Source organism: Lissotriton helveticus, chromosome 5_1, assembly GCF_964261635.1.
Source record: "Lissotriton helveticus chromosome 5_1, aLisHel1.1, whole genome shotgun sequence".
Lineage (NCBI taxonomy): Eukaryota > Metazoa > Chordata > Amphibia > Caudata > Salamandridae > Lissotriton > Lissotriton helveticus.
This window is the reverse complement of record NC_136065.1, coordinates 124,322,746-124,394,834: the sequence shown is the minus strand read 5'-3', so window position 1 is coordinate 124,394,834 and position 72,089 is coordinate 124,322,746. Positions and strand designations below refer to the sequence as shown.

The window sequence follows — 72,089 nt, the reverse complement described above, 5'->3', positions numbered from 1 at the left end:
TGTGTGTGGCATGTTGTTTTTTTGTTTTTGTCTGCACAATTTCATGCAGCCTGCAATGGAGGCCGCATGAGTTTGGTGGTAGGTCCCTTAGGGTGGGAAAGTACATGCTGCAGTCCTCAGGGACCCTCTTTAATACCCATGCCCTAGGTACCATTTACCAGGGACATACAGGGGTGCTAAATGTCTTGCCAACTGTGGAACAATTGCACCGCTACCTTGTTTTTGGGACAGAATTATCACTGGGGACCTGGTTAGACCTGAGGACCAGGTTAGCAGGAAACCAGTGCACCTCAGGCAAAGTTTCATCAAATACCAGACAAAAATTGTGGGTGACCATGTCAAAAAGGGGCACTTTTCTACAACGCCTCTCTATTCCTCATCACTGTTTCCCACTCCAAACACCCCTGGCGGAGAGGGTGCTTCCCCACCCCTCCTCCAATATCCTGCTTGGCATCCTATGAAAACCTGTACTCAAAAGGCCGGTCTCAGCAGCTTCGCATAGTGAAAATCTTTTCTCAAAAGAACAGTTTAGTTTCCGGAAAAAAACTACTCAAATCAAGGATGTCATAAGCCATGTGTCGAACAATAACAAACCAACCGAAAACGTTTTTCTGGATGAAGCCAAAGACTTTGACAGAGTATTGCATCAGACCTGCCAACATTCAGATATGTCTCACCACGTGAAAGGAGGCAGTTTAAAGGGGGGCAGGTCCCTGAGCCCATTACTTTCCCGAGGCATGAGGGGTGATGCCATGGAGAAAGGAATGGTCGAAGTGCTAAGTGCTCAAACCTCAAGTCACTGCCCCCCAAAAACATACAGAAACAAAAGCTTCCAAGGGTGCTGCTGGTGTCCTGGGGAGGTTGCAAAACCCCCCATGGATATTAGCTGTGCCGGGCCTCCAAACACAATCTGGAACCCCACTATGTGCAAGGGTTTCCACTTCATGTTATCTCCCATAGGTGATTCCTGACCTCGCCAGAGGTCTGATCGCTCCTCTCGCCGCACAGCCTCCCCGGAGTGCTCGTGCCCCCCCTCCTCCCAAACGCTAGTGCCGAGAGTTCGCGCCCCCTGAGCTGCCCGTCCTGCGCGCTTACACTGGTTTCTGTTTTGTACTGTGCCCACTGTTTGGTTTTCTGTGCCACATTTCTGCCCCTTTTGCTTCCTCCTGTTGCCCTTTTGCCGCTTTTGCTTCCTCTTGTCACCTGCTATCTCCTGTCCCCCTCGCCGTCTCCCGCCGCTGCTCCCCTGCAGCCCTGCCCCTTGACAGCCCATTGGCTGCCCTACTCCCGCCTCCTAGCTGCTCCTCCCTCCCCTTCCGCCATAAATAGTGGCCGCTGCGCGACCGTGGGCGTGATTCCTGACCTCGCCAGAGGTCTGATCGCTCCTCTCGCCGCACAGCTCCCCCAGAGTGCTCATGCCCCTCCCTCCTCCCGAACGCTACTGCTGAGAGTTTGCGCCCCCTGAGCTGCCCATCCTCCGCGCTTGCACTGGTTTTTGTTTTGTACTGTGCCCGCTGTTCGGTTTTCTGTGCCACATTTCTGCACCCTTTGCTTCCTCCTGTAGCCCTTTTGCCGCTTTTGCTTCCTCATGTCGCCCGCTATCTCCCGTACCCCTCGCCGCCTCCCGCCGCTGCTCCCCTGCAGCCCCGCCCCCTCAACAGCCCATTGGCCGCCCCGCTCCCGCCTCCCAGCTGCTTCTCCCTCCCTTCCCGCCTCATATGACGACCACTGCACGACCGTGACGCTGGCGCACCGGAGCCGTGCGAGAGGCAAGCCCGTCTGCGCCCATCCACGTCTGGACCGTGCCCAGCGCCAGGACCCTGGACCCCGCAACCATTGGACCAGACTCCGCCATGACGCCAGCGCCCTCCACGCTCTCAACACTGGCCGAGACCACCGCTGCTACCAAGCCGCCCAGAAAGGCACCCACGGACCTTTCTCCTGCCGCAGTTGCAGCTTCTCCTGCAACAGAGCTGCCAAACCCATCAGGACAGGTGCCAACTACCTCCGGTGCATACTCCTCAACACCAGCTCTGCATGCAAACACGCCGTCGAGCTCTGGAACCTGCTCGACACCCTCGCCCCAGATGTCGCCTTCTTGACAGAGACCTGGTGGAACGACTCCTCGGCACCCGACATCGCCATAGCCATCCCGGGCGGCTACAAGGTCACCCGCAGAGACCGCAACAACAGGTCTGGAGGAGAAATAGCCATCGTCCACAACTCTACCCTCAAGGTCTCCTCCCACTCAGATGACACCCTCAGTACCGCCGAACACTTGCACTTCCGGATCCACACCGACCCAAACACCACCCTCAGAGGAACACTCATCTACAGACCACCTGGACCCCGGCCTCAGTTCAGCAACTCCCGCGCCGACCTCGCCAGCTCCCACGCACTCGCCTCCATGGACTACATCTTCATCGGGGACTTGAACTTCCACCTCGATGACACAATTTCCACCACCATGATCGACAACTCATTACGGCTCCAACGCAGGCCGCTGGACACATGCTTGACCCTATCTTCTCCACAAGCCCAAACGTCACTTTCAACCACACCACCGAACTCCACTGGAGCGACCACCGATGCATCCACTTCACCTACAAGAAACCCACCACGCACCACTGCACCCAACAGCTTCCCGGCCGGTGCTGGAGCAAAGTCACCAAGGACCAGCTGTCTGCCTCCCTTGCCCAGAACCCTCCCATCGACACCACGGAGCCAGACCCCGCCGCACGCAACCTCAACCAATGAATCAAAAACTACGCCAACACTCTCGCCCCACTCAAGAAACCACCCAACAGCCGCACCAGCAAGAAAGCCACCTGGTTCATAGAAGAACTTCAGTCCTCCAAACGGACGTGTCGTAAACTGGAAAATAAATGGCTACACGAACGAACACTAGACAACCGCGCAGCCCACAAGGACGCCTCTCACGGACATCACCACCTCATCAGACTATCCAAGAGAGTGTCCTTCAAAAGCCGCCTAGAAAACAACGCACACAACAGTAAAGAGCTCTTCAGCATTGTGAAGGAACTCTCCAACCCCAGCGCCAACGCAAACGACATCCCGCCATCTCAAGAACTGTGTGACTCACTGGCCAGCTTCTTCTACCGGAAAATTGCTGACATCCACGCCAGCTTCCACAACACAACCGCCCCTACCACACTGGACTCCACTGCCCCAGCGAACACCACCCACGGCAACCACCTGGCCTCCTGGACCAAAGTCACCGTCAATGAAACACGCAAGACCATGAACTCCATTCACTCAGGATCACCAGCAGACCCCTGCCCACACCACATCTTCAACAAAGCTGACACTGCCATTGCCCCCCAACTACAGAACATTATCAACATCTCCCTGGAGACTGCCACCTTCCCAGAGAGCTGGAAGCACGCCGAAATCAATGCCCTCCTGAAGAAACCCAATGCGGATCCCAAGGACCTCAAGTACTTCCGGCCCATCTCCCTGCTCCCGTTCTTGGCAAAGGTCATCGAGAAAGTCATCAACGCGCAGCTGACCCACTACCTCGAGGACAACAACATCCTTGATCCATCCCAGTCCGGATTCTGAAGGAACCACAGCACCGAGACAGCCCTCATCGCAGCCACAGACGACATCAGGACTCAATTAGACAACAGAGAAACTTTGGACCTCATCCTCCTGGACCTATCAGCCGCCTTCGACACAGTCTGCCACCGCACACTAAAAGCACGCCTCCAAGAAGCAGGTATCCAAGAAAATGGCCCTGGACTGGATTACATCCTTACTCGCCGGCAGAACACAGAGCGTGCACCTCCCCCCTTCCGCTCCGAAGCCACCTCCATCATCTGCGGCGTACCCCAGGGATCTTCCTTTCAGCCCGACGCTGTTCAACATCTACATGGCCCCCCTCACCAACACGACCTCAACATTATCTCCTACGCAGATGACACCCAACTGATCCTTTCCCTCACCAAGGACTCGACCACTGCCAAAACCAACCTCCACGAGGGATTGAAAGCAGTCGCCGAATGGATGAGGAACAGCCGACTGAAGCTGAACTCGGACAAGACGGAGGTCCTCATCCTCTGCCCCACACCCTCAGCCTGGGACGTTACCTGATGGCCTACCATGCTAGGAACATCACCTACTCCCACCGACCACGCACGCAACCTGGGAATCATCCTTGACTCCTCCCTCACCATGTCAAAACAGGTCAACGCCGTCTCCTCCTTCTGCTACAACACACTCCGCATGCTCCACAGGATCTACAAGTGGATCCCCACCGGAACAAGAAGGACTGTGACTCAGGCCCTCGTCAGCAGCAAGCTAGACTACGGCAACACACTCTATGCAGGCATCCCGGCTAAACACCTGCGACGACTGCAACGCATCCAGAACGCCTCCGCCTGACTGATCCTCAACATCCCTCGCCGCACTCACATCACCCCCCACCTGAGAGATCTTCTCTGGCTCCCCGGTCCAAAAGAGGATCACCTTCAAATTACTCACCCACACACACAAAGCCCTCCACAACACCAGACCAGCCTACCTCAACGACCGATTCAGCTTCTACACCCCTACCCGCCAGCTCCGCTCAGCCAACCTCGCCGCAGTCCCCCGCATCCACCGGACGACCTACGGCGGCAGATCATTCTCCTTCCTCGTCGCCAAGACCTGGAACACCCTCCCCACCCACCTACGGCAGATCCAGGACCTCCTCACCTTCAGAAGACTCCTCAAGACCTGGCTCTTTGAGCAGTAGCAGCCCCCCCCCCCTCACACTCAGCGCCTTGAGACCCTCGTGGGTATATAGCGCGCTTTACAAATATAGTGATTGATTGATATCAGCTCCTAATATGAGGCTACTGTATGACACACAGGTGCACTGTGGGTGTGGCCAGGCCTGAGGCCCACAGTTCTGATCTATTCATTTATTAAACTCAAGTTTCCAAGTTTCCTAGTAAACCTGCGGTCTAAAACTTACTGAGTAAACAAAGCACGATATCCTTGTTAGGGTGCCTCTGGGCTTTTTTGGGGGAGGGCTCTCTTTATCCGGTGCCCTTCGTTTGCAAGTGGGAGGGGTTAGGCCAGCTACAAGCTCCCCTGAAGCCGGTATCAGCGGCTCATTCTTCCAAACAACAGAGGCGTCAGGAGCCGAGCTGCCAGGAGCAACCCAGTGAGTCTGAGGGAGAGCCGGGAGTTGTACGGGTCTGATGAGCTGATACACACGAGAGATGGAGTGCTCTGGTCTTTTTGGGGCCTACAAGGGGTGTTGTTGTCTGGACTGTCAGGATGTTGGGGAGGGGAGGACACGACGTGTTTAAATACTGGAAACTTGAAGGAGCCTCGCCCCTCATCCTCTGCAGGCATGGTTTACTGTCACGCGACTTTATCTGGTGAAAGAAGAACGCTTGTAACAGAATTCACGATGCTAGTGAGTCTCTAAGGGAAAGTTTGTTAGACACCCACCCCCTGTCGACTAGTGATGGCTCAGCTCCAGCCGGCCCTTGAAGGGCTCCGTGTATGTGAGGTAGGACAGCTGCTGGCTGGACGGTGAGCCTGGGCTCCATACCGGTTGGTCTGTGAATACAGTTTCACTCGGGCTGGATTGGGCAAGTGAACATCGGTTCTGGTGAGGGAGGTGTGCAGGTGGAGGCCGTCTGCAGGGCCGGTGTTAGGAGATTGTGTTGGGCTTGCATAATGGCTGTTCTTTGTGTTAGGCTCCTGGCAAATTCAAATTGGGTAGTTGCATATGGCAATCTATCTATTAAGCATGGGCGTAAAATCCGTTACGCTCGCGGATTTTTCGTATTTTCGGGGAATCCGCAATCCGCGAACTCTCGCGGATGCGGCGAGAATACGCTAAATCCGCGCGAAGCGGATTTTTTGTTTGTGTTCGCACTGCTCGCGCTGCTCGCGGTCCGCGGCGCGGGCAGGAACAATCTCGCACTAGCGAAAGTACAAAAATTACTTAGTAAAGGAAGTGGCCCAGTCTCCAACTTCCTGTTCCTGTCCAGCAAGCTCCTCCCATAGGGGTGGGGTGAAGGAAGTGCCCCAGTCTCCAACTTCCTGTTCCTGTCCAGCAAGCTCCTCCATTTCCTGGCCACTTTTCGATCATTCTTGACTGGGAAGGATTACTTTTTGTGGTTGCTGCTGGATATTTGGATTTGAGGCTTTTTGGATTAATTTTGGATTCGAATTTTGATTTCACAAAGAAGTAAGTTGATGTTGTTTGTTTGTGGTGATTTTTGTGTGTGTTTTTTTTTTCGACTTTTTGGGGGGAAAATCTGCAAGTTCGCGAGCTGAGGATGTTTTTGCTTGTGTTCGCACTGCTCGTGTCCCGCGCAGCAACAATCTCGCACTCGCGAAATTGTAAAAATTACAATTCTGCTGCACATGAATTGAAAACCACCAGGCTTATTTATGGGTGCATGGATGATACAACTGTTTTGTTAAAATTATTTTTGTTAACATGATTCTGTGCTCTGATGTCATCCATTATGCCCAGGGGGGCCCAGAATCGGTCTGTTCGCGGATTTTGTGGGTTTTTGCCACGTTCGCGCCGTGAAGCAACAATCTCGCACTCGCGAAATTGTAAAAAATGCAATTTTGCACCGGAAAACCACCAGCAGGCAGCATAAGCCTTCTGAAAATGGATGGATGGCATTGGATTGTGGTGATTTGATTTGTGTTGTGTGTTTTCACTTTTTGGAGTAGGGGTTGGGTGCTGGCTATGTTGGTGGTGGCCATTTTGAGGCATGGTCCTGGCCATGTGGATGGGGGGGTCAAGCGGCCATTTTGAAGGCAGGCAGTGAGCTATGAGACATAGGCCTACACCCATTGTGCCTTGCTTTCACCCATGGTGCCCAGGCGGAGTCAGGGGTACATGAAAGCACAACCCTCTGTGTGTGTGCTCTCTTGGATCATTGTTAAATTCCTGTTTCCCAAAAATGTAGCAAATCCTAATTATGAAAATTCCATATTGTGTGGTGTGCACGTGTGTATTCATAAATGCCTACTTGCTAACTGTTTATTCAAGCGCTAGATATGCAACATTTATATTTACTGATGTTCCTCTGTCTTCATTTGCGTTTAGGTGCACAAAACTACGCATCATCGTTGAGCATCAGTGCCAGGAAGAAGTGCTGCTGCGGCCTGTTGTTAAGACATCTGAAGAAGATGGCTCCAAAAAGAGGTGCCCGTAGGTCCTCTTCCAAGAAAGATGTCTCTACTAAGGAGAAGAAGAAGCAAGTGGCACCACTTACCAAGGCGACTGGTTGCTCAACCAAGACATTTTTTGGGCAACAACAACCAAAAAAACAAAGGCCCACCATGAGTGCTGCACAGGTAGCCTGTTTAGTTGTTGAATCACCAACGACCAGTGATGTTGGATCATCGCAAGAAAGTAGCAGCACGCCATCAACACAGGTTTTAACTCATCTCACAAGTACTATTCAACAACCAAAGCCGCAACAACAACTGCATGGGCTACTAGTACAAGCAGAAGTACATGCGCAAGGAGCTGTCCGAGAAGGAGCTGTCCGAGAAGGAGCTGTCCGAGAAGGAGAAGGCCGAGAAGGAGAAGGCCGAGAAGGAGAAGGCCGAGAAGGAGAAGGCCGAGAAGGAGAAGGCCGAGAAAGAGAAGACCGAGAAGGAGAAGGCCGAGAAGGAGAAGGCCGAGAAGGAGAAGGCCGAGAAGGAGAAGGCCGAGAAGGAGAAGGCCGAGAAGGAGAAGGCCGAGAAGGAGAAGGCCGAGAAGGAGAAGGCCGAGAAGGAGAGGTCCATGGAGACTTGCAAGTAGAGGTCAGTGAAGATGGCCATGGAGCGGTGCAAGTTCCCACAATGGTTGTTCTTCCAGAAGTAGGGGCACAGGAGGAAATTGACTTTGGAGCCGGGGTATCATGTCAGGAAGACGAAGCCACTCCTCCTGATGATTCATTTTCTCCCAGCTCCCCAGCAAGGAAAAGATCAAGGAGGATGTGTAGAAGTTCCTCTTCAAGCCCCGCTCCATCAGACGATGATCTGGATCTGGATTGGCAACCATCTCCGATGTCTGAGAGGGAGGCACACCATGAGCTGCGAAAGGTATCAAATGTTAAAAGGAAGGGCCCCGGAAAGCTTATACTTATGGATCCGAACGTTGGACTTGATGAAGTGGTGCATTCTGATGTTGTTGAAGAGGATGACAGCAATGACCTAGTCATCACACATGTCAGTCCAGCCACACCGGCCATGCAGCAGACAGACATTTACACCCTATCCCGACGTCATGCTGAGCGTGACCCTGGCGACGTGCCACTGGTAGCACCACCAACGCAGTCAAGTAGTACCACAAGTTCAACAAAACCTACAGCTCCCATATTTTCTCCCCGGAGGGGGACTCCATCCCGCTCGACTCCCTCAAGTAAGGTTGCTGCAATAATTGCACAACCCAGTAGATGTCTGCAAGGCTCATCCACCACTGCTTCATCTGGCATTGGCACCAGTATCACCTCGTGCGGCAAAACCAGAAGTTTCCAGTCCCCAGTTTGGAACTTTTTTAGTGTCCACGAAAAATATGATAACATAGCCGTTTGTTGCATTTGTAAGACTAGAGTTAGCCGTGGTAAGACTGGTACCAACTATGGAACCGGAGGCCAGATAGGTCATCTTGAAAGAAAGCACGCTGTCGAATGGTTTCCGCACCTAGCAAAAGTCAAGGGAAAGCGATCCCAAAGGGCAAGTGGCCAAAATATACCCATAGTAGGTGTTTCATCTGAAGATGATGGGGAGGTAGAAGAAGCGTCAGACATGTGTCCGGTTGCACCCAGTACCCCTTGCAGCATCACACCCTCCGTAACACATAGCAGGCACACTGAGAGTCTGGGAGACACACCAATGCGGAAAATGTCAACACTGATCAGAAGTGGGTCGAAGAAGGCATCCGCATCATCCCGTAAATTTGTCCAGCGCACCATTTCAGGCATGTTCTCCTCAGATGCGCAATTTCAACGCAACCACCCAACTGTACGCCTCTATAACACTAAGCTGGCAAAAATGCTAGCGGTGGACCTTCTCCCTTTTTCGTTTGTCGAATGTGTGGGTTTCCTTGAACTCGTGGCAACATTGGCCCCTAAATGGAAGGTTCCTAGCCGGTACTATTTTGCCAGGGTTGCTGTTCCAGCACTACACAAAGAGGTGCTTGAGTTGGTGGGGGCAGCTTTGCAGAAGAGTGCTGTTCACACTATACACCTGACAACAGACATGTGGACCAGTTGCGCAGCCACTGATTACATGTGCATCACTGCACACTGGGTCTCTTTTTCAGGGGTTATTAAACAGATAAATGCAGGTGGTGATTTGGTCGAGATTTTTAAGGGTGCTCGTAAACATGCAACATTAGCCATGTTTGGCATGGAGAAAAGTCATACTGCAGTCAACATTTTGGCTGACTTTAACAAAAAGGTCTTGAAATGGCTGCGCCCAAGAAATTGCAAGGTTGGTTATGTTTCTACAGATAATGGCAGGAATGTAGTTAAGGCCATGGAGGACGGTTTCTATATCAGAGTGCCGTGTTTGGCGCACTGTATCAACCTTGTTGTGCAAAATTTTTTGAAAAAAGAACTTGCAGTGGACAAAACACTGACCATCTGCAGAAGAATATGCACACATTTCAACCATTCTTTTAAGGCCCGGAAGGAGCTGAGGCGCAAGCAAAATGAACGTAGAATGCCAGTGAAAGCACTTATCCAGGAGGTAGCAACACGTTGGAACTCAACCTTCTACATGCTTGAGCGTCTGCATGAGCTGTTTCCAGTAGTCAATGAGTATTTCTACAACCTGGGTGGTGATACGACAGGAATGATGCTAGCGGTGGAGCAATGGCAGCTAGTTAAAAGCCTGACAGACATGCTTCGGCCTTTTGAGGTCTTCACGCGTGACGTGAGCAGGGAGGACTGTTCTTTGAGCAAAGCTATCCCACTGTTGCTGAAGCTCGAGCACCAAGTCAAGGTGGTGTCTTCACAATTAAAGGACGTTGGAAAGAACGAAGCACATGAGTTGGCGCAGAGATTATTACAACGCCTAGTTAGCAATGAACGGCTTGTAAATATCAAGAAACAACAGCACTACATTTGTGCTACTATTCTGGATCCACGTTACAAAAAGCCATTGTTTGGCAAAGTAATAATTCCTTTTGAAACATCGGATGTTACAGAGTACAAAGGTTGGCTAGCTCAGTCAGCCATTCGTTTTGAAATAGAACGGAAGGAAACTGTAGGAGAAGACAGTACTACTAGTCAATCAGCAGGCGATCAGGCGTCCCAAAAAAGCACTTCACCATCTGTGCCTGTGGCAGAAGTGAGTGACTTTCCCTCTGAGCCGTTAACCACACCAGCAACCGTATCATCTGCACCAGGCACATGCGATATGTCTGAAGCGAGTTGGCTAACTCAGCTAGGGTTTCCTGGTCCTAGAAAGGACACAGAAGTGCAAAGTACAGGAATCCGGGAGGACATTCTTTCAATGGTGCAGGCCTATCTGGATGACTCAACAGAGGTCAATATTACTGAGGACCCATTGGCGTATTGGCATGGGAAAAGAAAAATATGGCGAGAGCTCACCAACCTGGCTATCAATTACTTGTCTTGCCCACTCGCAAGCGTGTCTTCAGAACGTGTTTTTAGTTCTGCTGGTGGCATTGTGACTTCCAAAAGGTCCCGCCTCTTGCCCGCAAATGTGGAGCGGCTCACCTTGATAAAGATGAACCAGCACTTCATACCACCAGATTACAGAGTACGAGAATGCACGCAGGAAGAAGAGGACACCGCCCTACCCGAGGAAAGTTCTCCTCAGTTACCAGAAGTAACCCCGACTGATGAGTTAGCAGAGTATGAGGACGAGTTCTGCTTCCCTGACAGCGAGTTCTGAAAATGACTCAATCAATCATTCATTAATTGTAAATAGTCCTCCTTATTCACTTTTATTCCTGTATGTCTGTCTTTCTTTAGCAAGTGCTTCATCACATTCCCAACAAAACTGTAATCACCCAATCAAACAACAAGCACATCAGCAGAACTGTCTTGATTTTGATGCAGCAGCATTCCACCGGTTCACAACAGTTAGTTGACAAGAACTCAGTCCTGGTCGTCTATCCTGAGTCCTCCTCCTCCAGACTCACCCTATCCATTACCCATAATGCTGATGCCTGGATTCTGCACAATGAAGAAATGAAGAAATGAAGGAGCCAGCCCTCAAACACAAATTACAGGTAAGATAAGCTTTTGGATGGGAGGTAGTATAATGGAGTATTCGGAGAGGCGAGAGAGTGACAGTGGTACTAGCAGCAAAGTCCTAGGGCTCTTGAATTAACAAAGTCTGTGACAGGCATTTACTTAGGAAAAAATGTGGCCTATTGCACGTGAACCAACACGATGACAGTGTTCTGTTAAATGAAATTACTGCAAAACCACCACCCACCCAGCTCAAAAGTAGTAAAAAAACAGGTATGCTCAGATAAAGTTTGAAAAAGTATATTTATATCCCTAACAAAATAATCTCCCGCAAGACCCTCCCTAACCCCAACAAATAGTCCTCAAAAGTCCCCAAAAAACCCAACTCCCAATTCCCACCCCCCAACAGTCTCAAAAAAAGGGGCAAGGGACACTCTATGGATGCAAGCTGGTAAGTTTGGCCTCCAGGGCATCATGCTTTAGGGCCAGGGCATCATATTTTTCCTGGAGGATGGCTTGCTCTAGGCGGAGGCCCTCCACCACATTTTGAAATTTGTGCCATTTCTGGACCTCCGCCTCTAGGTCTGACACTCTGCGGAGTGCACGGCGCAAGCGTCCTTTGACAGTGCTGCGAGGTGCAGCTTTTGCTGCGCGGCGGTGGCGTCTTCCGGCACGGCTCCGGTTCGCTGGAGCACTGTGCTTACCGGCAGAACGTGGGGTAACAGAGGAGGATGTAGACGATGTTAAGTTGGATGCACTGGAGTGCGTGTCATCCCCCTCGAGGTCCACCAGTCGCCGATACTCCGCAACAGTTGCTTCCAGCCTCCGTTGCCGGGCCAGTACAGCCAGCATACTCCTCGTTGGTTTGGAGGTTTTAGTATTGCCAACTATATGAAGAAAGAAAGACATAATCTGTAAGCAATGCTCTTTAGGAATATGATTAACACAAAATGATTCAGCAGGAAGTTGTGTCACAGTACAACTAGCAACTAGCCAGGGCAGTACAAAACTATTCAGGCCAGTATCATGGGCGTCCGCAGGGAGGGGCGCTTGAATCACCATTTCCCTTCCCACAACTCTCTTGTATCCTTGGTTTGGTGCTCTTTCATATGAAAGAGATCTGGCAGAAGTGAGTGATTTTTCCTCTGAGCCGTTAACCACACCAGCAACCGTATCATCTGCACCAGGCCCAGGCGATATGTCTGTTTCCCTCCCTCTCTCTCTCTCTCTCTCTCTCTCTCTCTCTCTCTCTCTCTGTCTCACTCTTTCTGTCTCCCTTTGTCTCCCTCTACCTCGCTGTCTCTCTCTCTCTGTCTCCCTCCCTCACCCTCCCTCTGGCTCCCTCCCTCTCTATCTCTCCTTCTGTCTTCCTCTCTCTCTGTCTCTGCCTCTATCTGTCTTTCGGTCCCAGCCTGCTGTAATTACCATATTGTAATTTGTCACTGGGCCACCACTGGATACACATCATATCCTATCTAAGAGTCAGATAGTACCATGATCCAGCTTACCTGTACTCGCCACCGCCACTGTCTCCTGCCTCACAGTCTGTACTTGTTCTTGGTGCGACTCCTCCCCAGATTGACCCTCGGACTCCGAGTCAATGATGACAACATCCGAGCTGGCCCCGCCACCAGATGTTCCACCTACAAAATAGATTTAAGAATGTTAGATTACACCACTCCACTAGTATTTGGACTATGAATGAAAAAATGTGAAAACAACTGAAAAAGTAATTGACTGTCTACTGTAGTCTAAAGTAAATGTCCCTCCTTCCAGGGAAAGCTGTTGTCTTGCTTAATTTTTTTGTCACAATTGTTGAATGCTTGCTTAATTTTTTAACACACATTATTTTTCTCTGAACAGACAGAAACTGGACTTCTAATGACAAGAGAGGAACATCAACTTGAAACCAGGTGAAAGCTCGGCTCGACCACAAGAAATGTGTACCATTCCAGAACTCATCAAATCAGCACCAAGCACTTTTCCATTTCCAACTAACTTTATTTTAATATATGTGTTTACTTAAACTTTTAATAAAGCTTTTAAACTTGAATTGACTCTGTAGTTTTTCCTCTAGAGAGTCCGGACTAGAGTGACTGAGCGAAAAGTTTTGCAATTTTTGGAAGGAGGAATCTGTGCTGCTGACACTACCAGGTTTATTTATACAGTGTGCCAAACACGCCCCTCTGAAATATTATTACTCTGGTCTTTGGTGTCCATAGTTCGGTTTGTGGAGAATTGTCCCTGCAACAGTAGGAATATTGATTTTGCTCCTATCTAAACACTATTTCAAAACAATTAAATTAGGAATGCTTGGACAACAATAGGTCCTCTATATTTAAAAGAAAACTTACTGGGGCCAGCAAAGGAGCACTCGCCGCCCTGGCCTGCATCCTCCTCCTTTGGAGCCACTGCTGCAGCAGATTTGCCCCTGGGCGGACCTAACGTACAACATGAAAGAAATAACAGAAAACATTGATGATTGCTGCTTGCCGATGTCCTTGTCAACCAAATCAAACATTTAGAAAGAACAAGAACCTACTATTTCATCCAAAAAGAGGGCTACAAAGGAAGGACTGCACCTGAGCCTCTACTCTAGGGGCAGATTTACAAGCCCCTTGCAGCTCTTCTGCTCCATTCTTGCGTCAATTTTGTGACGCAGCGCCACAAGAGAGGCGCCATGGTGTGGCGTATATTAACACCCACCCCCCACTCCCCCCCTGCGTGGGAACGCACCCATTGAGGCGCAGGCCCAGGCATTCACGTGGCGCATCTCCTTAGATGCATCACGTTGTGCATGACTCGCAGGGATGCGCCACGTTTACGTCGCTGTGCATCAGGTAAGGCAGTGTAAACGTGGAACAAGGGGCTTGTAAATCTGCCCCTTTGTGTCTAGCATTACGCAGTTCTGTAACATACACTCATACTCAGCCCAATTAAATGAACACAAAATAGATAACAAATAAGCAGTGGCACCGGCACAGAGAAGGAGAACAATGCACATGAAATGCACAGAAGATTTTGAAATATTAATGAAAAAATTGCTACTACTACTCACCAAGACCGGGGACCTCCACTCCCAGCACGTCTAGCAGGTCACGCTCTCGGTCAAGGATGTCGGTCCAGCGGTGGGTGACCTGATTGTAGGTGCGCTGGACCCCCGTGATCTTAAAAAGGGCCCGGCACACCTGCGCCCACCGCTTCCGTCGCTCCTGGCCGTTGGTGTAACCAGCAGCAATCCTGCCGCCTGCCGCGATGGTCCTGGGGAGACGGCGCTGCACGTAAAAAACAAGTGCGCCCACCTCCTCAGGGCTGAAAATCTCCCGAGGCACCACCATTTCCGCCCTCAATCGACCACACGGGAGCCGGGCACGGGCTGCGGTGCCCGTCTTGGGCAGCTTCACAGCTGTCTTGACCATGTTCTTGTTCTGGGCAGGTGTGAGCAGTAAAGAAGAGACAAAATGAAAAAAAATAAGAGTAGGGAAGAAGGAAAGTAAAAGTTTAAAAAAGTAGTTCAAAAGTAAACAAAAATAGCCTAAAACACAAAAATATAGATCTAGAAAAATACAGGGATAGAAAATAAGTTAAATAGATCAAAAAAATAGTAAAACAAGCAAAGGATGGCAGAGATATAGAGAGGATAGAAACACCATACCCAGACACATAGGAATGAATGAAAAACAAGATGGCGGCCCGATCACGCGCGAGTAAGTAAGTTCGCACGCGATTTCTCTCGCGAACTCGTGCGAACTTGTATTCGCAAGGCGCGAGTCGGGCGAGATTACACTTAGCGGGCGGAAACGGAAATACGTCACGCAAACAAAATGGCGGCGCCCATACTCAACCTTGAGGTAACTCGCACGAGTTCGCGGCTTCCACGGGCGAGTTCGCACTACGACGCGCCCCGCGAATAGGGCGAAATTACCGAAAAACGAGTTTTGCAAAAGCAAAACGAACGAGCAGGTGCAAAAGTTCGAGCTATTCATTTGTAACCATTTACCTGTAGTGCTTCCTGAAGGGGCCCTCCAGAATCCGGTTGCCAACTTGCAACTATTGTGTGACCCTGCTCTATCAGTCACAGAATAGTTACAAGTATGCCATTGCATCCTGTTAAAAAAAATTATTTACTTTGCATTTGCAACAAAAAGGAAAGGGAGCAGACAAGCAGGTGCCAGCCTTCATTAATGTCAGTTGGGGCAGGGCAGGTGTTGTTGTTTGCAAAACTTAAGGGACTTAGCAGGTGTTTGTTCACTCAGTGGTCAATCAGAGGGTGTTGTGATGACACTGAGGGTGGCATGGGTGTGCCAGCCAGAGGGTGGCATGGGTGAACCAGAGTGCCAGTGTTGACAGAGGATGGCAGTGCTTTGCTTTGCCCCAATAATGTACACTGGTGAACTAGAGGGTGATGTGATGACACAGAGGGTGACATGGGTGAGCCAGAGGGTGGCATGGGTGACCAAAGAGAGTGCCAGTGGTGACAGAGAGTGGCAGTGATGAAGAAAGCTTAGCAAACAGACTGGGCACGTACAAACAACAAGTTCGCTAAACTGGCGACCCGACAAGTAAGTTCGCAATTTGCGAAATAGTACAAAACCCTCGCGAACTTGCAGAAACCCGTGCGAACACACACACCCCCAAAAAATCCGCTAATCCGCGAGAATTCGCGGATTTCGCGTATTTTCGCAATCCGCGAATACGCAAATCCGCAAATTCGCGGATCGCGAATCCGCAAAATCCGCCCATGCTTACTATCTATCTATCTATCTATCTATCTATCTATCTATCTATCTATCTATCTATCTATCTATCTATCTATCTATCTATCTATCTATCTATCTATCTATCTATCTATCAATCTATCTATCTATCTATCCCTGCACAAAGGAAGCCACACACACCCATACACACACACACACACACACACACACATATATATATATATATATATATATATATATATATATATATATATATATATATATATATATATATATATATATATATATATCCACATGCAATCTATTTTCTCGAAAAGATCGAAGCGGACACCTTCTGCAGTGTAACAATGTTGTTTTATTGATCTTCCATTATGACGCGTTTCGGCCGACCAGAGCGGCCTCGGTCAAATATATCCTGCCCTCGGAGTGCCTCCGGTCTGCGTTCTCTGCTTTGGGTGCAGGTGGGCTTGTCGCCTTGTCGCTGGCCGCCTCACGCGTCTTTTTTCTCTCTCTTTGCAGACCTGTCACCATGTCGGTTTCTCACAGCTCCCACCTGAACAAGTGTGTCCGGGAGCGGTACATGAAACTCCCCCAGAGGGGTCAGGTACTGGTCACCTATGTCTGGATCGATGGCTCCGGGGAGGGCGTCCGCTGCAAGACCAAAACCTTGGACCACGAACCCACGTGCCTAGAAGGTATGGGTGTGTACAGCCAGCACTGTAAAAGATATGTAAAGGGTGTGTAGCTGCTAAACCCAAGTCATTTCCGTGGTCGCCTCTCCCACCCGACAACACTAACCAGGGGGATATTTGAGGCCCGGGCCAGCTCATATTTACCTTTGCCCTCCCCCAAATGACCGAGGCAGCTGGCCCAGTATTTAAAGGGGCGTGACTTCTGACGGTAAATGAATGAGCCATAACAATGGCTTTAACATTTGATGTTATCTTTTTAGATTTGCTGCATGTTCCAAGACAAGCAAAATGTTGGGCTGTGTCTTCTGACAAATTACGTGGAGATGTTGTTTACTTTTCTTTCTTTGACTGAAAAAGTGAGAGGATTTTGTAAAGTGAACTATGTAGCAATCTCATTGGGGTACAGACAGGGCCACTGGAATTATGCAAGAGGGGAGGCCTACATTTGAATAAATTATGTGGCAAGAAAACACAAATTATGCAGCTTAATGTGGCGCATTATGTGATGGTATCACTTCTTTTTTAAATAATTTTTACATGTTAGGGCTGTCACGGCACGGCAAAGGTTTCACTTTATTAGTACCAGTTCCAAATACAGCTATAAATAATTGAAAGGTGACCAGTCAACCTCTGCGAAGGACCTTCCACTGTCCGGCAGCACATGTTGCAGCGTTTTAAGTAACTTTTGATCTGGGTTAAATAGAAACAAAATTTGTTTTTTGTTAAAATCTGTCAATTCCGCAGCAGATGATGTATTATGTGGCAAAGTCATAGTTTATTTTTTAATAAATATTTGTATTCAAAGGTTGCTCAGTATGCACCAATACATGTGAATGACTGAAATGAATGAATGAATGAATGAAAAGACATTTATAGAGCGCATGGCTACCCGGAAGCGTCCCAGCGCTAAAACCAACACGGAAGGGAGCAGAGGCTCAGGGGTAAGTTGTTTTCGGAAGAGCTGGTGGCTGGGGTTGTACGTAGGTACAATGGAAGCGAGTTCCAGAGTTTGGCGGCATTATAGGAAAAGAGCCGTCCCCCACATCTGGTTTGTTTTATTCTGGGGACGTCTGCCAAACACAGTTTATCTGAACGGAGTTCCCTCTTGGCTTTGTAGGGGCGAATCAAGGCCGAGTTAATAGGGGGGCCGGAACCTTGCAAAGTTTTATAGGTGATGCACAGGGCCTTGAATTTGATTCGTTCTTGAACTGGGAGCCAGTGTAGGGACCGTATTGTAGGTTTTGCAGAATGTCTGTTCGGTAGTCCTGACAGCAGTCTTGCCGCACTGTTTTGGACTACTTGGAGTTTAGAAATGACTGAGGCGGGGGAACCTAGGTACAGTGCGTTCCCGTAGTCCAGCCTCGAGAGTATAAGAGATTGAATCATAACTTTTTTGGCCAGGGGAGGGAGAAGAGGAAGGATTTTACGTGCCATTTTAAGAAGGCCAAAACAAGTTGCAGTGGTTCTTCTGGCTTGCGTCCTGAAATTCAGATCCTGGTCCAGTCAAATACCCAGACTCTTAATCTCGGTCTTAGGAGCTGGTGAAGGACCCATGCAGGGTGGCCACATGAGACTGGGATTGAAGCTGAGGGGGTTTCCCAGTATCATGATCTCTGTTTTATCATCATTGAGCTTAAGCTGATACAGGTTCATCCAGTGTGACATATTTTCAAGGCAGTGTACAGACCGTTCAAATTATTATCCGCTTGTTTAAGTGCGACCACCAATTGAGTGTCACCGGCGTATGTCACTATGCGGATTCCGGAAGGGGCGACAATAGCTGCAAGGGGGGACATATAAACATTAAAAAGGGTGGGACGAAGAGAGGAGCCCTGGGGGACCCCACTTGTCAAAGGGGTGGGTTTAGAAAGGATATTATCCTCAAAAACCTGAAAGGATCTTCCTTCCAAGAAGGAGCGAAGCCATTGAAGTACAATCCCTTTCATTCCTATGCTACTCAGATGGTATATCAAGGTCTTCTGGCTCACCGTATCGAACGCTGCATTGAGGTCCAGGAGGATAATAGCTGTGGATCCTTCTGAGTCCAGAATTTTTCTGCTTTCCTCAACCACTGCTAAAAGAGCCGTCTCGATGCTCTGGCGAGGTCGAAACCCGGTTTGGGATGAATGAAGCAAATTATGTGTTTCGAGGAAGCCCGAGAGGATATGATTATTATATTTCTCTGCTACTTTGCTTATTCCTGGCAGAAGAGATATAGGACGAAAGTTGCCTAGCTCAGTTTGGTCTAGGTTGGGCTTCTTCAGTAGAGCATTAACCATGGCCCTTTTCCAGCTAGTGGGGACTATTCCTGAAATAAGTGAGGCGTTAATCAGATCTGTTAAATTGGGAGCTATTGTGGCTGCTACTTGTTTCAGGATGTTAAAAGGTGCTGGATCACTAGGTGATCCGCTTTTGACTGAGGAAAGCAGGGTGAGCAGAGTTTCCTGGTCCTGGGACAAAGGTGGGAAAGTCTCTAAGATGTACTCGGGGATAATAGGATCCTGATTAGTCGGAGTTTCCCATTTTTTGTCTGTTGGAGGCAGGGATTTCAGAATTGATTGGACCTTAGTGGTGAAAAAACTTGCCAACTTGTTGCACCGTTGGCCCGAAGGGTCCTGTGCAATACAAGGGATGGGCGTTTTCAAGAGTTTGTATAATGATATTAAACGTTTCTCTGGATGAGTTGGCGGCTGATAGGATCCTGCCCTCATAGTAGGAGGCCTGGGCCTTTTTGGCTTCTGCTTTGTAAATGCGGATCGCTATTCTGTATTCAACTTTTTTTGAGGGAAGGAACTGTTTCCTCCACTGTCTTTCTTTAATTGTACATTGTTGTTTTAATAGCCGCAGATTAGGGGAGAACCAGGGTGAGTTATGAGGTCCGCCGTTTTTTCTTATTTTGGTCTTAAGGAGGACCGAATCAAGCGAATCCTCTATCCAATTAGCAAAGTCTTCACTAGCTATCATTGGGCAGGGGTCCGGGCTAGGTTTGGTCCTTTCTAATTCTTGAATCTAATTTTTTAACCGCATCCGTGCGGTGCCGATTCCGCCCCTGTGCTGGACATTCCAGAACAGGGAGCGGTCGTGACGGAACCGTTCCGTCATCAGCACAGCTCAGCCGTGACTGATGACGGAACGGTTCCGTCACCAGCATCGAAGAGGCTAAAGGAAGCTTGGACCAGGGGCGTCCTTGGGTCCAGGTGGGGAGGGTGGTGGGTTTGGAAGTCAAAGGAGCCCATGAGCAGGTAATCAAGAAATGATCTGTCCATGGGAAGGGAGTGGGATCTGACCCTTTTATGTCCTCTAAACTGGAGAATACTGGGTCCAAAAGGTGACCTTTCACATGAGTAGCCTGCAGAATTTTTTGGATCAATTGGAGAGCTGCTAGGTCTCTTGTTAGATCAGTCGCAAGGGCTGCTTGAAGGTCCTCGAGATGTAGATTAAAATCTCCAAGAAGCGTAAAATTGGGTGCAGAGCTTGCCAGGTTAACCACTGACTCAAGAAGTGACTCCTTGAAGGATCCTAGTGCTCCCGGGGGCGATAAATGAGGATGCCTGTAAGTGAGAGGAGGGGGGTAAATTCTAGGTTAAAGAGGGCATTCTCACAATCCATAACTGGATTCCCAAGTAAACGGCATGTGTATTGCTCCTTGTGAATTATAGCAATCCCGCCCCCTCTATTTGTAGGACGGTCCACCCTTTGTATCACAAAGCCATAAGGCAGCGATTGTACAATGTCTGGTTCTGAGCAGGGGTTTAACCAAGTTTCCGTAAGAAATAGTACATCAGGGTCTACGTCTTTAAGAAGCATCCATATTTCCGTGAAATGTCTCCGGAGAGATCTACAGTTTATCAACAGTAGTCTAAAATGTTTTGAGGGGGTGGTGGGCTCAAGGCTATAGGGGATAAATTCATGCTGCCAGTGAGGGCATTGATCTGGGAGGTTTTCAGGGGCAAAGGAATGGGAGCAGGAGGTTCCACTTGATTTATTAAGCTGTTTAAGCTGTGTGTTTGAATACTGATGCTGCTCGGGTGTAGGAGAAGCAGGGGTTCTGGCCCCTGGGCCCGATCGGGCACGGACGGGCGCCCGATGCTTGTGCTTTGATATGAAATTCAAAGCACAGGTCAATTGTGGGTGTTACAGACTAAATTCATCCACGGTTGTGATTGCCATGCAAAATATAGTAACCATACATTGCTGCAGGTGCTCAATCCTACCCTGAGCAGGTTCAGCAAGAGATGTTTCCCATTCCTCCTTAAACCCCAGCCCCGCCCTCATCAGGTCCCCATATATTGTGTCCAGTTGCTGCAATCTTTCTCATCATACTTGCGCGGACAACCCCGGCTCCGGTAGACCTTGCGTTCTACCAGTTGACAGCACTCTAATTCTTTCTTCCCGTCCCGGATATCTGAGAGGTCTATTTGCTCCCCATGCTTTAGCAATGTTTCACTTAGCCACCCCGCTGCCAGTGTCAACTACAGACCAAGGTATCTGGGCTGGAAGAAATACCCAAGATCAGCCATCTAGCCTCTAGTGATACCTCCACGCATGACGGCCGTGACCTCCTTCCTGTAGCCCTGGATCTCAGGCCATTCCCAAAGTGTGTGGAAAAAAGTGCCCACTGCTCTGCAACCCCGACCGCACTTCATCCCATGCAGTGTATTCTAGATTGAGAATAGTAAGATCTGTGTAATATGCGCAGTTGTGTAAGACGGAAGTGAGCCCTTATGGCTATTTCCCTAGGGCTTTGGATGGCCTCTCCCCAGTTGTCGTCCTTTATAAGCCCTAAATCGCCCTTCCAGGCTTCCTGTAGTGAGCAAAGGAGATACAGTGAGTTATTCACTAACTTCCGGTAGACAATGGAGAGCACTTTGGCCGGCATTTGGTCTTCCGTGGACGAGTATTCTGGATATTGTGTCCCCTCGGATAGGCGACACCTCAAAGCATGCCACTATTGTAGGTACTGCAATCTCTCCCCCTGTGCCATATTATATTCTGCCAACAGGCCCCTAGTTTATCTATCCCTGTCAGACTCCACCTGATCAGACTTCTCAATTTCTTTACTTCACTAAGGTGATCACTGTCCTGTAGTGGGGTAATTTCCCTTAACAAAGAGATGATGGACGGAGTGCTGAAACATTTCAGACACTCACCCCCAGTCACAGATCTGGGTTGAATCCATGATCATTCTTTAGCTCACCCCAGTTCAGACCCAGCTATTTGAAAATCAGTCTTGACACGCTTCCTCATGGGAACAGTCCAGCCCGAACTCCCAAGCCAAGTCTTCCCTTGACCAGAAAAAATGCATCCTGAGACCGGTTTTGGAGTCCTCCTCCAGACGTCCCCTAGTTTATCCCTGTCAGACTCCACCTGATAAGACTTCTCAGTTTCTTTAATTCACCAGGTGATCACGGTCCCATTGTGGGGTCATGGCGGTTAATTTGCCTTCCCATCCCAAGTACCTGTTGACATCATGCCATGCTGCCACCACAGCCCGAGTATGAGTCGGAAGTGTATCCATCTTTTTCTTAGTATACAGAATGGCAGGGTATCCCTGATTACCCATGGTATCATGGTCGACCCTATAGGCTGGCTCCTCCCTATCCCAGAATACCCATTTGTTGATCACCATCAACTGTGTGGCCCAGTAGTATGCACAAAGGTCTGGAAACACCAATACTCCCTCGAACACTCCCCTCTGCAGCTTCCTGTGGGATATACGTGAGCTGCCTCCAATCCAGAGAAGTACGCACAATTCTCTGTTAACCCTAGTGAAGACATTTTCTGGCACTTTATACAGGTATTTTGGAGGAAATATAGCATACGTGACAGGGCCATCATTTTAAAAAGGACAGCCCTGTCCATCAAAGAGTTTGGTAGTACCCTAGAGTGGACCAAGTCTGCTTGGAGACGCTCCAACTGAACAAGTAGCTTCTGTTGAAGGAAGCTCTGCGCGGTCAAGTGATAAAAATTCTGAGGTAGCGGGATCCCCGCGTTGCCACTGGTGTGGGGAAACCTGGTGAAAGGGTAGAGGGTACCTCCCCTTAGCGGGAAGATGAGAGATTTATCCTAGTGGATTTGATAACCCGAGTAACTCTTGTAGATGTCAAGGATGTGTAAAAGTCCATGAACAGAGGATCAGGGCCGCGAAACATAGAGCAAGGTGTCGTCGGCCTAGATATATATTCTTTCCTCCCATTGTTGATCCCCCAAATGAGAGGATCTCGATGGATCCAGGCTGCCAGAGGCTCCAGATCCAGGGCAAAAATCATCTGTGAAAGGGGGTACCTCTATCGCGTTCCCTTACACAGGGCAACGGTGCGGAACAGCACACCATTCACTGGTACCCTTGCCACTGAGTCCTTATATAGGAGTTGAACCCACCAGCAGGACCTAGGAAAAAAGGCCATGCCGGGGAGTACTGCGAAGAGCTAGGGCACCTCTATACTATCAAAGGCCATTCTCGCATCTAGAGATGGCACCACGGCCTCCACTTATTTCTAGTCTGCCATCATGTGTATCACTCCAAAATAGGCACCTCAGGATTAGACGGGCACTCCAACGTGGCATAAAGCCTGACTGGTCAGGATGAATGACTGAGGCTATGACCCTCATCAGTCTATTTGCCAACGCTTTGGCCAACACATTCGCCTCCATGTTAAGTAATGATATAGGCCGGTACGAGCCGCAGACCGTGGGTGGTTTGCACTTCTTGAGAAGAACCACGATTGTAACTGTTCTCCGATCTTCTGGAAGGGCCCCATCCTTCTATGCTGCCTGGAACATATTAAGAAGATGAGGTGTGATTTTGAGTGTTTAAATCAAAAAGAGACTAGCTCAAGTTACTTTTAGGGGAGGGGGAGACTCTGATATGTTTTGTCACGGAGTGTGAACACCCAGCAGGTGTGTTCAAAAAGCCCTCACCCACCAACCTAGTTGGTGGCATGCTTCATCATCGGGCCCACCTAGTGGCACCTAGCGTGCCCCGGGTGTGCTTCAACGCCTGACTACAGCGGAGCTGGTATTTTACTGAGTGTGCGGTGAAGATAGTTAAGGAAGTGATGTTAAAACGGCTGAACGGTGGTCCCAGTACCCGAAGGTAAAATTAGACTTTAATACCTGGGCCTCCGTCAGCGGTTAAAAATAAGGCAAGGGGATGTAAGAGGCGAGTTACGACCTCTCACATCCAATGGGTCAACATGTTTCAGCCAGTGCCTTATGACTAGACTGGCTTTCTTCAGGACCTAAAATAAGTGAGTGCAAATTACCTAGTGGGGGTGTGGGGGAGACTATGTGTCTACACGCCCTAAAGTGTATCTACGTGTGAGAGGGGGATTCCCTTCTCAAGACCATACCGGTATGCGAAGGAGGCACTACAGGTCCAGAGCAGGCTCAACCCAGAAGTACTGGTCAAGCCTTTGCCACCTCCCAACCTTGAGGTCAGACTGAGCAAATAACTTGCGTGGTCTTGAGAAGGGAATCCCCCTCTCACACGTAGATACACTTTAGGGCGTGTAGACACATAGTCTCCCCCACACCCCCACTAGGTAATTTGCACTCACTTATTTTAGGTCCTGAAGAAAGCCAGTCTAGTCATAAGGCACTGGCTGAAACATGTTGACCCATTGGATGTGAGAGGTCGTAACTCGCCTCTTACATCCCCTTGCCTTATTTTTAACCGCTGACGGAGGCCCAGGTATTAAAGTCTAATTTTACCTTCGGGTACTGGGACCACCGTTCAGCCGTTTTAACATCACTTCCTTAACTATCTTCACCGCACACTCAGTAAAATACCAGCTCCGCTGTAGTCAGGCGTTGAAGCACACCCGGGGCACGCTAGGTGCCACTAGGTGGGCCCGATGATGAAGCATGCCACCAACTAGGTTGGTGGGTGAGGGCTTTTTGAACACACCTGCTGGGTGTTCACACTCCGTGACAAAACATATCAGAGTCTCCCCCTCCCCTAAAAGTAACTTGAGCTAGTCTCTTTTTGATTTAAACATATATTAACCGGGGACATGGACTAGCTTTCTGGTCCTACCTCTCTCTCTTGATTACGCATCGTGTGATTTTGAGTGCCACACATTTAAATAGTTCAACCAGTAGGCCGCTAGGCCCCGCTGCCTTGTCCGACTGTAACCCTCAGATGGCCCTTTCTAACTCTTCTACAATTAGGTCTTGTTCCTGTGCCTCCCTGTCCTGGTCTGAGAGGACGTCCCGTGTCAAATCTTTCAGGAAATCTGTAAAGTCATCCTACGTCCTGCGGGTCTCTGAAGAGTATACGCTCTTATAGTACTTTGCAAACGTTTATGCTATACCACTCACTCTGACATGCACTCCCCCGATGGATGTATGACGTTACAACGCAGGCTATTACAACGCCTGCCTTTACAACGCGGTTTTTACATCGCATACCATTACAACGCATCGCATACCATTACAACGCATAGCGCTTTTGGGTGCTGGATAGTGAATAGTTTAATTTACTATTCCAACTCCAGTCCCCGTGGACACTAGGGAAGGTGTTGGATAGTAAATTAAACTTATTCCCTATCCTAGAGCGCCCCCCAGCGCAATGCGTTGTAATAGTTTGCGTTGTAATGACCGCTTTGTAATGGTAGTGCGTTGTAAAAGTTTCGTTGTAAGTGATGTTTACCTCCCCCGATCATGTTTCTAAGTGACCCAGTATCTGTCCCTGTCTCTCTTGTCCAGCCATGCGATCAACTTGCTGGCCTTGTCGCCCACATCATAAATCCATCTCTGTGCTGCCAGGGCTTGCAATCATGCAGCATTTTCTGCAAGATCTCTCAGCTCTCACTGCACCAACTGGAGACGGTGAACCATTTCTGTGTCTGTGGCGTCCCCCCCACTATCTCTTCCTCCAGGTATTTGATTTCCCTTTACAGTTCCAAACTTTGCGCTATCCCCTCTTTCTTTTTGATCCCGATGAGAGCCTAAATATTTCCCTGCAGCACTATTTTGTACTCTTTCCATAGGGTGCAGGCCGAGGCGAACAATCCTTCATTGACCTGAAAGTACTGTTTCGTGCCCTCCACCCCCCGGTCCGAATTGTCTTGTCGTTCAAGTGCCATGCTCCTATCCAGGGAGGTAGGCCTGTTAATCTGACCGGCTCGAGAGCCAGGTCACCACTGGAGAATGATCTGATATGCCGCGTGCTGGGTGTTGTGCATTGCTGAAGTGGCCCACACTGACACAGTGGGTGAATATATAGTCATGTCAGGAGTGACTTCCATGCCTGGCAAGATAACTGTGTGACTTGTGTTTCAGTCTGGTGATGTGCCCTACATAAGTCCACCATGCCCATAGCATCCGTGAATGATTGGAGTTGTATCCCACACTGAGGTTTGTGTCTCCCATACTAAGGTTTGTCTCTCCGCGGCCACCTATCCCACCCCAAAGACATGATATCATTCACCCAGGATCAGTGTGCCCACAGGCATGTTTAAGTGTTGGGCGCCCAGTCCCCCAAAAGTGTCTCCTTGTAGTCTGGGTGGTGCATAAACGCAATCTAAATTTAAATGTATGGCCCACCCATATGCCTGTCATCTGCACGAATCTCCCCAACGGGTCATGCCACTTTTTGCCTGCCGTGTATGGTGTTGTAGACTTTAGTAGGATTCGCGTGCCCCGGGATCCAGAACTGTAGCCTGCATGTGCCACCAAGATGTAACCCCACCAGTCCAAAGCCTTACAGTATTGGACTTTTAAATGTTTTTTTGTAGGAGGACCAAGTCTGGGGCCCGCCGTTTAATATACTGTAGCGCCAAAGTGCGCTTATTCCTGGAGCCCAAGCCATTCTCATTCCAGGACAGAATCTTCAAATCAGAGTGTGCTTGCGTTCCCATTAACATTCAGCTGTGTTGCTCAATCCTAAGCCTACCCCCACCCTCACAGTCTGGCTGCTTCCCCCCTTGACCCGTTCAGGAATCCTAGCTGTTATTGTAGACCTTGCAACCATGAAAATATCAAACTCAAACAGAAAGAACCCAGCAACACCCCCTCCCTCCTACCCTGAACTGTGGGTCTGAAACTGCCCAACAACCCAATTTGCAGAGTGCCTGTTGCCCCAAATTAAACACTGACTGTATCGTGGGTTGGCTGCTCTGCCTTTATATTCTACCATACCCAAAATACGTGCAGACCCTTGTGAGATCGAATGAAGTACCAATGGCCCAAATGTATTTGGAACTTGCTGATTTTACTCAGTCACCTGTCCCCAGACTTCCAAATATGAATACAAGACTCCAAGCCCTTCCCGGTGCCTCTTAACCGCACCCCCTCATCCGTTACATCAGTTAACACACACTGGAAAACGTGCAGTTTGGTACTTGCTCCTGGCTTGATCATCTCTCGTTAGAGCCCTCTGAGGCTGTCCCATCAACTTGCTGGCTGTCGTCTTGTACTGAGGAGTTGCCTCTGTTACTGTCCTGGGGTTGGCCTTGCCCACCCCCGGGGTTGCTGCCGCCGAGGTGCGCCAGCCGTCCAGCCTGTCTCTTACCTCCATTGGTGAGGTGAAGAACCAGGATTTCCCCTCTGATACCACACAAAGTTTGTACAAAAGGGGGCTGGTGATGGACGGGCAATATGAATCAATCAAACACTCACACCTAGTCAAAAGATGAGTGGCAGGGTATGCTCAGATGTGAGTCCCTTGCTCACTTTGCCACTGGATTCAAGCAAGCCGGGCTGAAGACGGCTGGAATGCCAGAAACCGGTCCTCGGAAGCTTGTTTCCGGTCCAGGGAAGACATGGCTTGGCAGTTCGGCTGGACTGTTCCCATGAGGCACAGGGTCAGACTGATTTGCATATAGCCATGTCTGAATTGGGGTGGCAGAGTGGGCTAAAGAACGGTGATGGATTAAACCCAGATCTTTTGACTGGGTGTGAGTGTTTGATTGACTCAGATGCTCCGTCCATCACCACCCCCTTTTGTACCACCCAAAGTTTGGCTGGGAAAAGCATCATGTATTTCAAGTCCTTCTCACAGAGCGCCCTCTTGACCTCCTCAAAGTTGCATCGCAGACATTGTACTTGTAGACTAAAGTCCAGAAAGAACGGCACTATTGTGTTCTCATACTTCAGGTCCTCTTGAGAGTAAGCCACCTGAAGTATAGTGTCCGTGTCCCGATGGTTGAAGATCCTGGTGATAATGGAGCGGGAAGGGGCTCCCAGCTTTGGCGGAGGCACAAGCGCCCTATATGCACGTTAAACAGAGAAGAATTTTGATAGGCATTTAGTACTCAGAAAGTTAGTTATCAAATCTTCAACAAAGAGATCCACACTCAGACCCTCTAAACCCCCTATCACTCTAATGTTTTTACTCTGGGCCCTGCCCTCCGGGTCCTTGACCCTGGCCGGAAGGAGTTCTTGTTGCTTCATAGAGGTGCGCACCTGTTCCTCCAGTGACTTTGAAGTAGTCTGGAGAGTGTGGATGTTGGTCTCGGTGGATTTAACCTTGTCGGATATTTTCTAGAAGTTTGCCTGCAGGAGGCACACATTAATCGTTAACGCATCTTTTTGGGTTTGAGCAGGGATTTGAGGTCCTAAATGGCCGCTATAATTGCGCTTATGCCCCCAACTGGTCCGGCCCCTTCTCCGATCTTCCTAGGGACAGAGTATTTATCCATCTTGTTGGTTTGTAATGGCATCTGACCCTTAGGTTTCACCATGATCCCTGGTGCAGCTACTGGTGCAACAGGCAGTCGACGCAGACCAAGGCATGCCACCGCTGACCGGTCCCACTCCCGTCTCTGGAATCCCTTGGTCTCCTCAGTGAGATCAGTGAAAGACCCCATTCTCTTTTCTTCCACGGCCATGCTTGCTATGCCTCGTGCCTTTCAGTTGGGCTGTCATTCCAGGAATACACCCCGGCCACCCCGAATCACTAAGGGAGGGCTCGGGCCATGCAGAGGGCGCACCAGGGCACTCAACCCAGCCTTCGCTCCGCGTCCCCAGTTCCATCGTCTCATAGGCAGCAGTGACAAGGTAACAAGCTGTAGGCTTTTTAACCTTTTGTATGGCCTCTTGCTGTCCTTGTCGTGTGCCCTCCTATGACTGGGATGATACAGGATCCAAGTGCACCCCCACTAGTGGCTAGCGATTCCTGCCCTCCCGCACGATCATTGAAGGGAGTGAGGTTTGATGGTGAGGCCACTCAACAGTCCACGGAGCGAGCCCAGGGCCCGTCCACTGCCCCTGGCTCTTCTCCCTGATTTCCGGGGCATCCCACAGACCATCTTCAAAGGCGTCGGGCACCCATCAACCGGCCCCAGGGCTGGAGTTGGTGCCATAGTTGTGTGCCCTCCTACGGCAGGGGTCTGATAGTATCATTTTGTCTGTCGACCAGGTACGGTGAGGCCCGGCTACCAATGTGCGCACATAGCGCTCCCATACCTGGGCCTCTGTCAACACCGGTCATGCTACTCTTCCTCGTGGTGTTTCATCTGGTGCTGAGTTGCCTGTGGGGGACGGGCATAACTCACCCCAGCTTTTCTGTTGCTGCTGCATTCCTCCCAGGGATGACGTCCCGGCCTTCTTCCCATCCACGTCCGCTGTCACGCTAGAGATCAATCTTGGGCGGTCCATCCCAGAGATGCACGGGGTGGGTCAACATTTACTACAGGGGGTCAAGCTTACCCCCAGGGCACACAGTTAGGTTCTGGAATGCCAATTGGGACGGATTTCAGGACAGATGGTGGATCTGCAACATCTGGCTCAACGGAGCTCGGTTAACTTGTGGCCATCTTGGCTGGAGCCAAGCCACGCCCCTCGCAAAGTCATAGTTATGAGGAAAATGCCACAAATCACACACTTTCAGTGGCCTTCCATACAGGGAGTGCAAAAAGAAATATAGCATGATGTCAATTTGTTTCTAATTCATTCAGTCAATAAACCTTTATTCAGCTTCAGCCATAAAAAGTACTTTTCATCAATTTAAAACTAACTCATTGTTTCTAATTCACAAAAAATGTAAATGTAAATGAACTGTGCAAATCATTCAACATATACCAGCAGTTATAAAAGCACAAATGAAGCACATTCTGTTTTATAAATCTGAAGTCTGATGGAAAACAGATTTTAATATGATCAAAAAATGTTGGGGATACACAAATGATAAATTTTGCATTGTATTGCACATTTGTATATCACTTACTACCCCTATGTTTGGCACTGAAGCTCTCACCTACATGGGCAGCAAGCTACGCTATATAGAGTAGTGTATGGTTGGAAGGGTGTTGTCTTTGTTTTGTGATCCTATGTGGGAAGTGTTTCCCTCTCATGTGTGATGACCACCTTTGTGCGGTTATCGTGTTACGAGATGCATCGCATAGCAATGCGGTGGATAATGACCTGTGGGATACACAGTTGCATAGTTTGTGGTTTTTCAGTACACTGGCAGCCTTGAACAGCTCTGCAGGTGCTTTTATGGTGCTGCAGATGATAAAGTCTGCTTCACTGGTTGCTGCACTGAGTTGTCCAATCAGACACTTTGGATAAATGTCTGGGGCAGAGGTGGCATTACTGGAGGGAGAGAAACGGAGAGATCTGATGGGATGTGCACTGCTACTATCTTCTCATATCTAAAAGTCATTGTGAGATGCAAGGTAGCTACCATAGTGAATAGATATTTGGACCCACAGTCATGGACAGAGCTCTTCAGTTATTCTGTGCCTGTTCATTTTTATGATGGTTTATTAGCTGCACGGTACTTTGATGGATAACCCTTGTAGAAATATGTCTTATGTGAGCGTAAGAGGAGTATGTTCCAGTTGGCTGCTGACAGCTGTGGGTTATGGTAGTAGTATTAGTTTGGGCCGGAAATGTTATGTATGGACTTACATGACTACATAATATCCCAGCAAAGCATAAATCAGCCCTCCTTAACTTACCAGCTTATCGAAAGTAGTTTGCTCATTCAGTTGTTTTCAATCAGTGGATTGTGAGCTAAAGACTGAGCTTGAGGGTGCGACTATCTTTCCAGGTTCTGGTGCCTGGATATGTGGTGCTTTAGTAGTCTTTGAAATAGCCATGTTTTCAACTGTCTTCTGAAGTTTACATGCTCCTGAATGCAAAGAATGCGCCTGGTAGGGAGTTCCAGAGCTTTGTGGCTTATACGGAGAAAGCAGTGACTCCTATGGATTTCTTATGGTAAGGTGGTATGATGAGTGGTGCAAGCCTGGAGCCCAGTGTCCTGATTTGTTTGTAATGCTTGAAGTTAGCTTGTAAGTATAGTCGTCCTTCTTCTTGGAGGTTCTGTGAACAATGCAAAGTGCCTTGAACATTGCTCTTCTAGCTATAGGTAGCCTGTGTAGTGATTGCAAGACTGGAGTCATGTGTTCTCTTGGGTGAAGGCAGAGAAGGAGTCTTGTAGCAGCATTTTGTTTGAGTTGTATTTTGCATATGATGCAGGTGCGCCAAGGTATAGACTGTTGGCATAGTCAAGCTTGGAGATTACTCAAGGTATGGGAAGCTGCAATGTAGTGTTTTCATTGTGTAGATGCCTCTCTGTGGATGGATTGGGTTGAAGGATGTAATCAGGATTGGCAAGTGGGTTAGGTAGATGTTGAATAGTAGAGGGGATATGACGGACCTCTGTGCGATGCAGGAGTGTTGTGTGAGAGGTTGGTCTAAAAGGTGGCACCAACACTAGTTTACTGTCAGCGTTGAAAGGCCAAGAATTCAGTGGGCATAAGCTGAACTCCCTTCACATCTTTTGTTGGAAATTGGGTCACTGGTTGATGAGGGGTGAGACCTTTCTCAAGCAGCAAACATCAAATTAACCTGGGCGTAACCCTCTGGTAGCTTGGCACACCGCAGACAGGTATAACTTGGAGGCAATGTGTAAAGTCTTTCTGTTGTACTTCAAACAATAATAAAGTGATAACACAACACGTGGAAAACCCCGCACCATTTTAGAAAAATAGAATAAAATTGTGCAAATTATTTGACACCCCAACAACAAACATCCAATCAGTAGGACCAGAGAGACGCAACTTTAAAGATTTCGATAAAACAGTGTCTAAAAGCTCAAAATGCAACTGTGATTATCCGTCCGTGCTGGACAGGGACACAGTCACAAGTTTGGTCAAAAGCGATGGAGTTTGGGCCAGATACAGGGACCCAGTTAGGCCCGCTGTACCCTAAATCTCGGTTTGCAAAGTATTGCGAGACCCTGGGTAGAGGATGCGTAGCACAGCAGAAAGAAAAATGTTGTCAATCAATCAATGGCTTGTAAAGTATTGCGAGACCCTGGGTAGAGGATGCGTAGCACAGCAAAAGAAAAATGTTGTCAATCAATCAATGGCTTGTAAAGCGCGACTAATCACCCCCCCCCCCCTCCCAAGGCGCTGGGGGGGTGGCATAAGAGGAGCTACTGGTCCGTCGAAGGCGCTATGTCATGCAAAAAGCAGCAGGTATCATAGAAGCAAAAGTTTGGACCTGATTGTAGGTTTCATAGGATTTATCAAAATTATCAATGCAATATGTGTGGCTAGAAGTAGATTATAATAACTGTGCAATGACGTTGTGAGATGCAGGTGGCTCTAATGACGTCAGTCCCTCATAGATTGTGTCATTGTGCGTCTATTTGTGCCTCTTTAATATTTTTCTAGACCACATGCAATGTCCAAGCTACAGTTGGATGCTTCAGATGCTTGTCCTGTCCTGACCATGACGCTCAGATTGTTACAACTGGGCATGCCTTCTCTTCTTCGTCATTATTATTATTATTACTATTATTATTATTATTATTATTATTGGTGGTTTTGTAGCGCGCTCAATTACTCACGAGTATCCTGGCGCGTAGAAATGCAGAAAGGCAGAAATGTCTGGTGTAATTACAATGAAAGTTTAAAAAGGTGGGTTTTAAGTGATTTTTTAAAAAGATTGAGGTCCTGGATAGCACGAAGCGGAGGAGGGAGAGTGTTCCAGGCAGTGGCTGCCTTAACGGTAATGGACTGGCCACCAAGGAGGGAACGCTTAAAACGAGGGACAACCAGCAGATGTTGGGAAGTGGACCGTAATGGACGGCTAGGTGAATACCAGGCAAAACGCCTCCTCAAGTACGCCGGCCCTTGGTCGTGAATGGCTCTATGCGCAAGAGTGAGAGATTTAAACACAACCCTTTGTTTGACAGGGAGCCAATGTAGACTACACAGATGTTGACGGACACTAGACTGCCGTGACATATTGAAAAGGAGTCTGGCCGCCGCGTTTTTGTATAATTTGAAGACGATTGATGAGGTAGGCAGGAATGCCAGAGAACAGGGCATTTGAATAATCGAGGCGGGAAAGAATGAGAGCCCTTGCCACTGACTCTATGGCCGTCCTTGGCAACAGGGGAAAAAACCTATGGAGGGCTTTCTGAGTCCCAAAACACCCACAGGTGAGCTTTTTAATATGCTCTTCAAATTTTAGATTTTCCCCAAACCAAACTCCTAGATTTTTTGCTGATTTACCAGCAGCGCTGGGGAAGGGGACGTCAGATGGCCATAACGATTCTCTAAAATTGGGGGGAGACTGCCCATAGAGGAGTATTTCTGATTTATTTTCATTACATTTTAATTGGGCCAAAGCAAGCCAGGAAAAGACTGAGGAGAGGCAAGTCTGGACCGCAGAGGTATCCAGATCCCTGCCAGGCCAAGTGAACAACAGCTGCGTGTCGTCAGCGTAGGCAATTATTTTTGCTCCTAATTCTTCGGCCAGGAAGGTCAGGGGGGTGAAATAGATGTTGAATAACAGTGGGCTTAATGTAGACCCCTGTGGTACCCTAGTGGAAAGCAGCCTGGCCGAAGAAGCATAGGGGGGCATCCACACCTGCTGAGTTCGATTGGTCAAGAATGAAGTCAGCCATTCCAATGCAGAACCAGCAATGCCAATGGATGCCAACCGCGAGATCAGCTGCTGATGGGGTACCGTATCGAAAGAGGCAGAGAGGTCTAACATAATCAGAACCGCTCTGCCGCCCCAGTCCAGGCACTCCCTTATAGCCTCAGTGATTTCCACTAATGCTGACTCAGTGCTATAGGTAGAACGAAACCCAGACTGAGCAGGATGAAGAGCATGAGAGTCTTCCACGAAGGCATTCAACTGGCGGAATGCTATTTTCTCAGTTAATTTTGCCAGCGCTGGTAGCAAAGAGATGGGGCGATAGTTAGCTGGGACAGCTGAGTTTAGTCCTGATTTTTTGAGAAGCGGCAGGAGTTTGGCCTGTTTCCAACAGTCAGGGACTGTGGCAGTCCTGAATGAAAGGCTAATAATCTCTACGACCTCGGAGCAGACCACCTCCGCCACACCCCCTAACACGCGGGCCGGACAAGGGTCAGTGGGGGAACCAGATTTCATAGATTTGAGGACAGCTAAAGTAGCTGCCTCCGTGGGAGAGGAGAATGCCTTAAAACAGGAGAGTTAGGGGGAGGGGGACGGGAGGGAGGCATATCCTGGTTACTCTGATCCTGGCAAATAACACGTAGGCTGTCCTGGATCCCAACGATTTTGTCTATAAAAAAGGAGGACAAAATCTCACACCATTGGGCGGAAGAGGGAACCAAAGGTTGTTCAGCACAGGGGGAGAGAAAACTTTTTACAATCGAAAAGATTTCCTTGCTATTATTATTTGCCCTAGAGATCCTGCCTGCATAGAACTCGCTCTTAGCTGATTTTATGGCATCATAGTATACCCTCTGAGCCGCACGTAGAGCCCCCTTAGCAGTGGGGCAGTGGGCGCGTCTCCAGCACCTCTCCAGCTTTTTGCAATTAAGCTTCAGTTCTTTCAAAGCATGAGAAAACCAGGGCTTGGAGGGAGTGACGCGCTTAATTGAGCCGATGCCCTGTTTGACAGAGGCCTGCACCCCGAGCCGATCCAGGTGTCAAACTGCTGCACGGCAGCTGGAAGCTCGGGCCAAGCGTTGGACGACTCTGCTGAAGACTGTTGGTCAGGGCTAGCAAGTTAATCTTCTGATGGTAAATGATAGGCAGGGTCGAGCAGGGGGATTTAATTAGAGGCCAAGAACACCTAATGAGCCTATCAATCAATCAATCACAGAAATTTGTATAGCGCGCTACTCACCCGTAAGGGTCTCAAGGCGCTTGAGGGGGGGGGGTCGCTACTGCTCGAACAGCCAGGTCTTGAGTTGTTTCCTGAAGGCGAGATGGTCCGGGGTCAGCCGTAAGCGAGTGGGGAGGGAGTTCCATGTCTTCGCTGCCAGGTAGGAGAAGGATCTTCCTCCGACGGTGGATTTCCCGAATCGTGGGACGGCGGCGAGGGCGAGGCTGGCTGATCGAAGCTGGTGGGTGGGTGTGTAGAAGGTGAGGCGGCTGTTGAGGTACTTCGGGACCGCGTCGTGGAGAGCCTTGTGTGCGTGGGTGAGGAGTCTGAACGTGATCCTCTTGCTATGGGGAGCCAGTGCAGGTCTTTCAGGTGGGCAGAGATGTGGCTGTGGCGAGGGATGTCCAGGATGAGTCGTGCTGAGGCGTTCTGAATGCGCTGGAGTCTTTTCTGAAGTTTGGCCGTGGTTCCAGCGTAGAGGGTGTTCCTGTAGTCCAGACGGCTGGTGACGAGGGCCTGGGTGACCGTCTTCCTGGTTTCGGTGGGGATCCATCGGAAGATCTTTCGGAGCATGCGCAGGGTGTTGAAGCAGGTGGACGAGACGGCGTTGACTTGCTTGATCATCGTGAGGGAGGAGTCCAGGATGAAGCCCAGGTTGTGTGCGTGGTCCGTTGGCTTGGGTGCGGTGCCCAGGGCAGGGGGCCACCAGGAGTCGTCCCATGCAGAAGGAGATGGTCCGAGGATGAGGACTTCCGTCATGTCTGAGTTCAGTTTCAGACGGCTGATCTTCATCCATTCTGCGACGTCTTTCATTCCTTCCTGGAGGCTGGCTTTGGCGGTGGCGGGGTCGTTGGTGAGGGAGAGGATCAGCTGGGTGTCGTCGGCATAGGAGACGATGTTAAGGTTGTGTTGGCGAGCGATGGCTGCGAGAGGGCTCATGTAGACGTTGAAGAGGGTGGGGCTGAGTGAGGATCCTTGCGGAACGCCTCAGATGACTTCGGTGGCCGCGGATCGGAACGGGGGGAGGCGGACTCTCTGGGTTCTTCCGGCGAGGAACGAGATGATCCACTCCAGTGCCGCTCCTTGGATTCCAGTGTTGCTGAGGCGCTGCTGAGAGGTCCAGGAGGATGAGGGCAGCAGTTTCCCTGTTGTCGAGCAGGGACCTGATGTCGTCGGTGTGTGGTAAATAAATAATTAATTACCGGTTCTATTTTTTAATACAGTGAATGAAACAGATAGCTCAATAAATAAGAGTCTGGATTCGAGGTATCTTGAGTCTACAGGCTTTAATCAGGCATAAAGGACAGGAACAGGACAGCCTGCAATAGTACGGGATGGCAGCTGCCAGGGAAGGGACAAGGGAAACTGGGTAACTTTTTGTAACAGTTCATAGTATATATATCAAAACAATTGCATTACATTCAATACAGTAGGCGTAGCAATAGGCGTGACTCGTATCAGTCGCGAAAGATAAGGGCAAAATGATGTAACAAGAAGGCGTGTACAGGGCGTATACATAGACATGTGATGTAAACGTAACAGAAGTGTCATAAACGGGGCGGAAACATGGAGGGGGCTACCTGAGCAGCTGGGACCTCTAAACTAGTGGTGCGCGCAAACGGGCAATGACGTGTTACCAGGGAGAACTGGGGGCTATGACTTCTGCGCTAGAAGAGGAGACTAAAGTCTGGAGTGTCAGAGCGACATGTACCTAAGGCATATCTGGTATCTGGTGTTTGGAGTACATATTGATAGAATCCAAAAGTTATCAGGGCAAAGGCTACTAGACATTAGGACTGATGCATGCATAATTCTACATGTATTGCGTGTACGAGGAATATTCTATGAATATTAATACAGTATTTCTCTTACATGGAGACATAAAGGCTAGACCATGACGGAAACTATTGATGCGATGCAGTAGCTTAGGAATGCAGAGAAGGAGGGCTGGACTGATAACTAGAAACATAACATACTCTTGGCAGACTGGGAGGCAGAGCCAGGCCGGGCCGGGCACTGCGAGGCATGAAGTAAGCGAAGGGTCAGGGATGCAGGTGGGGGCTGTATCGCTCCTCGGAGAGGGTTCCAGGAGACAGGAGCTGAATCTGGTGTCCGGGCCCTTTTGAGGCCTAGAAACGGGGACAATTCAATGAGTTAACGTGCACACTGTAAAATGCGGCAACCTAGGCCGAATACTCGTTGCTTTCACGAGGACTGGAAACTGGCATACTAGAGATGGACACAACTGTAATTGCGTCTTTAATCGATCAGAGGGGTATACATGCATATCGATCATGCACATATAGCATAATATGGGGAACACGTAGGCACATACAACATGGCAAAATTTACTTTTCCACATTCCCTCCTTGTGCCCTACGTTTCCATCAGGAAACATCAATATTCATGATACCATCTATCTGTTCATATAGCATCATTTGCTCGTCTCGAATTGTCTTGGAACGGGATTTAGGACTAGGAATACAAGAAGTAGCACACATGCCGCAAATCGCAGGGCCACATTGTAAACAGAGGCAGCAACTGAATATGATCATTACTGCTATACCTAGGAATGACAATACTTTCCATCCCCAGGCAGATATAATACTCCAGAGCCAACCGGACCATGTCCAGGTGCCTGGATTCTGGTGTAACTGATGGGCAATTTTATGAAGTCTGGTTATAGCTGAATAAACAGACGGCGCGTTATTAGGAATGAAAATGCAGCAACTAGATCCGATGACTCTACAAGCTCCTCCTCTATCGGCCAGTATGACGTCAAGAACGAGACGATTTTGGAGCACAACAAAACGCATAGCAGATTGTTCTTCAGTTAAGTTACCTAGAGCGGAAGTAGTCTCATTCACTACTGCTTCAAGGGTTCTGGTTAGCCTACGTATTAACTTACTATTCTGGACAGGTCCTATAAAGAAAAAGAAACCTTTATTGAAGTCTTGATACTGTTCTAGAGCAGTTTCAGTTTGATCGACAATTGGGGACTCAGTCTCCCTTCTATGTCTAACGTGTACTAGATGTGTGTTTCTGTGATAATCAGATGGGGCTAGAAAAACTGGTGGCAGTAGGAAGGCGATGTAACAGGTTCCATCCCAATCGAGGGGCAGACGAACATATGCGGTCTGACCACAAACAAAATAAGAATGACGTGAGACTTTGAAAATAGATTTCCCACTGTCACTATACTCGACAGTAGTAGTACAATCACTATGTCCTACATGTGCGGAACCATTCTTTCTGATACATAATTTGCCTTTGACTGGTAGTACTGAAATGGCAGGCAAATCTGGAGTAGTATCGGACTGAACATTCAGGACCATGAAATTCGAAGAATAATTACCTAAATTATATACTTCATTTTCTAGATCTAACCCTGTTCTATGGGAAAGACCTTGCTTGTCTGGGAAACATGTACGATTCAGAAGGGACATATCAGTTGAGGATGACGTTAACGTGGACCATCCTCCACACGAACCATTATGTGAAAACGGATAGGGAAAGAGTGGCAGAACTCCCTTCTGTGTCTGGAAAGGGGGGAGTCGACCACACACCCAACAATTAGTGGCATTGCTGGTCTGGTGTGAATAATGCAACATTCGGATAAAAGTATTATTTCGCATAGCAAGACGATAGGATAACTCGTGAGGAGGCAGATCACTAAATGTGTGCTCTACTGTAACATTAGAAAACATATGTACATGTGAAATAGGAAAACATAAATGTAACGCATAACTTATGCATGTAACCATAAGACTGAGGAACAATAAAAAGAATAGAACGATGATACATCTCTTAGAGTTTTGACTAACTCTCTCACTGTGTGGGTCTATCTCATACATGTCAGGAACCTGTCTAACCGTTTCACCCGAGAGGGACTTAGACAATTAAACTGGCTGACTTACTAGACCGCAACTTTGCTTTATACTCCTGCTGCGGAGTTTTCTCTAATAGAGGAATTTTGAGTTCAGAGTCTGTTTTTAGGCAGTCTTTAGGAATAAGGCAGTCCTTAGCAAAAGTCTTTTCTCGTAATCCATGGAACTTCTTTATATGGCTCAGGTGGACCCACCCCTTTCTGCCTTCAAGTTTGACAGCGGTCCTTGTTGTCAACAACACCATGCGAGGCTCCTTCCAACGGGGCTCCAGCGGACTTGAACGATCAAAATTCCGGACGAATACGAGGTCACCGGGAACGACTTCATGCGGTTTCACCTCGGTGTTGTCTGGAAATGCGGCGGCAACCTGTGAACGACAAGAGTGTAGGGCAGACATCAAGGAAGCTAGGTAATCTGTCAGCATATTACTGGAAACATCTGTAATACTGCGGGGTCTAGGTGTACCCCACATGTTTGGGGGGCGGCCGAATACGACCTCATACGGGGACAGACCTGATCTGGAATGTGCAACCATCCTCATATAGAACAGAGCAACTGGCAGAGCTACTAGCCAGTCTACACCTTTTTCTCTACATACTTTTGCAATGCGGATTTTCAAAGTCTGATTATGTCTCTCTACGAGACCGGCTGCTTCAGGATGGCGCACACAATGGAACTTCCACTGGTACCCTAACAGAAGGGAAACATGTTTCATGAGCTCAGATGAGAATGGCTGGCCGTTATCTGAATACACGACCCTAGGGAGTCCATAGCGGGGAAAGAACTCACGAACCAACTGCCTGGCAGTGGTCGCAGCTGTGTAATCCGGAACTGGATATGCTTCTGTCCACCTAGACAAAGCGCATACAACTACGAGGACATACTTGAAACCTCGACATCGCTCCATCTGAATATAATCCATCTGGAGGACTTCAAAAGGGTGGTCAGGAGGTTGGAATCCGCCTTGTTCCACCGGGACACTTTTACCTGGATTGAACTGACAACATATCATACAGGTACGGACTTTCTGCTTGGCTGCAGCTCGTAAATGCTTGTTGAACCAAAGGTTCTGAATACTGTCTAACATAGCTTTTTCTCCTAGATGTGCTGGACTATGTGCGGTATTAATAATGACTTGAACCATAGAGTCGGGGAGAAACCATGTGGCTTTTCCCTTCGTCAACCATCCTTGATCTGTCTGGACCCCTCCTTGTTCGGACCATTTCTTTATTTCTTCAGGAGTAGCATGTAACTGTATGTCTATGACATCTTGTGTAGGGTCCTTAACTGTCATACAAGTAGTCTGATCTGGAGTGAGTGTCTGTGTCGTGTTAACTGGAATGTCTGGAATCTGAGCTGTAAGCTTGGCTGTTCGATCTGCTAGATCGTTACCTTGGGAAATGATGTCAGTGACTTTCGTATGTGCCTTGCACTTCATGATAGCAATAGCTGTCGGTAAATGTATTGCATCTAACAGAGCTTGAATAAGAAGACCATGCTGGATCTTGGTTCCATGAGAAGTCATGAAACCTCTCTCCTGCCAGAGCACTCCAAAGTCGTGTACGACTCCGAATGCATAACGTGAATCTGTGTATATGTTTACTTTCAGGTTCTTGGCACGTATGCAGGCTTGGGTCAGAGCGACTAGCTCTGCTGCTTGAGCAGACAGGGTGTCAATACGATGTGTTTCTATAACTTCGGTGTCAGTAGTCACTGCATACGCGGCTACTAGTTCTCCTGTACTTGTTCTCATACATGAACCATCCACATAAAGTGTCAGGTCGGGATTAGGTAATGCAATGTCTGTCAGATCTTGTCTTGGCTTAGTCATAGTGTTAACAACTTCCACACAGTCATGTGTGGCAGGATTTGAAATAACTGACGGTAACAGTGTAGCTGGATTTAAAATGCTGCAGCGTCTGATTTCTATGTGTGGCTGAAATAATGTCAGTTCATAACCTGTTAAACGTGCAATTGTCAAGTGCTGAGTCTGGGTTCTGTTTAAAAGAACTTCCACGGAGTGTGGAACTTGTACTGTCAGGGAGTGTCCTAACACTATGGAATCACTTTGTCTGATAGCTAGAGCTGTGGCTGCAACTGACTTGAGGCACGCAGGCAGAGCCTGGGCTACTGGATCTAATGTGCTAGAAAAATAAGCACAAGGCTTGTATTGTCCTGCTTGATCTTGTGTGAGAACAGATAATGCAGTACCATCGCGTTCTGTAACAAAAAGTGTAAAAGGCTTACTGTAGTTCGGTGTTGCTAGAACGGGTGCTTGGCATAAGGCTTTCTTTAATTCATTGAATACAAGTGTATGTTCCTGGGTCCAAGGGAGGACAGTCGATACGGCTGCCTCCTGTGTCGTTAACTGTATCAGTGGCTTGGCTAGAAATGCATACTGAGGAATCCATTGTCTGCAGTAAGAAGTGAGGCCGATAAAAGCTCGTACCTCCTTCTGTGTCTTGGGCTGTGGAAGACTCGCTATTAACTGGATACGGTCTGGTGTCAACTGCCTACCCCACTTGGACAGTAAGTGTCCCAAGTAGACCACTTGCTGGACACAGAATTGTAATTTGGAAGGGGACACCTTGTGCCCCTGCTCGGCCAGAAAATACAGAACCGTAAGTGACGCACGCTCGCAGTCACGTACAGTACGGGCTGTGATCAGTAGATCATCGACATACTGGAGCAGGGCAGTGTCAGTTGGCATGTGAATATTGTCTAGTTGTCTTTTAAGTGCTTGACTATAAATGCTAGGGCTTTCTGTGAAACCTTGAGGAGCTCGTGTGAATTTATAGCTTCTTCCATTTAAACAAAAACCGAAAAGGTACTGGCTGTCTGGGTGAATGGGGACACTGAAAAATGCGTTCTTGAGATCGATAACTGTGAAGAACGTAGCTTCAGAATCAATGGCTGTCAAGAGGGATGAAATATCTGGGACTACTGGATACTGAGGTATGATACATTTATTAAGTTCTCGGAGGTCAATCACTAATCGATATACTGGAGGTGCATTTGGATCAGTACGTTTCAGGACTGGAATGATAGGAGAATTACATATATTGGAGTCAGTTTCTACAACCACTCCTTGAACAATAAGTTCGTCAATAATCTTGGATAAGGCTGCTACAGCCTCAGGTGGCAATTTGTACTGTCTGATTCGTGGTAAAACTACACCTTGCTTTAGAGTCACACGATGGGGTGTGATATGCATACAACCTACATCAGTTGGACCTTGCGCCCATAAATGCTGTGGTACATTCAATAATCTTGGATCAAAATCACGTAATACATAATGACCTTTGAAGTCTCTCAAAAACAAACGGACCCCTTCTGGGGAGCAGCATATGACTGCTCCTAATTCTTTTAGTGTTTTAATGCCTAACAAATTTTCTGGACAAGATTTCGTAAGTAACAAATCAGTAGTTCGGGACAATGGACCAACTTCTAGAGTAACTGGTTTCGAAATTTCATTAACAATAGGCTTTCCTGAAAATCCAAGGGAAACATTTCTAGAGCCTGAGAGCGGAGCCCCTGGAACCTCGTCATGACTGATGGTAGTCCTACTTGCCCCTGTATCAATCAGAAACTTTCTGTCTTTCCCCAATACTTGACTATGTACATAGGGACCCTCTTGATCTACAGGTATCTCAATGAGAGGCAAGCCTACCTCCCTCTCTAGGCTGTTTCATGAATACGGCTGATAATCTGGGTACTCTGACTGTGCATACTGGTACATCTGTTGTGTAACATGCTGTGTTGCAGCGATAGGCTGCGATGCTGGAACTGTCTGTTGTGCATTCTGGGGTGGCTGAGAAGTCTGTGAAACTTGTTCTTGTCTAGGCGGACGTGGTCTCTCTTTAGTCTTACCAGTAGCTATGTTGTGTTTCAGAACTGCACACTCGTTTATAAAATGACCTGGCTGTTTACAGTAATTGCATGTCCCTTTAACGGGAACTGCAGGATGACTGGCTTGATTCGGATTCCTCTTTTGACTGTCTTGTGGAACAGATTGTGCAACTAATACTTTCATTTTCGTGTCTTTCATACGTCTCCTTTCGTGTTCCTGCTCTTCCCTGATTCTGTTCTGGTGATACTGGAGCATTTGTAACATTTGTGACGGAGTATTAGCTTGCCAGGTACTTTCGACTTTCAATACTCGATTTTTAACTTGTGGACTTGAATTCTCGACCAGTTTGGTAACAAAGAGATGAGGGTACGACTCACTACTTGTTTTCAGACCACTATTAATAATAAAACATTTTTCGAATCTAGAATAAAAATCACTAGTGTCTTCATCTTGTTTCTGTTTACAAGCTGAGATTGCATCCCAGTCTTCCTTTTTCGTGGCTAGTAATCTTGGCAAAACCTGTATCAATAACTCGGGCAATTCTTTAGCTTTATCCCCAAGACCGGTACCTGGTACTCGTAAATTATCTTCAGCTTCTAATGCTGTCCAATCTATCTTTTTCTCTCCCACCTCCCATTCTTTTTCTTTGAGTTTTTCATATATGCCTGCTGGCAACAGGACCTTTAACATTTTAATGATATCAGGATACGTGTATTCTCCCATACGGAGCATGTCTTTTAATTCACGGTGGAACCCTGCTGGTTCTTTATCGTGACAGGGAATTAACTTTTTCATCTCTAAGAGTTCCATTTTTGTGATAGGGGTGTAAACAAATACTCGTTCTAGGTCTCCACCCGCTGTCCTAACTGGGTGTACTTCTCGTAACGGATGCTGTCTATCTATGTAAAATGATTTACTTTCTGGAGGTGAGACATGAACAAAATGCGGATTCAGAAACGTTCGATATTTGTGGCGCTGTTCTAGAATGATACTAATTAAATCAGTACCTAGACCTCTCCATCTATACTGGAGTAACTCGTTCAAAACATCATGTAACGGACCTGGATCAGAATGCTGTCCCTCATACAGTGTAATGAGGTGCTGGATCATATACATACCCACCAGTCGCTGCTCGGCTGGGGGCAGTTTCAGAAACATTTGTGCCACTATTTCGTCTGGAAAAGTGGTAGAATCAGTAGTCCACCGGACTGCTGATCGGGCTAATTCTTGTTCATGCATGGTACTAAGTTCACTATAACTGATTCGTGATTTCAGAATGTGATCGGTAGCTTGGAATACTTGCTCAAGAGAACCTTGTTCTGGTGCTGGAGGAGGGAAACCTTTCTTGTGGTCTAGGCGTAAATGTCGGTCGGGAAGTCTAGTTCTACCTACATACGCTATTCTGGAGGGATTCTCGTTGTCTACCTCTTCATTAGGAGAGTCGTCTTCTTTCTCAGTTACTTGTGCTGCTTCCCGTTTCTCGTGTAACTTTATTATTTCCCTACGAATTTTCTTGTACATACTCTCTATACAATTCTGTGTCTTGTGTCTTCCCTCGGCTATATGGTCACTCCACCTGGTCAGGACCTTCATTTCTTCTGGATCTTTATCCGGATAATCTTGTTCTCTTATCAAACAATTAATTAGAAACTTTAAAAGCATGAGCTGAATCTCGACTTTTCTTTGAATCATGGCGTCGCGAACACTTTCTGGATCTACTCCTGTACGGATAAAACGATATATTCTGTCTAGATATTCTTTCATATTGGGCAGGGTGTCCAAATAGTCGGTCACCCGTCTTAAACGTAATGAATATATGACCATAGTACCATCGCCTGGAACTGGATCATAACGGCATTCGGTAAGTGCTCGCTTGATATCTGTAAATGTCTGAATTTTTGGCGAACGCTGTAACGCTCGTTCATGTAGCTCAAGTATTGTCATACGTCTGTGTTGAGGCGGGGTTCCAGGAGGACTTCCCCCCGTTGCTCCTAGACTAGAATCGTCGACAGGCATGGTACGTGCGGGCAGAGTGACTGATGTGGCGGGTTCATGGTTCATGTACTGTAGGCTGGACCGGGGGTGCCGTGACAGGTGCTGCAACGGGTGCCCCGGTGGCTGGAGGAACAGGAATTACATTATTTACAGGAGCAGGCGGAACAGGATTTGCATATTCTGGGACTGTATCGTCCAAATAGGACGAGAGAAATATATCAGCTGCGGTCGGTTTGTGACGTAGCTTAGTCGGAACTAATGGCGGCGGAAAATTACATGGTGCTTCCGGGGTTGCTTTTGGCAAGCCCTCGGCAAGAAGAGGATACATACCCTTAATAAGGGCACTTCTCTGTCTGTCTGACTGTTCGGCTTTAACTCGTTCACCTACTTCGATTAATTCCCTTTCTTGGGCTCTTTCTGAGGATTCCCTATTTAATTCTGTTTTTCTGATTTCTTTTTCGGTTCTTCTATGAGATTCTTTGCGCCATAACTCGATGGCATCTTTCTGGGACTGTCTGGCTTTCTTTTTCCATAATGCTTCTTCTACTCGCATGATGCACTCGGCATCCCACGTACCTGATACGGGCCATCTATATTTCTCTTCTAATTCCTTGGTGTAATCCACCCATAAGTCTAGATATAATATGGCACTTAAGCCATGCTTATGATACATAAAATGACCTGGACTGTCCCTAGGCGGGACAGGAACTGCTTCCTCTAATAACCCTTTTCTGGTTTTTAACTGACGTAATTTCGAGAATAGAGGCATTGTCTAGGCTGGAATCTGGACACAATACAATACACGATAAACACAATAATAACTGGAAAAACAAATCACTCATACCACGACATTGAAAACACATTGAGTAACATTTAGAATAACAGTTTGGACAGAACACATGAATTTCTCGAGAACAGAACTTACTAGAATGACTAGATGCACTGCTAAAACAGCGCAAAACTTACCGGTCCCATAAAGAGACACGTCAGGACCCGCGTCCACCTAGGTGAACACTTCGTGTTGGATCTGCGTACCCAAACCCACGGACCAGAGACAAATTAATTGACCCTGTCTAGATACTACCCCAGCAACGGTACTCACCGGGCAGCAAGAACGGAAGGCCTCGGACTGGACTGGACTGCTACGACGACGGACTACGAACTTCGGACTTCAGTTACAGGTGGGCCTCCGGATACCTCGGACCTTGGACTCTCGGCTTGGGCTCTGGTCGGGACTCGCCGCGTTCCTCACCGCCTCGTCTGGATGCTGGACCGCAACCTCCGTCTCCTCCGTGGACCTGAGGGATACTTGAAGCAGAAATATCTGCCGGTGCGCAGTAGAGTTCCGTCACGGCTGCAGAGGGTCAGGGGGCCTGCGTGGCTTCGCCGGCGTGTGGGGAAAGGGCAAGTCCCTATTCGGGCGCCATTATGTGGTAAATAAATAATTAATTACCGGTTCTATTTTTTAATACAGTGAATGAAACAGATAGCTCAATAAATAAGAGTCAGGATTCGAGGTATCTTGAGTCTACAGGCTTTAATCAGGCATAAAGGACAGGAACAGGACAGCCTGCAATAGTACGGGATGGCAGCTGCCAGGGAAGGGACAAGGGAAACTGGGTAACTTTTTGTAACAGTTCATAGTATATATATCAAAACAATTGCATTACATTCAATACAGTAGGCGTAGCAATAGGCGTGACTCGTAGCAGTCGCGAAAGATAAGGGCAAAATGATGTAACAAGAAGGCGTGTACAGGGCGTATACATAGACATGTGATGTAAACGTAACAGAAGTGTCATAAACGGGGCGGAAACATGGAGGGGGCTACCTGAGCAGCTGGGACCTCTAACCTAGTGGTGCGCGCAAACGGGCAATGACGTGTTACCAGGGAGAACTGGGGGCTATGACTTCTGCGCTAGAAGAGGAGACTAAAGTCTGGAGTGTCAGAGCAACATGTACCTAAGGCATATCTGGTATCTGGTGTTTGGAGTACATATTGATAGAATCCAAAAGTTATCAGGGCAAAGGCTACTAGACATTAGGACTGATGCATGCATAATTCTACATGTATTGCGTGTACGAGGAATATTCTATGAATATTAATACAGTATTTCTCTTACATGGAGACATAAAGGCTAGACCATGACGGAAACTATTGATGCGATGCAGTAGCTTAGGAATGCAGAGAAGGAGGGCTGGACTGATAACTAGAAACATAACATACTCTTGGCAGACTGGGAGGCAGAGCCAGGCCGGGCCGGGCACTGCGAGGCATGAAGTAAGCGAAGGGTCAGGGATGCAGGTGGGGGCTGTATCGCTCCTCGGAGAGGGTTCCAGGAGACAGGAGCTGAATCTGGTGTCCGGGCCCTTTTGAGGCCTAGAAACTGGGACAATTCAATGAGTTAACGTGCACACTGTAAAATGTGGCAACCTAGGCCGAATACTCGTTGCTTTCACGAGGACTGGAAACTGGCATACTAGAGATGGACACAACTGTAATTGCGTCTTTAATCGATCAGAGGGGTATACATGCATATCGATCATGCACATATAGCATAATATGGGGAACACGTAGGCACATACAACATGGCAAAATTTACTTTTCCACAGGTGGCTGCGATGAGGGCGGTCTCGGTGCTGTGGTTTGCTCGGAAACCGGACTGTGAGGGGTCGAGGGATCCGTTGGTCTCGAGGAAGGAGGAGAGTTGTCTGTTGACGGTCTTCTCGATGACTTTGGCTGGAAAGGGGAGGAGCGAGATGGGGCAGAAGTTCTTGAGGTCCGTGGGGTCCGCGGTGGGTTTCTTCAGGAGGGCACTCAGCTCGGCATGTTTCCAGCTCTCCGGGAAGGTGGCGAATGCGAAGGAGCTGTTGATGATGTTCCGGAGTTGGGGTGCGATGATGGAGTCGGCTTTGTTGAAGATGTGGTGAGGGCAGGGGTCGGCGGGGGATCCGGAGTGGATGGTGTTTATCAGGCGGGTGGTGTCTTCGGTGCTGACAGGGGTCCAGGTGCAGAGGGTGGTGGTGGGGGGTGCTGGTTCGGTGGTTGGGTGCGTGGTTTGTGCGCCGAAGCTGTAGTGTATGTCGGCGATCTTTCGGTGAAAGAACGAGGCGAGTGAGTCGCAGAGGTCTTGCGGGGGTGTGAAGTCGTTGTTGCAGGCACTGGGGTTGGAGGGCTCCTTAACGATGCTGAAGAGTTCCTTGCTGTTGTGGGTGTTGTTGTCCAGTCGTTCTTTGAATGCAGTCTTCTTGGTGGTGCGGATCAGCTGGTGGTGTTTGCGGGTGGCGTTCTTGAGGGCTGTCATGTGTTCTGCTGTCTGGTCGCGGCACCAGGCTTTCTCGAGGGTGCGGCAGGTTTTCTTGGAGTTCTTGAGGTCGTTGGTGAACCAGGAGGCTTTCTTGCTGCCTGGTCTGCAGGGAGGGTTCTTCAGTGGTGCGAGTTCGTCGGCGCAGTTGGTGAGCCACTGTGTGAGGTTGCAGGCTGCTTCGCAGGGGTCCGTCGTGTTGGTGGGCGGGTTCTGGCTGAGGGTGGTGGTGAGCTGGTCGGCGGTGATCTTGCTCCAGCTTCTGCGGGGAACCTGTTGAGGGTGGTGGTGGGTCGTGGTTCTTCTGAAGTTGAAGTGGACGCAGCTGTGATCTGTCCAGTGTAGTCCGGTGGAGTGGCTGAAGGAGATGTGTTTGCTGGAGGAGAAGATGGGGTCAAGCGTGTGGCCGGCGTAGTGGGTGGGGGTGTTTACCAGCTGCTTGAGTCCGAGGTTGCCGAAGTTGTCCATCAGGGCGGCGGTGTTGCGGTCCTTGTTGTTCTCCAGGTGGAAGTTGAGGTCCCCTAGGAGGATGTAGTCTGTGGAGGTGAGGGCGTGCGTACTGATGAAGTCTGCGATGGCTTCGCTGAATTGTGTGCGTGGTCCGGGGGTCTGTAGATGAGGGTGCCTCTGAGGGTGGTCTTGGGGTTGGTGTGAATCTGGAAGTGAAGGTGTTCGGCGGCGGTGAGGGTGTCGTCGGAGTTGGTTGTGATGCGGATGGTGTTTCTGTGGACTATGGCGATGCCTCCTCCGGTTTGGTTGACTCTATGGTCCGACCAAGAGAGAATTTGGGGGTCGGATATTGTCAGAGCAAAATTAGAACAAATTAGATCCAAGAGATGGCCACCCGAGTGCGTAGGCAATTGTACCCACTGGGACAGCTGGGCTAAATTAAGGGATTCTAGCAGGCTAAGCGAATCAGATGACTCCTTCATATCCAAATGAATGTTGAAATCCCCCAAAAGTAGAAACTTTGTGAACCTCAGGGCCCGAGGTACGATCACATCCTCCAGCGCCTTAAGGAAAAGTCCAGAGGGACCTGGGGGGTGGTAAATCAGTGTGCCACCCAGTGTAAAATGAGGCGAAAGAACAAGGGAGAAGTGGAGAAACTCCCCATCTCCCAGTTCACTGGAGGACTCACTGTGGAAAGACCAAGAGTCCCTGAAAACGACCGCCACCCCCCACCTCTCCCAGCTACACGGTCAGCCCTAGTGATTTTGAAGCCTCTCGGGAAGGCAAGTTCAACCACAGGGGTGCAAGAGCTATTAAACCACGTCTCTGTGATGAACAAGATATCAAGATTGCCCTCAGAAAGCAGCTCAAATATATCCGCAGCGTGTTTCACCATAGAGCGAGCGTTAATTAGTGAAGCCGATATAATATCTTTGGTATTAGTTTCAGGAACTGGCGCGATTGATATTGGAGGGAGGGTGAAGTTACAAAGGGAACAGATTTTATGGGAGCAATCGGAGACCGCCCGCGGTTGAATGCCTTTGCAGATGGTATTGTTAAGTGCCATGAGCTCCTTCTGGGAGTACCTCTTTAGACCAACCGCTGAAGGGGAGGTAAAAAGGGCAGCATGGCCGGCACTAGGAGCGCCCTAGGCGTGGACGGGCGCAGACGGGCTAACCTTTGGCTTACCTTCGGCACGCCAGCGGCGCGCCCACTGCGCGTCCGAAAAGGCATGCGTAATTTATATGTGTACCTCACTCCCCCAGCTAGAGCGCTGCCACTAGCCCAGCCGGGGTCCGGGACTACACCAAAGATGGCCGCCCGCCCTCCACACAATCGGCACAGCAAGCCGCGGTGGAACGGGGCAGGGAAGGCACACCTCGCACCCTGGAGTAAAGCTGACAGGTATGCAATGCACAGAACAAATTTTAAAACGATAAAATTCAGCAAGAGCGCTTTCGCCCAAAAGATCAGTTTCAGCAGCAGTTTAAAAAAGAACTAGCACAGAGGAGCATACTTTGGAGAGAAATACCTCTGCAGGTCTGAGCGGGACCGAGTAGGAGCTGCCACCAACCTACTCTAACCGCAAACAACCCAGTTTGGCAAGTAATTTATATGTGTACCTCCCTCCCCCAGCTAGAGCGCTGCCACTAGCCCAGCCGGGGTCCGGGACTACACCAAAGATGGCCGCCCGCCCTCCGCACAATCGACACAGCAAGCCGCGGTGGAACAGGGCAGGGAAGGCTCACCTCGCACCCTGGAATAAAGCTGACAGGTATGCAATGCACAGAACAAATTTTAAAACGATAAAATTCAGCGAGAGCGCTTCCGCCCAAAAGATCAGTTTCAGCAGCAGTTTAAAAAAGAACTAGCACAAAGGAGCATACTTTGAAGAGAAATGCCTCTGCAGGTCTGAGCGGGACCGAGTAGGAGCTGCCACCAACCTACTCTAACTGCAAACGACCCAGTTTGGCAAATAATTTATATGTGTACCTCCCTCCCCCAGCTAGAGCGCTGCCACTAGCCCAGCCGGGGTCCAGGACTACACCAAAGAGGGCCGCCCGCCCTCCACACAAACGACACAGCAAGCCGTGGTGGAACGGGGCAGGGAAGGCTCAGCTCGCAGCCAGGAGTTAAGCTGACAGGTATGCAATGCACAGAACACATTTTAAAACGATAAAATTAAGCGAGAGCGCTTCCGCCCAAAAGATCAGTTTCAGCAGCACTTTAAAAAAGAACCAGCACAAAGGAGCATACTTTGAAGAGAAATGCCTCTGCAGGTCTGAGCGGGACCGAGTAGGAGCTGCCACCAACCTACTCTAACCGCAAACGACCCAGTTTGGCAAGTAATTCATCTAAATGAAATCCGTGCTTTCCTGGGCAATCTGTGTTTTTTAGAGGTTACTTACTGAAAACCGTGACTTGAAGAAACGGTTCACAACCTCTCTTTCCTTCTTTCATTTAGTTGCTTCCCTGTGAAATGGATCCAAAAAAGACAAGCGCAAGCCTAGCCCTGGCAGGAAGGGGAGGGGAGTGTGGAGGGGGCCTGTGCCTGTTTCCCTTGTGAGAGTGAGCAGGAACCATATGGTTTCAAGGCTCGCTCCCGCAAGGGAATCGCCAAACGTGCACACGTTGCCATTGAAAGCAATGCAACGCGTGCATGTTTGTGGGGCCAAAACAGAATCAATCACTAGAGGTCTCCTAAGCAGCGCATTTGCGCAGCATAGTCGAGACCTAAAAAAATGCAGTGCTTACATGTGAGTTGATGCCTTGTGTTTGGGTGGATGGTGACATGAAGAAAATGCAAGGAAGTATATGCAGGACAGAGTGAAGAACAGAGAGATGAGGTGTGTGATAGGTATACAGAGGAATTCAGAAAGATGTGGGAGAAAAAGGATGTAAGTGTGTGAGACTGAAGAGGAAAGTTGTGTAAAGGGAAGAATAGAAGTGACTGAGATGCTCCAGAGACTACCACCCCATTCTACAGACCTTTGTAATGTTTAATTCACAGTCTCATATTTTCAGAATTTAAACACTTTCAATTCTAATTATTCACAACAAAATCATTGTTTATCTGATATGGCTAACAAACATTGGCAAAACCAATAGGTTTGTTTTGGGTGCATATCCATTACTGTGCAATATGCCTGCATACAATAATGGAAAATCAAGGGAAGGACAAAAATACTGATCGGGAGGTGTGCTATGGGGCGCGCAGCATTTTTGTTTCCATGTTTAAAGCCACACCCTATATCATATAAGCCACGCCTCTTGTAAAGGATTCCTAGTTATGCTTCTCAGACCATGATACTTATAGAGACCACCATTTTTCCCATCTCCCTAAAAGCCCTGTCAAAATGTTCACTGCTGTCAACATAGAACACACTGTATCGTCTTTAGTACCAACCTACTGCTGTGCCTGCAGCTGTATCCCAAGTGGCTTTGCACCTCACTCCTGTGTGTATATGTGTGTCTAAGAATGATGCACATCTTTGGCCATTAATGATTTCTTGATGCAGGTAGAGCTGTTGGTACGGTCACTCTGTGCGCTCTATGTGTAGCTTTGACGACAAGACTGTTGCTAGTCTTTAAGATTGATAGTTTGAGGATCAGGCTTGGTGAGAAAGCATCAGTTGTAGTGCTTGTCGAATCTCGATTCAATACATTTGAAGTCCTGTGCAAATCGAATGCTCTAGTAAGTTTTCAACCCAGTTCACTTCAGTTCCGCTCTTCTCCCCCTTCCCTTTACCCACTGCTTTATCTCCCAGTTTGCCATCTTCATGTCCCCACCTACCTCCTGCCTCTCCACAATGCCCTTGCTCCTAGCTCTTTCCATACCACAGTCCACTGCTATGTAGTTGGGTTTGCAGTGTTAAGGGCCAACACTGCTTCTTGGAAATGGAGGTGAGACTCCTGGGGAGAGATCAATGTGTCTATGATTGCCATTCAGTTATGGTGGTTCCCCGACCTGACTCTGCATTGTTTCACACCATAAAGAAACCCTCGCCGTTTTTGTACTGTGGAGAGGGACGCTGTCGGTACGGTGGGCTGTCGTCGGTTGGAGACCCTGATACTAGTGGCCTATCATAGCCTCATCACTATTTGAAGAAGGGTCATCTGCACTGATTTATTTATACCTTGATACCAATGGCCCATTATAGCCTCATCAACTATTGAAGATGGGTCATCCGCACTAACTATTCGTTTTATACCTACAGATTCTGTTATTGAGTCTGGTACGAGATTATACCTTGATTTACCATCTTTGAAACTACATTTGTCATTTGTCTACACCAATCAAGATCCCCGCAACATTGGATGTGTTGGTTCTAATTAATGACTCTACTTGCCCTGATGAAGTTCCCATGTTTGGAACGAAACGCGTTGGCTGTTGTCCAATTATGAATACTTATCGAAGAATAAAAAAGAATGAAACATATTATACTGGCTGCTTTCTGACTTCCTTCCTGGTGCTGCCTCCACGCATGTTTTTGAAATTTTGTTTTTGGATTTCCAGTGAGACCCAACCACAGCAGGTCTCGGAGGCTGTTGGCACAGGACTTGATACTTTGTTGGGACTGAATGATTGAGGTGCACGACATCTAGTCAGCTGCGGTGTTGTGTTTTTCTCTACATAAAGGAACCTGTAACCTATTTGACTTTAAACTTCTCACACAGACATCCCAGAATGGGCCTTTTCGGGCTTCGCCACCCAGCAAGCAGAGCCCTTCGAGAACTGCATGTACTTGATCCCGGTCCAAATGTTTAGAGATCCCTTCTGCTTGGACCCCAACAAACTAGTGATGTGCGAAGTACTGGAAGACAACAGGAAGGCAGCAGGTGAGGACTAAACACTATAATGTGCCTGAAGTGAATGCACCCACCCCACTGTTTGCACATGACCACTCTTGGTATAATTATTATAGTATTTTAAGGCGAAGCATGGGTACCACTTCTGGGAAGATAATATTATTTTTCTTAACTCGTAATATGATTGAATGTGAAAGGCCCTGTACTTTGTGTAGCTGGTAACCTCCCATGTGTTGCTGATGATCTACATAGCATGTCTTGGGGTGCTTCAAGCATTTGATCCTGAGTCACAAAGATGACCATTAACTGATGTTTTGGGAATTACAGGCCATTTTCTTTCCGGTGTATTACTTGCCAAGAAGAGGCATGTCTTCCTCCATCCTCATTTATAATTACTAATATTTCATTGTATTTGTGCTACTTGAGCTACTGTTTTAATATATATATTAATGGAGGCTGGCAGACTACACCAGATATATTGGCTTTACCATTGGTTGCTGATAACTGTCACCTGCGTGCACACCTTGAACACAGTAGCATGTAGCTTCCAAGGATCTTAAGTATTTTAAGATTATCTCAGTCCATCTGTCGGCCTCTGGCCCATAAGTTATCACCTGTCCCAAGGGTGCCACTCCACCCTGCAATCCTCCACCACCTCCTAGCATCCATCTATGTCCAGAATGTAACTTAATAGTGAATCAAAAAATTGCCCTTTACCTTGACACACTCTGAACTCTCCCTTCTGCAACCTAAACACCACCATTGAGTAGAGTGGGAGCTCTTTTCCTTTTCAGTGGTGTAATTATGGCTGCTGTAGGATTCTGTCTCCTGTGATCAAACCTGGTGTGCATTCACCTAGAAATGCAAGAATTGCTACCATCGTTTTTCCAGAATGACATTTTCGCAACACTTTGCGGGAATCGAAGACATAGACTAGATTTTCCGCCCCTATTCTACTTCCAAACAGTACCACTTTGTGTACAGCTGGGACCTTAGCGTTCATGCTGGGTTGTGCATCGACCTGTCTCTACTTTTTTGTTTGACCTGTTATGTTTTGCACCACAGATACCAACCTGCGGCACACATGTAAGACAGTGATGGAGAAGGTGAAGGACTTCCACCCATGGTTTGGCATGGAGCAGGAGTACACACTGATGGGGGTAAACGGACGTCCATTTGGCTGGCCAGAGAATGGCTTTCCAGAACCCCAGGGTAAGGGCGATAGCAGTGGGTAAGTGGCTCTGGAGGATGTGTGCTGCTTTCATGCTGGATCAGAGGACTTAATCTTAAAATGAATAAGATGTTAGTAATCTTGATTGTGGTGATATCAATCAATCAATCAATCAATCAAATACTATCTGTAAAGCGCTGCACTGTCACTCCAAGGGGTATCTTGGCGCTGTGTCTCTGTTTAAGAGCCAGATCTTGAGCCTGTTTCTAAAGTCTGCCAGCGAGGAGGCTGTACAGAGCTGGAGGGGACGGTCGTTCCATATCTTGGCAGCGATGTAGGAGAAGAAGCGGCCACCGCTGGAGATGTGACAGATGTGGGGAGTGTGTGCAAGGGAGAGTGAAGAGGAGCTCAGTTGTCTAACGAGATGGTGGAAGTTCAGTCGGTTGTTGAGATAGACATGTCCTAGGTCGTGGAGGGCTTTGTAGGCTTGCGTGAGGATCTTAAACTGGCATCTTTTCTGGAATTGGGAGTATTGTCATAACCGGGCAGTGAAACCATGCTGTGATTGGTGTAGTTTGGATATCCAGCAGGTCCGCATTACTTTGCTGAATAGTATTAGTTGCAGCACCCCAAGTAGAGGGGATACTCCCATGCTGTTCCACACTGATAGGAGCTGTCTGCATACTGAAGGTGACATTATCTGCCCTAAATGTATTATTCTGTAATGAATATTTGGGTACAGGTGCTTTCAGTCATGTATGGTGAGGTGTCTGCTGGATTTCACCTGGGATTTTTGCACACACACAGACAACACAGACAAAAGCACACACACTTTTTAGTGTGAAAATTATTGTGCTTTAAGTACTCCTAACAATCTGCACTCCTCTCCCTTTCCACTGCCCCTTAAGCTCCCCTCATACCCTGCTTCTCATATAATGTACTTTAACTAGGGGTGGGCGAAGAGTTCCGCTCTGACGGCGGTGTTCGCAGAGTTTTGTGCACTCTGCGTTCCGCAGGGATCGCGAAGTTCAGCACAACTGCGCAAAGTGAGGCACAGCAGAGTTTTTTCTCTCAAATAGCTCACCAACATTAAGTTTGCGAGTGCCAGCAAGAAAAAAATCACACGCTAGAACACCTCCTGGTGAGATTTCTCAATGCGGGTGGTCGCGGCTGGTCGTGACCGCTCGTGTGAGAAATCTGCTATTCATGTTGAAGATGCTGCAGCTTGAGTAGAACATATACTCGAACAGCTGAACAAAGCTGCGCCCTCTTACGCTGCGCGAAGTGCTGTTCGCACAGATTTTACAGTGCGGGACAAATTCCTGGCGCTAAAATTCAGTTCGAGTAGTGCTACTTGCTAAACTCTGCTGCTTGCTGATCCCGACACAGCTTAACTGAGTTTTGTATCACTTCGGGAAGTTTCGCGGAGCAGAACTCCACAAACTCCGCCCAGAAATGTCCGTGTAATTGTTGGGAAATCTGATGCTCACCCTCCGTTGTATTGACCAAGGTATGCCCCTGACAGTCAGCTGTTTACCTTCACAACTTTGCCTTGTGCTCCATTAACTGGAATTTGCTTTTCAGAGCAGTTCTTTCATACTTTTATGCAGTTTTTTTATATAGCACAAACTCGACCTTAAGGTATTGGAGAGCTTTACATAAGCACCAGTTACGTTACACAAGGATACATTCATTCTTTGGTAGGCACAGGGAGATTAAGCGATTTGCCCAGAATCAATGGCTTTTGAGCAAACGCCGAGACTCGAACCTGGTTCCTCAGTTCCAAAGTTGGCAGCTCTGAATGTTACGCTACATCCTCTCCCCATATCTCCACACCATGGAGCTCTCTAGCTGCTGATTAGAAACCCACTCCCACACACAGGTGTGTGGGCAGCATTGTACTCCCCTCCACCCTCGGCACCGACGAAGAGTAAATATGGCTAACTGTTACCTACTGTGGTTGCTAGGGCACAATCCACCTAAGCATGCTTTCTGCCCTCCCCAATAAATGGCACAGAGTGCATAACTCAGACATTCATCCAGTGTTTCAGCATGCTTTAACTCACTGGGCAAATGGAACATTTCTGCCTCCTGTAAAGCACTTAGGGCATGCCTAATGATTCGCTCAGGGCTTTAGGTGGGCCAGGTCCCTCCGGGTCTCAGACCCGGCAGTCATTAAAACGGATATTGAAACATGTCCCTATCAGGCCCTACATACATATCCTTAATTGTAATGGCAAAAACGCTGATCGATTTCCGAACAATAAATGTAGAAAATGGCAAGGTAATGAATGTCAGAGATTTCGTTCCCTGTGAATTGATCTTACATTTCCTAGGGGGTTTATAACTGGCCACGATTGAGCGCTCTGGATTTGAGGGCTATGTAGCTGAGCACTCTGCAGTGAGAGTTTCTCACTGTGCCTGTCATTGGATCAAAAAAGGTGTTAAGAATTCATGGTCATCCAATCCTTGGCCTCTCTTCAGAGAACAATTGTTACCAATTTGTGTTGGAATTGTAACTGGGCAAATATGTGTAAAGGAGGTACAGAGACATCAAAACATTGAGAAAGCAAAATAAAATGAGGCTCTTACAGGTGAGTGGGTGCTCTGTATGTGTAGAGGTTGGTGAAGTGAAGGAGATGCAGGAAAGTGCGTTCAGAAGGGAGTGAAAAGAGGGTGCTGAGGAGGAAAGAGATGAGGCGCAAGATACACAGATGGACAAGATGTGGAGAGAACAAGGGCGCACATGTCTAAAATAGAGTCAACATGACAGGGTTGATTGAGTTACTTTGCAGACCTCTACCCCTTCCACAAGCCTCAGTATTGTTTATTTCACAGTCTCACAATTTCAGAACTGGAATTTTTTAATATGAATTGTTTACAACAAAATCATTGCTTTTACTCACTTATCTTAAACAGCTAATACGATTGACAAAGCCAATAGTCCTGGCTGTGTTTTTTTGCTGTACGTGAGTTATGTTAAATATCTGGATACGATAAAAGAAAGCTCAGAGAGGAATCAAAATACCGTTTGGTGGCACAGTATGAATCACAGAAATTTTTTATGTTTTTAAGCCACACCCCTATTGCATAGGCCACACACCCTTAAGAGCCCCCCACGCACTTTTTACATTCAACTTAATGCCTTGATTGAGACTCAAACGAGTCCCTCAGCGGCAGCGACTGCCATAAGCAAAGGGTTGTGGTGCGGGTGGGGTCACTCAGGGGGTGTGGTGCGTGGAGGGGGGTGACAATATTGTATAAAATATAAATAAAACGTACCTTACCTTCAGCGCAGGCCGCCTCCAGAGTCGTGCCGCTTCTTCTCCTCTTCCTGGGTGATGTCCCAGCAGCCCCTGGGATGGACTCCCATACAATCCTGCAGCGCAGTGATTGGTCTGAGCAGGCAGGAAAGACATCCTACTCAGACCAGGGAGTTTGTGGGGTTTCTCCAGACCGGGCTGGAGAAACCTAAGTGTGCATGTGTGTTTTGCTTGGCCTGAGACGGCCGGCCGGCCAAAACACGTATGCACACTTAGGGACTGGAGATCACTAGTACTCCTCCTCCCTCCTCCTTAGCCTCAGCCCGCCCCTCCCAACACAGCTGTCTAAGAGCCGGCAAATGTAAATTAAAACGATGCAAGAACATCATTTTAATTTACATTTACTAGCTCTGAGTCAGGCTGTGGAGCGACACTCCTCCGCCATTGCAGAGGAGCCGCCACTTACCCTCGGTGCTTCAGAAGGCTACCGCTTCAGCACATTCTTGAATGAAGGCCTGAGTCGCTCTTTTTATCAATCAGGGAATTTTCTTCTTGATGGGTTCTTGTTTACAGGAAAGGTGAGGAGTGGCCCGGAGGTCCACACCATCAGCTCTAGTTCACAGTTGGGCCTGCGGTTTACTACTCCATAAATGGCTGGACAAGCACGAAGTGTTCTAATGAAGGTTGTTTGTTCTAGGTCCATACTACTGTGGTGTAGGTGCAGACAAGATGTTCGGACGAGACATTGTAGAGTCCCACTACAAGGCGTGCCTGTATGCCGGGGTCAAGATCGGTGGAACCAACGCTGAATGCATGCCTTCTCAGGTGATTTAGCCAAATTTGGGCCTCGCCTTACCTTCCAAATTTAGCAATGATGGTCTTTTATTTGCCTGCTGAAAGTTGTCGAGGGGAAGAAACACTTCAAGATTATACTTACAATGTAGTCATGCTTTAAAGACCACAAACTCCGAATTCTAGTTTATGGGTCTAAAGCCAAAAATAGCTGAATATATACACAACGGAGAATTAGCGAGTATAGGTACAAGAAAATCAATACAGAGCCAAATCTACGCATACAATTGATTCGGCATAGAAGACACAAAGTCATAAACCCCAAGATTAGTACACAACCCAAGATGGAGGCTGAATCCAAATCCTTTTTCATTAGGAAGGAAAGCATGAATTATCTTTCCCTACACTGCTCTTATTGATGGTGTTTCTGGCTAGTTCCCCTGTCTTATTTCTCAAAGGTGTGCGCACGTGTAGACTTCCTTAGAAGTACTCACGTCAAAATGGGTCAAATTAGCGTAATGCTATAGAGCTCGGTCTTAGGATGTTCCTTCTCTGAAAATCTAGATGTCTGGTCTTTCTGTCCCTGCTCCTAATACAAAAAGGACAAACTCAGCCCCCTCCCAAATGTATCACATGACGAATCATTTCATTCTCCAAGGTTGTGGTGATTTTCCATAACTTCTTAAATTAAATCTTCTTTGCTTCTTGTGACCTTGGAGTGTCGATAGGCCAGGCACAGAAGAAATCCTCCCTTCCCACTTCTCAGACTTTTCAAAGACATTCCAGTTATCTCCTTAAACTAACTAACGATGTTGAATTCTTTGTACCTGCAATGGGATGAGAGCATACTGTTCTGGCACACACAACAAAACATTTAATTATTTCTTCAGTAACCGAGGCTTTCGAAACCATCAGCAACTTTTAACTCTGGGCCTACAGTGCAGGCAACTTTAACACACAATTACATTATTATGAATATAATATCATTCTGCACATATGCATACAGAAATGATGGTGTCTCTAATACATGTAAATCCTATTTAAAGATATACATTATGATTCTATGTTTACGATGTTGAATAAATGCATTTGATAAACGTAATACACTGCACACGATAGAAATATAGATAGATGCGTTTAAACCATGAGTATAATGCACCCCTACATTTTAGAGTGCTGTGTGCGCTCTATCACAGGTGAGCACCTGACGAGCTCATGTATGTTCTCAAATGTAGAGCTTTTTGTTAACTCAATATTTCGAAACAGTCTGTAGCTTGTATGCGGGGTGCTCAGGGGGGTTGAAGGCAGTGTGAGTGATGCTGTTGGAGATGGCTGAGGGATGGTCTGTCTGTGAAGGTGCATGGAAGAGCCTTGACATAATTGTCCTTTAGTCAGAAGGCAGGTGGTAGATGACTACTCTGGCTTCCTGGCAATTTCTAATTTAAAGCTCTCTTCATCAACAACACAGCCTTATGCTTACAGGCTCTGTGATTTATTTGATTTTTTAAATTGCAAATAAACTAAAGACACCGCCCACAAGAACCTTGCACTCTGCTACAACTAACTTGCCAATTCAAAAATTCCACAGAAACAGAGTTGGTGACCATCTCTTTTTGGTGTGCTCAGCTAAGCTCTGGAAGTTTCTGCCAGATAGCCTACGTGCTACAATTAATAATTTCTCCTTCAGGCATTCTTGAAAAAACGTGACTGATTCCTGTTTAAGTGGTCTAGCGCCAAGAAACCTACGGTAAAAGAGCGTTCAAGACCTTATCCTATAGGGTCTCTTCTGGTGCTGGGAAGCAGGTGATAGGGCAAGTTTAATTTTATTCCTGGGCAGTGTTGTTAGACACCGATGTTGGTATGAAGCCTTAGGTCTTATGTCATTTGGGTGATCATATCTTCTAGTACACTGTGCAGTAAGCTACCTCTAGGCACTCTGCATTCCCTAGTCTAACTGTGCAGCAAAAATGATAAAGAGTATTTTACCGTGCCCTGAATGGATATGATACGATGGTCAAATATGTCCACAAAACTCAGGGTTGACTAAAAACCTGTGGTCACCCTCCCTGTGGGTCTAGAAACTGTGTACAATTGATATTTGGGGTGCACATCAGTGACATTTCAGTGGATGAGGGGAGGTTATATCTGCAAAGTGAAGGGCTTATGTCCACATAGAAAGCGCTCTCGAGTGTAAAATAGATGTAACCGTTTCCTTCCATCGTTGGGAAGAGACACTTTTTCTGAGCACCATCCCAAGTGACTTTCAGATAGACTAGTGTTTTTCACTGTGTGGAAAAGCTATTTGAGCAGTCGCAGCCGGCACCGATCGGGGGTATCAAGGCGGGGGATGGGGGGTGGGGTGGTGGTTAAGGAGAGTGAAATTAATAAACAAAACAAGAAGAAAGAAATTACCGTACCCCACGTCTCTCCTCGTCTCTTCTCCTCATCCCTCAGCTCCACCGGAAAAGGATAGGAAGCACACCCAGACTTCCTAAGCCAATCACAATGCTGCAATACAGGGTTCTAATGGGTAAACACCCAGGCTACCCAAAGCCAATCACAACGCTGCAGCAATGGTCTGAGCACAGCCATTCGCCGGGGAATGGGAGCCTCTGCATGTTCTCCACCAAGGCTGTAATGCAGCCAAGGTGGAGAACATGCTAAGTAACAATGAATGTTTGGGTGGCCCCAGATGGCCAGCCAGACATTCATGCACACTTGCAAAGTGTGCTCACCACACCCCCTGATCCTGTGTCAGAGCAGCCCACCCAACCCTGCAAAGCTGCCGCAGCAGGAAAACATAAAATGATAATAACCTCGAGCTATTATCATTTTATTTTTCCTTTATTTCACTGCTGCACAGCAGTGAGGCGACGTTCCTCCGCCTTAGTGGGGGAGCCGCCACTGAATGTGAGGAAACCAGGAATATGCTCAGAATTGAGGACTCTGGCTGGAAAGATGCAAGAGGCAATGTTTCTGCTGCTAGCTTTGGTGCATTCATTTATCAGTTTGGTTGTACTAGCTGTGGTTTTCTGTAAATGGCTGAGGTTGAGCTATTGGCCTAGAGGTCCAGCAGTGGCCTAACATATGCATACGCAAAGAAACAAACCCCTGAACCCTTCCACAGGTTGTAGTGTGGGTGTCAGTAGAATGCACCTGTAATACTTTCTAAAGTTTCAAACTCCAAGTGGAGGTGTGCTTTTCTTGGGCCCATAGAACAGTGGGGCCCTTTAGCATATGGCTTGGCACTGCCCTTTGAACATCTTATTAAATAGATGTCTAAATGTTTCTCTTTGAGTAAAATTAAACCAGCAGTCCTGTTTCCCTTTTTGTGCTCAGTGGGAGTTCCAAGTGGGTCCCTGCGAAGGGATCATCATTGGAGACCACCTCTGGATGGCTCGCTTCATTCTGCACCGAGTGTGTGAAGACTTTGGGGTCGTGGCCACGCTGGATCCGAAGCCGATGGCTGGACACTGGAACAGTGCCGGATGTCACACCAACTTCAGCACTGAAGCCATGCGCAAGGCAGGTGGGCTCAAGTAAGTCACCTGACCAAACTCTGCTGTAGATTTGTTTTCAGATTGTTCTGGTTCAAGCTTTATGATTGAAGTTATAGAAGCTAATCTTGTGTTATAGCATGAAATGAGTGGTGTCTCAGCTCCCAATCCTTTTCCTACCCCAATATGCATAATTCCCTTGGATGGTACTTGTTTATGGGCTCAGTGGAACACCACTCTAAAATAAAGGGTTATTTTTCTCTCTGAATGGTGAATTGCTGCAGTTTGTATGATCTTCCAGTACAACTGGAAAGTGGAAGGGAGAAGGGGCAAAAATGGGTTTTGTTATGGGCAAGCGATAGGATTTTACTGTAATATTGATGTGAGTGAATGAAAATAGTTTACCGGACTAGTGGGACAGCATTGTTTCGACAGCTAGGTGGCTTTTGGATGCGGATGGCTGTCCATTGTGTTTGTTACTTGTGGTTTTCTCATATGCATAGGAATGTGGTGTGGTGGCATTGCTTAGCCATCAAGATGGCCTTGGTGAAGTATTTTCCTAAGGGTACAGGGATGCTGTTATACAGCCAATGTCAGATGCAGTTTGTATGGAGCTGATTGCTTTGTTAACTTGGAAAAACGCCTGTAGTGTGAAGAGATGGCAAACAGAAGTAGGCAACCGCATGCCTAACTGAAGTCATTTATTTTTTTGGGTAGGTGAGTGAGGGAGGTCACTCAACTCTAGCCTACCACGTGGTTGATCAAAAACGACACATGGGAATGGCTCATTCATTGCAATGTGGGGGTCTGTACCCCTGCGTGACGATCAGCCAACAGCCCTCATGCAGGCAAGGTACCTCAAATGAGCACTCTAGTAATGTGTTCATATGCTTTTTTTAGTTCAGTTTTTTTATTGTATATAAAAGAGAGTGACTCTACAAGGTATACATCATCATCATGTTCTAAGCTCATTACATAGACAATAAGAAAATAATTGGACTAGTAATACACAATTAAGTCATAGAGAGCATAATAAATGAGACATGTATGCATTTAAGGTACATAAAAGAAACATTTGGAACTATTAGGGAAGTCAGGGTGGTTTTGGAACCTCCTGTTGAGAGGGCTTTGGTAGAGAATATCGTCTAGCATGATCATATGTTTTTTAATGCTAGCCTATGCTTTTTCCCTCTTCCTCTCTTCAGATACATTGAGGATGCCATTGAGAAACTCAGTAAGAGACACCACCACCACATCTGTGTGTATGACCCCCACGGGGGCAAGGACAACTCCCGGCGGCTAACTGGACAAAATGGGACCTCCGTAATCCATGACTTTTCTTCTGGTGTAGCCCGACTCGGTGCCAGCATCCGCATCCCACACCAGGTAGCCCAAGAAGGCTTTGGCTATTTTGAAGACCGCCGACCTTCGGCCAACTGTGACCCTTATGCTGTCTCAGAAGCCCTGGTTAGGACATTACTTCTCAATGAGATCAGCAGTGAAACTAGAGACCAGAATTAGGCTTTTTTTTTTTAAATAGCCACATTCTGCCTGCATTCTTTTTTTGTAGTGTGTTTACCTGTCCACCTTGAGAGGGTGCTTTTATTAAACTTACAATAATAAAACAAGTGTACAGAATTAACATGCGACTTGTATTAAAATGGCACAACATTTGAAGGAGAAAAAACGTAGTACCCAAACATACTTGTTAATGTAGATCTTAAACATGCTTTAAACAGCATGCTAAATAATGGTTTGAATAAAAAGTGCAAGGACATGCACAAAATGCTTGAAAGGCTGACCTCAACTTAGCCCTGTCTTTTAGAAGAAATATTGCCTGAAATTCTGTAAACTGTTTCAGTTAGTATAGAAAATGATGTTGTCTTTCCTTTTGTGAAATAATGAAGAAGCTTCACATAAATTACAGTACGTAACTCTGAACTTCACCTCTTCTTTTCCCATACTTTGTGTTGAAAATGTATTTTAGGCATATTTTGTTTCGATCAAAAGCTGTTAAATGTTGCTGTTCATTCAGAAAACCATTCATAAATTTGGACTAAGCTTTCTTTTATTTGCTGAGAAAACACACTTATTAAAAAATGCACTGCCCATGTAATGACCTTTTCTTTTAACATTGTGGGCCTGATTTGGATGTCGGGCAGGATTCCTTCTGCCCGACACTGACTCGGTCCTGGGACCAACCGACACCTCATTAGGATGTTTGGTCGCATTCCTATATTTCTCTATGGAAGCATGCATTACGACCATAAACTGGCCATAATGCATGCTCCAATAGTGAAATGGGAGGTGCAGAACCTCAAGGTGCCTGCCACAAGGTGCATGACTCAACAGGGGGGGCATGATAGTGCTCCCTCGGCCTCTTAGTGAAGGACGTGCGGCCCCCAAACATGCTTTCCGACATGGTTTTCATGTCGGACAGGCTGGTATGGAAACCATGTTGGAAACCGTGCATTGTAATTGCAAGGGTGAAAAGGCCTTCCCTTGAGATTACTAGCTGGCTATCGACTGGCGGACAGGCTCTCCGAGCCCATCAGAAGCAAGCCGGAATCACTGGCAGGTTTTCTTTCCGACTGCCTCCATCATAATGAGTGCGGTCGGAGAGGAAACTGAGTGGCCCATTACGATGCCGCCCTGACCTCTAGGGGTGCATTGTAATCGGCCCCTTTGTGTTTCATATGAATGAATTTCCTTCTTAATAATTTCTTTTCTTGCAGCTGATGTAATGCTTATTGTTTAATTAAAATATATTTTGCTTTAGTGGAAGGTCAGGGACCAGTGGATCTCGACGGTTTCATGGGGGATGTGGCACTTGGGTGGCTCAGAGACACACAGAGGGAATTCCTGGGCCTCCCTTTCGAGTTAGATGAAATCAGGGAAGCAATAATGCAATTGAAAAATGGGAAGTCACCAGGATCAGACGGGCTACCTGACAAATTTTATAAAAGCTATATTGATATCATGGCACCGGTTCTTAAAGAAATATATGAGGAATCCCTGGAAGCTGGGATACTCTCTCCTTGATGAGGGAAGCAATGGTCTCATCTCTCCTGAAGCCTGAAAGTCCCCTAGGTCATGCGACTCCTACTGGCCATTGTCGCTGATAAATTGCGACACAAAGATATTGGCTAAAGTATTGGCTATTATTTACAACAAGGGGTGGTGAGGGACAGAGTCTCTGAATTAAGCAGAATACTCTCACCCAGTCAAGAGATCAGGGCTAGATCCAACACCGTTTTTTAGCTCATTGCACCATCCCAGTTTCAGAACCTGGCTGTATGCAAATTAGTCTGTTCCTGTCCCAGTGCATGATGGGAACAGGGCAAACCAAACTACAAAAGCCAATTCTTACACTGCATACAGCCAGGTTCTGAAACTGGGATGGTGCAATGAGCTAAAAAACGGTGTTGGATCTAGCCCTGATCTCTTGACTGGGTGAGAGTACTCTGCTTAATTCAGAGACTCTGTCCATCACCACCCCTTGTTGTAAATAAAGTATTGGCTAATCGCCTAACTCTTCTGATGGACAAACTCATACTCCCTGACCAGTCAGGTTTTGTTCCGGGTAGAGCTACTACCCATAATCTCTGCAACTTGTTCTCACTGATTCAGACGGTGGCACCTGAGTTCCCACTTGCTGCTGTATTTTTGGATGCCACCAAGGCGTTTCGACTCTGTGGAGGGGGACTATCTCTTCGGAGTGTTGCAACGTATGGGCTTCCCGCTCCTATATATATCTTGGATTACATTATTGTACCACCAACTCACTGCCAAGATATTGATAAATGGCCATTTATCTCCCCTGTTCTCCACTTCAAGGGGCACTCGGCAGGGATGCCCGCTGTACCCACTCCTATTAGCCATAACGATTGAACTGCTGGCCTCTAGGCTCCGTCAGTGCCACCAAAATAAGGCGTTCCGCAGCGGTCTGCATCAGATCCTGATCTCGCTATATGCGGATGATGTGACACTGTATATCAGAGATCCCCAACAGAACATTAATCCCCTATTATGGGAATTCATTGTGTTTGGTAGATTATCTGGCGTCAATATTAATTGGGGGAAATCTCAGGTTTTCCCTCTCACATTGGCGGTCCCTAAGTTTCAGCTTGACTTTCTATTGGAGTGGTGTGACACAGACATCCGATATCTTGGTATACAGGTGACCAGAGATAGAGAGGACACGATACGGCTCAATTATGGTACAGCTATTACACGACTGTCTAGTAATGTCACGCGCTGGCTATCTCTACCTCTCTCATTTGCAGGTCGAACATCCCTCATAAAAATGATTATACTCCTGCAGTTTCTAAACGTATTCCTAAATATACCTTACCACCCTGGACCCTACTTTTTTAAAACCCTACGCACTGAATTACTCAGATTGCTCTGGGAAGGGAAGAAGCCATACTCACGAGGCCGTACGATCAAGGTGGCTTTGACATCCCAGATTTTGAGGTCTATTTTCTGAGCACGCAGGCGTATTATGCCCATTATTGGATATACCCCCCTATGTATATGCCGCAGGTGGCTGCGGAGGATTGGCTCACAGACCCTATACAGTTGAATGGCATTATACACGGTCCTATTCGCACCCGTACGACGCCACCCACCACGGTCATCGGCACAGTTGATGCAGTGAACCGGATAAATGAGCTCCTTGCTTCATCCCTCCTATATTCCTCTAGGCTCCCACTATCTTATCACCCCTGTATATCGCTACTGCAAGAAAAGGGATTTCTTAACTTATGTAAGTGCACTCACATCACTATGTGGGGAGACCTCTTCCATGAAGGAATATTCCGCTCCTCAGCTCATCTTTTCCAAGGGATACAGCCCTTGGACATGTTCCTATACATGCGCCTGAGACAGGGGATACAGTTGGTTGTCCCAGACTTCCCACAGGAACCCCCGAGCCTCACCCCATTACACCAAATGCTGGGGTCTACAGACGATAAACATCTAGTTGATAAAGATCAATTCAAACTGGTCAGGCGATTTAGTTGATGTTTCCTAAGTTAAATTTGCCCGGCGTTAAACGCCTCTAATACCATACGAAGTTACCCAATAAAGAGGCAGGCGCTGGAGACAGGAAGACAGGAAACAAGTTTTATTCCGACGGATCAGAACTCGTCAGATCGGACAACAAGGTATCGTCTCGAGGTGCTCTCTCAACCTCTCTGAGACCTGGTCTTTTATACACTGGTTCAAGACATGTGAACGCTCTTTATTACAACAAAGACATTGTGAAGTATGAGGATGACATCCCCGGCACCCCCCAGTTCCGGCCCCCTCCAACACATGACAACAGTAGAGGCCCTTGCCCCTCATACAATGGGAGGGGGCTATCACGCAGCTGAGTGTTCTGCCGATTCCTTTGGAATGTGTGCGCCTGATCGAATCTCAGAGGCCCCACCCTCTGAGATTCGATCAGGCGCACACATCAGGTCATGATCAATAGTGGCTCCTTTCAAGAGAAGCGGGTGCATACAGTAGTGGGCAATAAACTGTATCCTCAGGCTAAGGGATGACCAGTGGTTCGTGCAGGCAATCGGGCTCAGAGGAAGGGGTCATAAAAGGAGGGGTATTCATGGACGGAAAGAAGGTGTTGGTCAGGCGCGGGGTGTGATTCTCAGAGACAGAGTCATGCGGGAGGGGAGAGCTTATGCCTTGTGCATGTGAGAGCGGGGACAGCCAGGGTGCGTGGGGGAGGCTCGCAAGGTTCAGGGAAATGCGCTGACGGGTGATCGTGAACAGGGAGACCATGGTACCTAAAATGGCTGTCGTGTGTGTTCATATGTGAGTCTGCAAGATGGCGTAGATGATGTTCAGTACACGAACTAAAATTCCACAGTCCTCCCTTTTAACATGTCTCGCCAGCTTGTCAGTTTGGATCGATCCCCATGAGACCCCGTACCTCTATCTCGTATAGGGGACTCATGTGCTCAGTTTTAAAGTCCAAAGTCTTAGGGCACATACAGTTGGAAGTGAGTGCACACAAAGATGGTAAACATTGAATATCTAAGCAACACCCACACAGTATCATGATTGGTATCAATATAAACGTGAACAATCTCCATCCCCAGTCCTTCAAAGTGTCCCAGAACCAGCCTCCAAGCGACCATCCTTCTTGCTCCTGGTGAACCTCTGAGGACAGTCTGTGAAGGTGTTCGATTGCCTTGTAGACTGAAGGCGAGTTATCTGGCACGTAGGTGCAACAGCTGGAGCCGATGATGCGGCATGCACCTCCACGGTCGGCCAGAACCACATCTAGAACAAGGCGATTTTGAAGGGCCACCAGGCGGACTGCCTGAAGCTCAGCCGTGTTGTTAGCAAGGATGCCAGCGGTGATGTTAATGGTTGTTTCTACTGCCTGTGTCAGGTGTCGGATAGCGCGGCTATTTGCCATTGGGCCCCACAGAGGAACAAGTCCCTTTGCCGCATCCAGGAACTGTGCTCCGGTGGAGTCGGCTTGTCCAATGTCTCCGGCGCGCTTTAGCCGGTGATGGTAGGCTGGGGCCACGTATGTGGGAGGAAGAATGAAGGCGATGTAGCACGTACCCCTCCAGCCTTTTGGGAGCCAAGTGTAAGCTTTGGTGCCACAAACAAAGTACATATTCGGGGAAGCAACAAAGGAAGGAGGATCAACTGAGACCAGTGTTCTGGTGGTGCGGCAGGAACTGTGACCCACCAGCTGTGTTCCCTGGCCTTCAAGACACTCGAGTCCTGTGACATTGATGACAGACAGAGCCACGGTCAGGGTGGCAGCTGTTTGCTTCCGTAGGTCGGAGAAGGTGGGTCTGGCTGGATTGTGGAGTACTTGCATTTCGACTCTTTCTTTGGCAGGGATGTTCATAAGGAAGGCGGAACCTGAGACCGCAGGACAAATGGGGGCAGACGTTCTTCCTGCTTTGTTCAGCCAGAACCTATAGTAGAAGTGTGACACTGTCTGACCAGAAGCGGCGTTGTCCTTGTTGCTCTCCTGCAAGAGGATCAGCCAGGCGAGGCAGGAGCCGTGAACTGAGAAAGGAGAAGGGATGAAGGGGATGGAGTGTCCGGTAGCATGCGGGAGCAACCCGCAGATCCAGCAGTTCGTGGCATTTGCAGCAAGGTTGTGCTGGTGCAACAGTTGCACGAAGGAATTGTTCCAGAACTCCTTACGCCTTTCTCGGAGCTGAGGTGAAAGGGTGATCAGGTGGTGCTCTTTCATGGTGGTTGGCTGTACAGTGGTCGGCAACATCTGGTGAGCGGGTGTGCTTTCCTCCAAGATCCAGAAGGAAGTCATGAGGAGGAGGCAAAAGAGGAAGAGAGAATGAAGAAAGCGATTGTCTTTGATTTGTGCAAATTATCAGTCTTTGGGTTCCTGTAGTGGGTATTTCCTGTTGCTTCCGACGTCTTCTTATCTGGCGCTTCCATCATCTTCTTATCTGGCGCTTCCATCATCTTCATCTTCAAGGTGCTCGGTAGTGGGCAGAACCACAGACTTTGTTTAGCTTCTCTCCGGGTAACCCTTGGTTGCTTTGGGTCACCGTTCTGAGATTTTTAACTTAGTCAGTGGCCTACTTAGCCGAAGCTCCCTCCTTTCGACGCAGGAAATACCCTTCTCGAGATGGCACAGTGGGATCAGAGTGTTTTGCAAGTTCAAGTGCCTCGGTATCAGGATAGCAGTTCAGTGATGGTCGGTCTTTGTTCAGGAGCTCTTCCTGGGTGCTGACGTTGTCTGTCGTGGCCAGGGTCGAGGATACCTTCTTGCAGTGGTGTGCATGCAGCCAGTGCTTTTTCCCCTCCACTCGAAGAGCCGTCCGAGTGGTGATCAGTACTTGCCAGGGGCCCGTCCACAGGGGTTCCAGACTCTTTGCCCGTTGAAAATTCCGGACTAGGACATACTCTCCCGGTTGGATATCGTGACCGGGACCCCTGGAAGCATCGGGGATGGCCTGCTGCACCTGTTGATGAATGACAGACAACGTGTTAGTTAACTTGTATAAATAGTCTGACAGCAGGACGTCGGGGACGTCGTGAATGGAGGTCGGCTTGGGGGCAGTCCAGAGGTTCATCGGTCACCCAAACACAACCTCGTAGGGGGTCAAGTGGTGCTTAGTGGGAGTGGAGCGCATCGATAGTAATGCCAGTGGGAGGGCATCTGGCCACTTAAGTCCTGTGATGGCCACTATCTTTGACAGTTTCAGTTTCAGTGTAGCGTTGTGTCGCTCAACCAGACCAGCGGATTGGGGGTGGAAGACCGCATGGAACCTCTGTTTTACCCCCAACCCCTTCAGGATTAGTTGGATAACTTCAGCTATGAAGTGGGGGCCATTGTCGCTCCATAAAATTCGACAAAGGCCGTAGCGAGGGAAAAACTCTTTCAGTAGTACTTTGGCAGTAGTCATGGCAGTGTTATCTCGGGTCGGATAGGCCTCCACCCATTTGCTGAAGGCACATACAATGACTAATACGTACTTCAAGCCTTGACACCTTTCTAGCTGGATGTAATCCATCTGGAGGACCTCAAAGGGGTGGTCGGGGATCCCAAACCCTCCCCGGGGTACTACAGTTCCTTTCCCGGGGTTGTGTTGTAGGCAAATAAGGCACTGCTGGACCAGGCGTTTGGCTGAGTCGGGGATCTTGTTGTTGTGCCAGACTTTGGAAATGAGTTCAATCATGGGGGCAGAACCTATGTGTGCAGGGGAGTGTGCCATTGTCAGTATGGGGATCAAGTATGCATCGGGCAGCAACCATTTGTTCGTGTCTTTTGTCCGCCAGCAGCCTTCATCGTCCCTTAAACCCACCCGTGCCCACTCAGTCAGTTCGTGAGGTGTGCTGGCCGACTGGATGTCCTTAATCGTTTCCCTAGCGTCCGTCCATTTTTTCTGCTTGTGACCTAGTCACATACATGTGTGTCATTGCCCTATTCTCAGCTGTGGTTCGGGCAGTGATGTCGGCCAGTGCGTTTCCCTGTCCAACTTAGTCCGTCACCTTCTTGTGTGCCTGGCATTTGATTACTGCTAATCGTTTGGGGAGAAGAACTGCTTCAATTAGGGCGGAGACTAGATCTCCATGAAGGATGGGCGTGCCGTGGGACGTCAGGAATCCCCTTTCCCTCCACAAGAGCCCAAAATGATGAACCACCCCGAAGGCATACTGGCTGTCTGTGTAAATGTTCGCCGTGGTTCCTGCTGCTATGATACATGCTCGTGTGAGGGCAATTAGCTCTGCTGCCTGTGCGGATCGTTGTGTGATGCGAGCTGTCTCAACTACTGTTCGAGCTGTCGTCACCGCATAGGCAGCAGAAGTGGTGCCGTCTGGGAGTTTGATACAAGAGCCATCTACCCATAGTTCTCCATCAGGGTCTGTAAAAGCAACGTCTCGGAGGTCAATTCTACTCCTGGTCTGTTCGTCCGTGAGGGTCACACAGTCGTGTATAGGGGGCACATCGGGGTCATTTTCAGGCAAGGGCAGCAGTGTAGCAAGATTCAATGTCGTGCATCTCTTCAGGGTGATGTGGGGTGCAAGTAGAGTCAATTCGTACCCTGTCAGTCGTGCACTAGTCAGGTGTTGAGTCTTGGTCTGGTTCAAAAGGGTGTCAACTGCATGGGGTACTAATACCGTGAGAGAGTTCGAAAGTACAATTCCCTCACTCTGGCGGATAGAGACAGCAGCAGCGGCTACTGCTCGAAGGCAGGCAGGTAGAGCTCTGGCGACTGGATCAAGAGTGGCAGAAAAATAGGCACAAGGGCGTTGTTTGGCGCCGATGGGCTGAGTTAGCACAGACAATGTGCATCCCTCCCTTTCGTGAGTGAAGAGGGAGAAGGGCTTGGAGTAATCTGGTGTTCCTAGAACGGGTGCCGAGCAAAGGGTATCCCGCAGCTCCTTAAAGGACGTTTGGCATTCGGGGGTCCAAGGGAGTGGGAAAGGGACATCTTTGGCCAACAGGGAAAGTAGGGGTTTTATGATGAGACTGAAATTCGATAACCATTGTCGGCAGAAAGAGGTAAGGCCCACTAATGAACGGACTTGTTTCTGTGTTTTGGGAATGGGGGTGTCTAGGATGGTTTGGATTCGGTCGGGCGTAAGTTTCCTCCCTTCTTTGGACAGGAGATGGCCTAGGTATGTTACTTGGGGCTGGCAGAACTGCAGTTTCTTTTTGGAGACTTTGTGGCCATTCTCTGCAAGAAAGTGCAAGAGTTGGATAGTGGATGTGATTGCAAGCGGAGTGGTGTCGGCCGCCAAAAGGATATCATCGACATATTGGATCAACACCACTCCATCTGGTAGCTGGACGGCGTCCAGCTGTCTTTTGAGGGCCTGGCTGTAAATGCTGGGACTTTCAGTGTAGCCCTAGGGAGCTCTACAAAATCGGTATGAACGGTTTTT

At 48.1% G+C, this 72,089-nt stretch overlaps 1 protein-coding gene across 1 annotated transcript; it reads left to right on the top strand.

The window, feature by feature from the left end:
• The first annotated feature begins 16,433 nt into the window (after positions 1-16,433).
• LOC144753014 (glutamine synthetase-like) lies at positions 16,434-63,218 on the top strand. Its single transcript, XM_078640822.1, has 6 exons — positions 16,434-16,617; positions 52,843-53,004; positions 54,040-54,186; positions 58,106-58,233; positions 61,540-61,739; positions 62,903-63,218. The coding sequence occupies exons 1-6, from the start codon at positions 16,452-16,454 to the stop codon at positions 63,216-63,218; spliced, it is 1,119 nt and encodes a 372-aa protein (XP_078496948.1). The 5' UTR covers positions 16,434-16,451.
• The last annotated feature ends 8,871 nt before the right edge of the window (positions 63,219-72,089 follow it).

What these genes read in the sequence shown, in the direction of transcription:
- LOC144753014 (XM_078640822.1), top strand. Translation starts at nt 16,452, where the DNA reads ATGTCGGTTTCTCACAGCTCCCACCTGAACAAGTGTGTCCGGGAGCGG. An exon ending in CGAACCCACGTGCCTAGAAG is followed by an intron (nt 16,618 to 52,842) that starts GTATGGGTGTGT and finishes CTTCTCACACAG; the next exon opens with ACATCCCAGAATGGGCCTTT. An exon ending in TGGCTTTCCAGAACCCCAGG is followed by an intron (nt 54,187 to 58,105) that starts GTAAGGGCGATA and finishes TGTTTGTTCTAG; the next exon opens with GTCCATACTACTGTGGTGTA.